Raw genomic sequence first — 72089 nt, 5'->3', positions numbered from 1 at the left:
CTTGGAGAAGTAGTGGGGACACAAACACTATGTGGTCGACGACGGGTGATTGTCTAAGGAAGGGGGAGAGAGAGGTGTTAGGGATATCTTTGGGCCACACCGGTGGCCACAAAGGAGACTGGTGGTGGAATGCAGTTGTCCAAGATAAAGTGGAAGCGAAGAAGGCGGCGTACCTGTAGTTCGTAGGGAGCGCTGGAGAGGAGGAGAAGAGAGCGAACAGTGAGAGATATAAGGTAGCTAGGAAGGAGGCGAAGATGGCAGTAATGGAGGCTAAGACGGCAGCTTTTGCTCGTCTGTATGAGGAACTAGGGAACAAAGGAGGGGAGAAGAAGTTATTCTGACTCGTTAAGGTTAGAGAGAGGACGGCTCGGGATCTGGACCAAGTAAGGTGCATAAAAGATGATGACGACAAAGTTTTGATGGGGGATGACCAGATTAAGAGGAGATAACAGACCTACTTTCATAAACTTTTAAATGAAGAAGGGGATCAGGATATTGTGCTAGGTGAATTGAGAAATGCCAACAGCCCCCATGAATTAAGTTATTGTAGGGACATTGAGGTCGATGAGGTCATGGAGGCAATGCGTAAGATGAGGAGGGGCAGAGCTACCGGGCCAGAAGAAATTCCGGTTGAACTTTGGAGGTGTGTGGGTAGAGCATGCTTGGAATGGCTTACTGGGTTGTTTAATGTTATATTCAAGACTAATAAGATGCCTGAAGAGTGGAGGTGGAGTACAATGGTTCCGTTGTATAAGAACAAAGGCGATGTTCAAAGCTGTAACAACTATAAGGGTATCAAATTAATGAGTCATACCATGAAAGTCTGGGAGAGAGTGGTAGAAATGAGGGTGCGAAGGACGGTATCTATTTCAGATAACCAGTTTGGGTTCATGCCGGGGCGATCTACCACAGAAGCTATCCCACCTTATTAGGAGGATGATGGAACAATACAGGGATAAGAAGAAGGATCTCCACATGGTGTTTATCGTTCTAGAGAAAACGTACGATAGGGTTCCTAGGGAGGTCCTATGTTGATGCTTAGAGGTTAAAGGGGTCCCGGTTGACTACATTAGGGTGATTAAAGACATGTATGGTGGAGCTAAGACTCGGGTTAGGATAGTAGGAGGCGACTCCGACCATTTTTCGGTTATTACGGGGTTGCACCAAGGGTCTACGTTCAGCCCTTTCCTATTTGCCCTGGTGATGGATGCCATAACACATTATATTCAAGGGGAGGTGTCATGGTGCATGTTATTTGCTGATGACATAGTCCTAATTGACGAGACACGACGCGGCTTCAATGAGAGGCTAGAGGTTTGGAGACATGCCCTTGAGTCTAAAGGTTTCAGGCTGAGCAGGACGAAGACGGAATACCTCGAGTGCAAATTTGGGGCCGAGCTGACGAAAGCAGGAGTGGAAGTGAGGCTCGACTCTCAAGTCATCCCTAAGAGGGGTAGTTTCAAGTACCTTAGGTCAGTTATTCAGGGGACCGGGGAGATCGGCGAGGATGTCATACATCGTATAGGGGTGGGTGGATGAAGTGGAGGTTAGCAACGGGAGTCTTGTGTGACAAGAAAGTGACACCGTTACTAAAAGGTAAGTTTTATAGAGCAGTAGTAAGGCCTGCTATGTTGTATGGGACCGAGTGTTGGCCGGTTAAAAATTCACACATCCAGAAGATGAAAGTAGCAGAGATGAGGATGCAGAGGTGGATGTGCGAGCATACAAGGATGGACAAGATTAGGAATGAAGATATTCGATAGAAAGTGGGCGTGGCCCCATGGAGGACAAGATGCGGGAAGCAAGACTCAGATGGTTCGGGCACATTCAGATGAGGAGCATTGATGCACCAGTGAGGAGGTGTGAGCGACTGGCTATGGTGGGCACGAGGAGAGGTAGAGGGAGACCTAAGAAGTATTGGGGGGGAGATGATCAGGCAGGACATGGCACGACTTAGGATTTCTGAGGACATGGCCCTTGACAGGGAATTGTGGAGGTCGAGCATTAAGGTTGTAGGTTAGGGGGAAGTTTGTGAATATTACTACAGCGCACTAGAGGGAGACTAGCCATTTAGGAGTTAGACTGAGGATGCTACTGATGCAGGGCTATATTTGTTGGATATTAGTATACCTTACATCCTTTTCGTATTCCCTATATTTCTTATATTGTTGTTATTTTGTTATTTTATGTTATGTATTTTATGTTATTTACTATGAGTCTATTGATAGTACTAATATATTGTTTGTTGTTGCTCTCTTGAGCCGAGGGTCTCCTGGAAACAGCCTCTCTGCCCCTCGGGGTAGGGGTAAGGTCTGCATACATATTACCCTCCCCAGACCCCACTTGTAGGATTATACTGGGATATTGTTGTTGTTGTTGTTGTTGTTGTTGTTATTTATTTTTTCAAATGGAAATAAATTGCACATCTGAATCTCCTACAAAAGATTGGTTAGAATAAACTTATTCTAACAAATATAAAGAAATATGAACCTATTTTTGTCTCATAATAATAAGGAGGAGTCTTTGACTATCTGTAATTATAAGAAAACAAATTAGCAAATTATATTTGAAAAACTTCAATACAATTCGTTTACAAAACTTTTAGAAATATAATCAATCTAACTAACTTATTTTATACTTTTTTGCAGGATACATATTATAAATTCAATGCACAAATAAATAATATAAAAAATAAAAATGATAAGGTCCTTAGAAATGTTGATTTAATTTGTTGCGATTCACTAAAAAAATCCATCCTCGACAAAAAAAGCCATTTGCTATTTTCTTAGATATTAAATAAGTATAATCTTATACAAAAATATATAGGCTATTTTGGCAAGAATGTGCTGAAAATAGATGTCTAAATAAATATGTCATTTAGAGTTACGTTTCAAAATATCTTTAATTAAGGAGATGCGAAAAAATATCATACAAATAATTAATAATAGGAGTCTTTACAATAAACTCATTGGTGATAATGTTTATTACAATTTTTTTTACAAAATGTTTAGAAATAAAACCATTCTAATTAATTTATTTTATATTTTTTTTTGCAGGATACATATTATAAATTCAATGCACAAAATAAATATGATAAAGTCCTTAGAAATGTTGATTGAACTTTTTCACTAAAAGATTCCATAATCGACAAAAAAGCCATTTGCTATTTTCTTAAATATTAAATTAGTATAATCTTATACAAACAAATAGGCTATTTTGGTGAGAAGTGTGCCGAAAATATAAGTCTAAATAAATATGTCACGATTCAAAAGTAGTTTAATTAAAGAGATATCACATTATCATACAAATAATTAATAATAGGAGTATTTACCACAAAGTCGCCAATGATAAAGTCTATCAGCTACTACTTTACTTCAATTTATTCTTCTTGTATACTAAAATTTTACTTATTGACGGCAAATATGCGTATGCAAAGCACATACACAAGGGTATAAAATTTAACGGCAAGCAATTTAGCAACGGATTAATGACGAAGTTCGTAATTAAGTCCAAATTTTTTTCATATACTGGGTCGTTGTTGTTGTTGTTGTTGTTGTTGTGTCAGTGTATTTCTTTGTATGCATAGTCGAAGTTTTTATTCTTCTTCCTACAACTCTCACATGTGACTCCTATTATTGTTAGAGATAGTTATATTAGAACATCTAGATTCTCATGCTCATTATTTCTGATTTATCATGTAGTTCATTTTTTTTTCCTCTATTTTTTACATTGTATAATTTTTCATGAATCCAATAATAACTTCAACTTTTGATTTCAGAACTCAGCAGGGAATCTTCGCTCAATTTCTAGCCCCTGCTTTTGCTTTTGTTGACAATCTAACAGATCAAATAATTTATGAATCATTAAGCTTTGAGAATTTTTTGCTTATGATATATTTTCTCATTTGTAATACAAACGAAGTATTATAATTTGCTCTCAGTGTGCTTTGTTCAGCCCTTCTACGGAGTAAATGTATCCTTTTTCGTAAATCACAAATTTATTGGGATAGGACTCATAATTGATTACCTTAACTTTTTAAGAGTAATATATTTGAAACTCTTGAAATAACTATAAATCTGTAATTTTTTTCCTATAATTCTGAAAAATTGACAACAACGTGGTGAACTCTTAAAATTTCAGAACAACTATTTTCTTTTATAATGACATATGAACATAGAGTTTATAAAGAGATGCTAGGTGAAATACATAACATAACATATTTGTATCTTCTATAATAAAATATTTATAACTACAAATACTACTACAGAACTAATTATAATAAATTCTTTAGAAACTATTGAATTCAACTATATTGTGTCAATCTAATAGTATTCATTTTCATCATTTAAACACTTGATGCGTTTAGTTTAACCTCCATTTCTGTTTTTCAACAATTTTCATTTTTTTTTATTGATTAATGCGATGCAAACGTGCAACGCACGTACACTAAAACTAGTAAAGACAAGAACACGTGAAGTGCAATGGCCATAGTCTTTTATAGAGGCTGTGTGAGGTAAAAGTATTTTATTAATATTTATACAGTGAAATATTTCTATAAGTACAATTGTGAATTTTGTTTAATTTTATTAGCACTACCAATTACTCCTATAAAATATCCATGTCAAACCTTCAAAAACTTGTCCTCTGGCACATGTCAGAAAATATTTGTAAGTTATTATACTATATAGTATATATGTTTTTTTAACACTATTAAATTACTTTTATCTATTATAAAATATAAGATGCTTTATTTTTAGGAATTTACTTTTAGTTCATGCATCCATGATATTGATTAAATCCTGCAAATTGAATAGTCAAAAAATTACTGTTTCTGGTTTTATAACAGCAACATTAACAAATCCAGTATAATCTCATAAGTGGAGGGAAAAAAAGGCAATTGTTTCTAGATTTGACCAAATTTTAGTTCTCTTTTTTTAAAAAAAAATTCTCAAACTTTGTTATCGTTAAAACTTATTAAGTGAGAGGTGAACTTTTGGGCTAATTATTTTATTAAATCTTATCCCCTCTTGTCATCTTTCCACTATATATCTCGCAAAATATAATCTTTTGGATTGAAGGAAATGGCAAGAAAGGAGAGAAACGTAAGTTTAATCATTTAGTTAATTAATTATTGGGTTCACGAGCACATATTACCATTATATGTATATAAAAATTAGTTATAAGACATGGAGAAGTAGAGTCGCATTCAACCCGTCTTTCACATCGGCCATAAAGTGGTCTACAAAAAACTAGGAAATTAAATAGGTAAATATTTGCCCGCACCGTGTATTTACACCAAACTATATTAACTCACCATGGTTAATTAATTTAATTAATTAAAATGCATATAACTTACCATGTTTAAATGATTGAAGTCCATATGCAAAACACATGTCATATATCTATTGGTTTGGTGTAAACACCCGGTGTGGGTAAGTTTTTACCAATTAAATAACAAAGTGTAGTAAACAAAAGAAAAACTTTTAAACTCTAACATTTAGAAAATTAGCCTTTTACCATCAGGGATATTTAAAGTAAATAAGAACCCAAATCAACTTATATAACCATATGAAAAGGAATAGAAACTACAAACTAAAAGACTAAAGATTCCTCCAATTTGATAAAATCGCCTACTTCTTTCTCTTGTGCATGCATGGCATTGGATTTCGGAAAATACGAACTCTCCAAACATATTGGAATTATGTAACGTCTCGAATCATTGGATATTTGAATCGACTTAACAAATCGACGTCGTTTAGGATCATAGATGAAATTACGATCAAGCCCCCACCTTGCATGACAGAGAATATCACCATTTCTCGTGTAGCCCAAAAGTATAATATTATACAATTCTTTCAATTAATTTTTATTAACAATTTCCATCCATCTTGTTCCATGATCCAAACATCCAATTCTTTGCTATAATAACTACATACTAATTGGCTAATTTTATTAAATCTGAAACACCAAAATACATAACCGTCAATGTTAATCCCCGAACAACACTCACATGACTTTGCATCAAGGTCTCGTGCTTCTCTAGAGAAACTATATGTTTTCTTCCTCCAGTAATTCCTCTTTACGTAATAGATTGCATAAAAAGATTTATAAATCAATATAACCTTGTAGTCATCGTCACTAGTATCATAACACAATCCACAACCATGTGGAGTCATCCCATTCAAATATGGACATGCAATGGTTTGACATTCATTGGTACAAGGATTCCACAAAGCATATTCCTTATAATCTATATGTGTTTTCATTAGTACCAAACTATTTTTTTTTAGGCAAAAGGATAATAATATTAATACTAAGTACAGATAGAGTTATTACAAGCCAAGTTGGCAGAACCAGAGATGCTTAACATTGCATCAATATTACCTAGAGCTGCTAGTTTGCTACAAACATCAAAAGCCATATTACGAACTGTTCCATCGCCACTTTTATCCCCCAGCATCCTGGACATGACAAAGTTGGGAGGATTATGATAACATACTAGGTTATTCCTGATGGTTTGTTTAGCTACTTCTTTTGCTAGTAGATGTGCTGCTCTATTGGCTTCTCTGCAGCTATGGCGGAGAGTTACTTGTCCCAGCTTGTGCATCAACCATCTACAGTTAGAGATAATATTAACGTAGATCAGTGACCCCTTGTCAAAACAATTTAAAACATCAGAGGAATCAATTTCCACTTCTAGTGGAGTTAAGTGCTTTGAAGCTGCATAAATTAGTCCTTGATGGAGAGCTAGAAGTTCTGCATGCATAGGACAGTTTGTATGTACTGACTTCATGAACCCAAGGATCCAAGTTGAATCAGCATTCCTGAACAATCCTCCAATACCTGAAGATGTCTCAGTACTATGAAAGGATCCATCAGTATTGAGTTTATACCAACCTCTAGGGGGTGCATGCCAAGAAATCCTCACCTGAAGGGTTTTTGTGATGTTGGTAGTTTGTTCAGTTAGGAACCTATATTCCACGACTTGATTCTTTATTGTGTAGGGAGTTAGAGAGAGGTTTGTGTTATTAAAATTGTTCCTATTCCTGGTGGTCCAAAGGTTCTAAATTGTGAAGGGAAAAATATTTTCCCATTTCATAAAGTTGGTTTGTAAGCCGGAACAATATATGGTAGGAGGGTTCAAATTTTTAAGGGAAAGGAGCCAGTGCTCATTAGGAGTGTAAGCGATTATAAAGTTATTTAAGTTAAAGAGAGATTGCCAGAAAACTTGAGCATTTCCACAGTGAAGGAAGATGTGGTCAGTGTTCTCTACATCTTTCCGACAGATTGTACAAGTAGGATCAATGTTTATACCAAGGGAATTTAGATAGATTCTGGTAGGAATTCTATTATGGAAGCAAAGCCATAGAAAAAATTTGATTTTATTGGGGCATTTTAAGACCCAAATCCAGTCAAAGCTTTGTCCAGTTATGGCATTAGCAGAGTTCGTAAGAAGATTGTAGCAAGACTTAGTGAAAAATGTACCATTTGAAGAATGAGTCTAGTATAACCTATCAGAGAGGCCACTGTGGGGGAAATGTAATAGATAGGATTTTTGTAGATATGAAAGTAGGGATTTCAAAGGAGTATCAAAGGCCCAAGAATTGTTTTAGAATAGGTCTGTTAGGAAAAGGTCTTTTGTGGTAAAGGACCTATTAGGATGTGGCGAACAGGCTCACAGTTGGGAATCCAGCTACAAGACCAAATATTTAATTTAGAGTTCTGGCCTATCGACCAGGCAATACCTTTGGAGCATATACTCCAACCAATTTTAAGGCTTTTCCAAATAAAGGAGGGACGATTGGTTGTGGTATGGATGTACTTGGAAATGAGTAAATTAGCCCAAGGGGTTGAGGGATTATTTAAGAGACGCCATGCAAGGCTAGTGAGAAGGGCTTTATTTTTGTCCCGAGCTTTCCTTATGCCAAGCCCCCCTAAAGATTTATCCCTAGTGATAGTGTCCCAATTAAGGAGGTGGAGTTTTTTCCTAGTGTCAGTTGTACTCCAAATGAAGTTCCTAAAATGATTTTATCAATGCTGGCAATGATCTTACTGGTAGCATTATGGTTTGCATGACATAATTAGGAATGCTTGCTAGAGTATATTTAGCAAGGGTGGTCCGGCCGGCTATGTTTAGAAAATTGGTTTGCCAGCTACCAGTCTTGTTCTTAAAGAGTCCAGAATGTAATAGTAGTCCTTATTTTTGGGATGGTGATTGTTAATAGGGAACCCTAAATATTTTCCAAAGACGTTAGTGCTCTTGATGCCCAAGTAGGTTGAGGCAAAATTAATGTCATTTTTGGAGCAATTGGTGGAGAAGTAGATCCTAGATTTTGAGTAGTTGATTTTTTGCCTAGAGATATTGCAAAAATTATTGAGACAAGATAAAATAGTGGAAAAATTTTTCTTGGTAACTTTACCCATGAGGGTTAAGTCATCAGCAAAAAATAGATGAGAGAGGTAGGGTCTTTTTGGAGTCACCTTAATGGGTTCCCAAAGGTGAATATTAACAAGGTGATTAATGTGATGTGAGAGCATTTCCATGTAGAGAATGAAGATGTAGGGGGACATAGGATCACCTTGGCGAATATCCCTACTTGGGCTGAAATAATCCGTATGTTGGCCATTTACAAGAATGGAGATTTGGCTAGTGGTTATGCAGGACATAATAAGTTTGGTAATTTTCAGAGGAAATTTAAAGTAATGGAGTGTTCGATGAACAAAGTCTCATTCAATTCTGCCAAACGCTTTTTCTAAATCAATTTTGATGACCATGTTACCAACTTTGCTCTTTTTTTTTTATTAATAGAGTGAATAACTTCTTGGATGATAGTAGCATTATCACTGGCCCGCTAATTTTTCATAAAACTGGCTTGAAGGGGGCTGATAATGGTGGAGAGGAATGTTTTTATTCGATTGGCAATTATTTTGGTAAGGATTTTGTAAATCATATTACAAAGTCCTATTGGTCGAAAATTTTTAAGGTTGTTGGCATTGGGAAATTTGGTATGAGACAAACGTAAGTATTATTTAAGGGGGTAGAGATAGTGGAGGTACTAAAGACCTCGTGACAGCATGCTAAAACAGATGGTCCAACAATCTGCCAAAATTTTTGGAAAAAAAAAAGATGAAGGTCATCCGGACCCGGGGCTTTGAATGGTTTAAAGGAAAAAAATGTATTAGCAATTTCTAGATTAAGTAACGGATTGTCTAAGGAGGATAGATTAAGGCTAGAGAAGCTAGAAGGGTTGTTATCAATAAGATTCCTAGTAGAATAGATTATGGAGGTATTAAATAACGTATGGAAGAATTTGGAAGTGTCGCTTATTATAGTATCTTGAGTATCAAAACAATTACCATGCTCATCTTTGAAAAAGACAATCTGATTTTTCCTTTTGCGATTGGAGGCGGTTAAGTGAAAAAATTTAGTGTTGGCATCACCATCATTTAGCCAAGCAATTCGAGATCTAATTTTCCAATAGTCTTCCTCTATCTTAAGAATATCATTGTATTCCCGTTAAAGCTGATCTTCTAGGTTGTGAAGGAAAGAACTAGTGTGATAATGTGTAGAGGATTGGATGCCATTTAGACTAGCGAGGATATTCTTTTTTTATTAAGAAAATTCCCAAAGGTATTATTCTTCCAAGCAAGGACATTTTTTTGAAAATTGTAGAGGCATTAATGATGTTGTTAGACCAACTATTATGGATAACATTTGTAAAGTCAGGATGATTGCACCAATAGGATTCTAGATGAAAGGGTCTAGGACCACTGTTCTAAATGGTACTAGAAAGAGTAAGAAGAAGAGGGTTATGGTTCAATAGGTCTTAGGGAAATGTGTGACAAAGGTAGTGGGAAAAAAATTTAGCCATAAATCATTAACAAAAATGCGGTCAAGGCGTTCCATGATCAAACCTTTGGATCTTTTCCTATGATTCGACCAGGTGAATTTACGGCCTTTATATCCTAAGTCTAATAGATTACAACGGCTAATATATTTCCAAAGGAGGGAGGTTCTGCGAGTATTAATCGGACGACCCACTAACTTATCACTATCCATAAGTACATCGTTAAAATCACCACCAACCAACCAAGGACCATTATAGTTATTAGAGATGCTAGTAAGATTGTTCCAAAGATCATTCCTATTAGTAACAGAAGTACTAGCATATATTGAACTAAAGAGCCAAGTTTTTTTATGACAATTACCTCGATCATTTCATGAATGGCTTGGTCCCGCCTAGTGAAGCTATGGACATTGACAGAGCTATTGTTCCATAAAATTACCAACCCTCCTGCTTGCCCTTCCGCAGGAACCTCGATCATGTTAGTGAAGTCATAATCGTTTAAGAGTGGTGCATGGGAAACCATACGGGTTTCCAGAAGGGTTACTACACTAGGTTTATGGGTATCCATTAGATACTTAAAGTGCCTGTGAAAGGTATCATTGTTAGCACCTCGAACATTCCACAAGATTATACGAGCAGGTCTATTCATTTGAGGGACAAACAGATTGTGGGCTTGCATCCCCTCCTCCGGAGATGGAGGGGGGTTCCTTCTCAGGCAAGGTACCAATATTATGGTATTCTTCCCCACTGTGGGGTCCTGGGGTGGTCGAATATCCATGGAGCATTTGTACAATACCATCGGACAATTGAAGATGTACTTATTGTCATGCATTTCCCTGAATAATAGCACATTTACATCTCTTAGACTTGCAAATTCTGTTGGTAGCTCGTGGTGGTGGAGGTCTAAGTCCTCCTCTTCTGCTACCAGGTTTGATATTGGAGGAGGATTGTTGGAGGGATATTTTCTTGCATGGGAGCTGGAGGGTCCTTCTGAGGTGGAGTTTGGTTGTGGTGGGGTTGGATTTCCCATTGCATGAAGATGGGGTTCAGTGTGGTCTATTCTTCTGGTGGAAAGAAGGGGAGGTTGGAAAGTTGGAGGGGTAATGTTGGTGGTTGGTTGTGAGGGGGCAGGTTCCAGTGTTGTTGTATCTCCTGAATCAGACTGGGGTTGCGGTTGGGAGCTAGAGGTTGAAGGATGTGGTTGAGCCATGTCTGGTTGACATAGTAATTCATTGCAAGATGCATTCCTTCGGAAACTAGTTGTGCGGGATACTGAGGATTTTGGATTATTATGACAGTCTCCTGGCCATTGATCATCATGTTGAATGAGATGGCATGGCCCATGAGGCCCATCTCCAGCCAAAAAAGAGGTTGATGGTTCTGGGGTGGCAGAGGAGAAGTGTAGTAGTGGGGTGGATTGAGCAGTGGGAGAGGGAGGTTGTTCATGACTGTTTGATGTTGATGATTGAGTATTTGAATTAGCCTTAGCCTCCTTCTAAGAGATAGTGGAATTCGTGGCATGGTTGTCGCCTTGGTTTATAAGGGATTCTGATGGAGAAGAAGAGTGTGGAGTAGTAGGCATATGTAGGTGAATAGTTATAGAATCTATAGGCATGCAAACCGTTTGAGGCATGGATGGATTAGCAAAATATTTGAGGCAGATTTTCAGTGAACTCTGAAGATTTCGATCTGCCATTTGGCTGTTGCATGCAGTGGTTGTTGACAAGTGTGAGGTGGTAATTACAGTAGATGGTGGGATGGAGGCTTCGAGTGCATGCATCCGACTAGGGGTTTGGGTTAGCTTTGATGTGTCTATTGGCATGTGAGGTTTAGTAGTTGGATTAGTAGAGTTAAAATCATTTAGGTGTGGCTCATTAGAGGAAGAAACTGGTAATGATGTAGTTAGACAGGCTGCCACATGGCCATCATCGGGGAAAAGGGGTTCCATGTCAGCCTTCATGCATTGGGCGATCATAGAGTCTGTTCCGCTGGTAGAGGTGGTATTGTCAGTGTCTGTAGGCTGGATTTGTAGCTTTACAAATTGATTTGTGTGTTCCTGGATTTTGAGAGTAGTAGTATTCATGTGGGAGTGTAATTGTTGCTTATTGGGGCCAAGTTTGTCGGAGGCAACTTTATTAACATATTTCAGATTTTGAGTGTTTAAAAACTTACATGTTTCAGCATCAAAAATTCGAACCTTTATACCTCTATCATCAGGAGAAGGGTTTTGTTGTCGAGGTGGAAAGGTCTTCTTTCTGGAGAAGGAGACTATGTGCCATTCCTCTCTGAGCTCGTTGGTGGTTGATGGAGGGAGGACTGGTGGTTGTTGTGGAGTATTGGGGCTTGCATATGGACAGCTGCCTTGAGTGTGGCCAAGTCTACCACAATTCTTGCATAGAAAATGCTCTCCTTCATATTGTATGACTTGATGATGCTTGCCTATGTAGATGTGTGATTTAACTGGGGAATCCATTGGGAGTTCGAGGCAGAGTCTAGCATATCTGCCTCTTAAAGTGCCAGAGGTGCATGCATCGATCTTTACTAGCTTCCCTATTTTATTACCAATTTTTTGTAGGATGAGGGCATCATAGAACTCAGTGGGAAGGTTAGGTAATCGAACCCAAACTGCAGTGATGTGTGGTCTGGCTTCAGAGGCAACGAAATTTGGGGACCATCGTTGTAAAGACAGATAAGAACCATTGATGAACCAAGGTCCTCCATTGAGGGCCTTGAACATGTTTTCTTCAATGGCGAATTTAACTATGTAGTAGTCTGACCCTAAGTCTATTAAAAGAAAGGATTCTGAAGATTTCCACATATCTTGTAGCTTCCTTTTTAGATAGAGATATTGGACTCGTTTGCCTAATAGTTTGATGACGAGAGAGTGCCTCCAAGGATAATAGATGCGCTGCAAATCCTCTGAGGAGAGGTTTACTTGTAATTCTTCTGACTGAATTGGTTGATCTTGTTCCATGGTGGCAGTAGAGTTAGCCATTTCTATTTCTCTTGGACCGTTTGGAAGTTGCATAGATGTGGGGTGGTCAGGGGAATTTGAGAGGAGAATTGCTTTGAAAGAAGGGATAGGAACATGGGGGTGGCGGGTGAGATAGAGTTTGGATCTTGAGTAGATGGAATACGAGATGAATCTGGTGGTTTTGGAGGAATAGAGGAAGGTGGTAATGATGGAGAAGTAGAGCGCGTTTCTTCCATTCCTTCGGCGCGTGCTCCGATTTAGTACCAAACTATTATATGAGCAAGATCAACCAATTCAGCGGGAAGGTTAGGAATAGAGGAAGGTAGTACCAAACTATTATATGAGCACAAGGCTGTAGGATTTCGAAATATCTTTAGAGGAAATTGTTGTTTTCCCCTTACAATTTGGGGACTTTCTAAGTCTCGAAACTCGAACGTACGATCACCAATTTGTACCAATAAGAGCTTTTTAGGACTCGACACTTCAGATATTGATCGGATATCATAGCATTCCATGGCTTAGAAACAGATTGAAAACGTAACAAAGATTTAAGCGGAAGCCTAGTAAAGATGGAAAATAGGATATCATAGGATTCCATGGTTGGAAAAATTGGCTTTGTTGCTAGTTGTGTTGGAGGAAAAAGCTTTGCATTAGGTTTGTTCGTCTTTGTTTTAGTTTGATGTAAATTATATTTAGTTTTACCTCGATGTGGAAAAAAGGAAAGAAAATAAAAAGTGAATGTTTAGAGCTGAAATATGATTCAAGACCTATTAGAGTTTTTTTGTGTTTCGTACTCACAAAGTATACGTGTTTTTTTTTTATTTTATATTCTGTTATTTTCTAATATTTGCCCCAAACGTGTTAGGAATATTATTTACATCCCTAAAATTCATAAATCTCTAGTTCTAAATTTTGTACCACTTACACTTTTGGAATTATAAGTTTAAAATTGAGTTTACTTAAAATAGTAATTTTCTTTCATCTATATCTACAGTCAGACATCTCTATAACAACATTCATGGATAACAATACTTCACTATAAAAGCCAAACTTTTCCGGAACCAATTTTTATGTTATGTTATAATATATGTTCTCTATACCAATACCTCGCTATAACATCCAAAAATATTCGGAGCAAACTAGGTTTTTATAGAGAGGTTTGACGGTATATTTCGTGTCAAAAATATTACGATCAGTTGAATCAATTGAGTATATGCTATATAATCCAATGCTACTACTTTTGGTATCCACATTCTATTTAATCATATAAATTTTACAGTGAATAAAAATTTCAATGTGTGAAAATTTTGAAAGAATAAACCAAACAAAGATAGAAAGAAGTAAAAGTACTTAATTAATACGAAGAAGAAAAAAAGTAATACTAGACATGTCCATCTCCCTTGGACGCTAGTTCTAGAAAGAAAAAAGAAAAACATGATTGACATAAGATTTGAACTCACAATCTCACTTAGAAAAGTGCACCCAATAACCATCGTATCATATATATATGATACTTTGAACTTGCGTTTACGCACGTATATTTAAGTTTTTTTGAAAAAAAAATATGATATTACTATACTTCTATGCTCATTGCATTTCTTGTGTTTTGACTGTTTAATTCTCACATGGAGCAATGAAATTTATCTTTTTAGTTGTATTAGTGACAAAATCCAATGGAATTTGGAAAAAATAATTCACCAGTAGGAATATTTTTGAAGTACATAAGATAAAAATAATGTTACAAAACTAAAAATACTCTAGATTGATATCATAAATAAGTCATACAATTTAATAATAATCGTTGCACATATAAAAGGAATAATAGGATATCATAGGATTCCATTGTAGTAGTATCTTTAGCAGACAGCAATAGCTGTGGCTGATGTATTATATTGAAGGAAACGTGCTTTACTTCAATGTGAAATAGGGAAAAAAAAGGGAAAAAAAAAAGATTCGAGAATTAGATCTGAAATAGGATTCAAGACCTATTGCTAGAGTTCTTTATGTTTGTACTCCTAGCGTATACATTATTTTCTTATGGGATCTTACACAAATATCCCAAAAAAGTCTCAATTTACCAACCTCTAGCCATTAATCATAGACTTACTAAAACTAGTCAAACACATAAAATAAGGTTCTTTCTCTCCAAGAATCACACACAGAGTTCTCTTTCCATATTTTTAAGCATGATTAACAACATTAGATGCAAGATGGAAACGAAATTTAATGGGTGAGGTAGCAAATAAGGTGATAAAATATATATATATATATATATATATATATATATATATATATATATATATATATATATATATATAAGATTCCAAAAATCTAGGCAAAAAAGGACTTTATTCATTGAAAACATACATATGAGTCAATACACAAAATTTGAGGAAGATTGGAAGTGAATTGGTATCAAAATTTGTAGTTAAAATCGAGTTCAAAAAGTTCTTCTGCGACACATGTATCACGTATGTATCTCACACGTAGGTATATATTGATATACATGTGATATACATTTGATACAAATATGATATATATCTGATACACACTGTGATACATATATCATTTTTTCATGTTCATTTTTTACTTCGAATTTTCAATTCAAACCACCTCAACATACCACCAAATCATCTCAAAACTGAGATTCAAGCTCCTTAAGATGTATCCAATCAATTTTAATAACACTCACTCAAAACAAAGCAAAATTTTGACTTTTTTTTGCTACAAATAGCTAATTGGCTAATATTAGTAATATTTTATGAATTGGCTATTTTTTTGTAATAAGCTACTTATAAATGGACATAACTGGTATTTTTCTTATTTGCACCATATTATTTCTTATAATTCGTCCGCTTAACCTTTACATATTTTAAAAACACTATTAATCAAATTGTTTTAAAAAATTAAACCAAATTTACAATTGTTCTTATAAAAACTAAAAGACAAACAGTCAAATATCAATTTGTAAGGATTTGAAATGTAGGAAGAAGCCTGTCATGACCCGAAATTCCCAACATCGGGACCGTGATGGCGCCTAACATTTTGCTTGCTAAACAAGCCAACGTTAGAACAATTTATCCTTTTTTCAACAGTTTAAATTAAATAATGAGAAAGAATTAAAATAACTGTAATAATCCAAAATAAAGTGCGGAAGTTATAATAACTAAAATATCTGATACAACTCTGGATCCGGTGTCACAAGTGCATGAGCTATTAAATTAGTACAAACAAGGGTCTGAAATAAATATAAAGCTATCTGAAGGAAAATACACAGCTAGATAAAAGAAAGGGGACTCTAGGAGCTGTGGAAGCTGAGCAGATGTACCTCAAGTCTCCACAAGCTGACCAATTCGAGCACGCTAATAACCGCCGCTAGGACCGACTCCAAAATCTGCACAAGAAGTGCAGAGTATAGTATGAGTACAACCGACCCCATGTACTTTGTAAGTCGAGTCTTACCTCGAAGAAGTAGTGACGAGGCTAAGGTAGGTCACTTACACTATAACATGTACATAGTATATAATAAAATAGGAGAAAGAAATACAGAACGAAATAAGATAGTTAACTGAAGAAAATAGTTAAATCCTCAAGGGAAACCAGCACCAATCAGAATTACCAATCCTTAGAGTTTCGTATGAAAAATACCGAGAACCAACACAATACAGAGAAATAGAAGCACATAGGTTGTTGCGGCGTGCAACCCGATCCCACCGTACAGCACAATCCTCCCTTATTCTACCGCAATAATATCACAATCATAAACAAATAATATATATGTTGCATCGCGCAACCCGATCCCACCATATAACAAAATCAGTATCATAATCACCCTTATTTTACCGTATCAATTTACCCTTATTTCACCTGTTACGGCGTACAACCCGATCCCACCATGTCAGTACAAATTCACCTTTATTCCACCGTATCAATCCACCCTTATTTCACCTGTTTCGGCGTGCAACTCGATCCCACCATATCAGTACCAAATATTCAATGAGCACAGTCAAGTCAATAATTCAAATCACAAGAACCTCTATGATCGACGAATACAAAGCTGAATTAGAAAGGAAAACCTTGTACAACATGGAAATTCAAATATGTAATACTACACGGGCAGACAAGTTCAACAAATGACAATTAGAAAGTGCAAGTAAATCAATTAAGGCAAATAGCAGCGAGTCATGAAAGAATGAAAAGGATCTAGCATTGTTAATAGGAGAAAAAACGATTAACATGTAGCGAATAAGCATGGAAGACATTTAGAGCATATAACAGTTAAAACCGAGAAGGAGATAATTAAAGAAAGACGGAAAATCAGGGAAATAAGTAATTTGGCGGCGTATAAGCACTCGTCACCTTGCATATATACTGCAACACATGAAATTAACATAGCACATAGTCCAAAGGTTCCTAATTCCCTCAAATCAAGGTTAAACTCAACACTTACCTCACTTAGCAGTCAACTCAAAGCTCTACCGAGTCTTTCCCCTAGAATCCACCTCCAAATCACTTGTATCTAACCACAATTGACTCAATAATATCAAATATTGCTAAAGGAATCAATTACAATGCATAAATTAAGAATTTCCACACTTCTCCCCAAAATGTCAAAAATCAACCCGGGCCCCCTTGGTCCAAACTCGAAATTCGGATCAAAATCCGATTGTCCATTCACTCCCGAGCCCGGTTATATTATTTGTTTCGAAACTCGACCTCATATTGAGGTCTAAATTCCAATTTTACAAAACTCCATAATTCTACTCAAACCCTCAATTTCTACCATGGAAATCCTAGATTTTAGGTTGAAATCTTATGAAATGTAATGGAAGATTGAAAGAAAAAAGGTTAGAATCACTTACCAATGACTTTGGGGAAGAAGGGCTCTTGAGAAAATTGCCTCTAGGGTTCTCTAGGTTTGAAAATTTGAAAGAATGAGAAAATTCCCCTCTAACTCAGCTTTTGACCAGTTCCAGATGTCGCAATTGCGACTTGGGATTCGCAATTGAGAACCCAGCAAATGCGAGGTTTTCTTCGCAAATGCGAAGTCCCAGCATCTCTGCTATCATCGTATTTGCGATGATTTGTTCGCAATTAGCCATCACGCAAATGCGACCTATTGATCGCAATTGCGATCCATTGCTGCCCTGTCCTTCTTCGCAAATGCGAAGTCCCAGCATCTCTGCTATCATCGTATTTGCGATGATTTGTTCGCAATTAGCCATCACGCAAATGTGACCTATTGATCGAAATTGCGATCCATTGTTGCCTCGTCCTTCTTCACAAATGCGAGGAAGTGGTTCGCAAATGCGAACCTGTTAGGAATACTAACTGCTCTCAAATGCGAAGCTTTCTTCGCAATTGCGAGGCTCGCATTTGTGAGCCAGACCTCGCAAATGCAAAATCTGGAGCAAACACTAGAAACCAGCAATTTTTTTAAGTTCTAACCATCTGTAGCCTATCCGAAACTCATCCGAACCCTTGGGGCTCCAAACCAAGCATGCACACAAGTCCAAAAACATTATACGAACTTGCTCACGCGATCAAATCGCCAAAATAACACCTAGAACTATGAATCGGACACCAAATCAAATGAAATTTTTACGAAAATTTTAAAAGTGTTATTTTAACAACAAGACGTCCGAATCACATCAAACTAACCCCGGTTCTCACCAAATTTGATAGACAAGTCATAAATATAGTAATGGACCTACTAAGTTCTGAAACTAAAAATACGGACCTGGTATCAACAAAGTCAAACATTGGTCCAACCTTTAGATTCATTAAGCCTTTAAACATTTAATTTTTGACAAAAAGCGATAACTCGAGCTAGGGACCTCCGAATTCGATTCCGGGCATACCCCAGGTCCCAAATCACGATAGGGACCCACCGGGACCATCAAAATACGGATTCGGATCCGTTTGCTCAAAACTTTGGCCGAAGTCAACTCAAATAGATTTTTAAGGCAAAATTTCATATTTTATCAATTTTTAAACATAAAAGCCCTTCGAAAAAATACCCGAACTAAGCACGCAAATCAAAAAGGGCTTAAAGAAGCTATCGGAGACTTCAAAACACAAATTTAAAATTTAAAAATCTAGATAACCTATCGGGTCATCACAAAGCCATTGGATTGGAATGTAATCAAAGGATCTTCTATGGAATAGTAATATATGTAGAGTGTCCCATCACTCCTTTCTCCAACCAAATACTAAAAAGTACTCTCTCTACTTCTGATTAATAACATATTTGGTCAAGTTGAAAAATCTATTTATTTTGAGAAGTACTTTTAGAGAAAAATAATTTTTATTTCAATAATCAACTTAAAAATCACTTTTGAGTAATAATTTGTGTTTTGTCAAGTTTTTCAAAAAGTACTTTTAAATATCAAATTGCGAATAAGAACATAAAAAGATGTACTTAATAGTTAATATTATACAAATATATAAATAATTATAAATATTTATTATTGAAGACAATACCTAAGTTTTTTATTTTATTTTATTTAAGTAAATATAAAAATAAAATTGAAAAGTGCTTTATTCTTTCAAGATGATTTAAATATATCAAAAAATCATTCAATAAATATGAAAATTCATTCCAAAATTTATTATATATTACTTAATAGTTTAAAGTAAGTAAAATTAATTTGGTATATACAATATTTTGCTAAGGATATTTTTGGTAGGAAGAAAATTCAAAATTACTTGTGCTTTTGGGGAGAAACTATTTTTCTCTACTTCTTAAAAATTGGTTTTATTTATCAAAAGTACTCCCCCCCCCCCCCCAAAAAAAAAAAAAAAAAAAAAAAAAAACTTGATCAAACATATAAGAATACTCTACTGTGGGAAGGGACGGACGATTCATTTAAATTATTAACTTTTCATGCGAAGCCTATATATATATATATATAAAGACGCATTAAAAACTCAATCAAAATTAAATCTGAACATATAATTTTAACAAATATTAAAAGTTAAAATTATTAAATTTAAACTTTGAATCCACCACTAATCATGTGTAGGTGGTTCTCAATTGGGCTCAAAGTTGTTTGCCAATGAAATGAAAAAAAAAACTATTTTATAAACTGGTGAGGGATAGAAGTAGAGATAATTTTCTCTTTTTCTTGAACTGATAAGAATGCTTCCCCAAGCATAAATAAAGTCCAAGAAACAATTTCTAGTACAAAAATGAAGTCACAAATTTTTCCTGTTACATAAAGAATATGCTTTAACAACTTACTAGCAAAAACATGTTTCTTGATGAAAGCAGATTCTAAAAATTATGATATATTATCTGGTATCTTACTCTGACCTAATTAGCCAACAAAATAAGGATGTTTTTAGCTCATTAAACACCCAGCAGACGTTCATTGTTTCCGGCCTGCTCCTGTTTTCTTCGATATGAGGTGAGCTCAGGCAGGAAGTTCGAGTTTGGTGTTATTCTTCCAGCTGCAACCGAATATGACCAATGAGTTATAACATTACAAGGATGTAGCCCGCATATGCTTTTTACAGGAATGATAAATTTTTTTACCTTTGGAAGTAGTAATAGAAGAAATCAGCGTAAAGCGCTGTCTGCACGAGGCCTGCAATCCACGCTGCAATAACAAAGACAAACAAAGCATAGAAAAGTAGTCATTTTCATAACAAAACACATGAAACAGGAACCTTAAAATGATGTCTGTTTGGAGGTAAAATGCTAGTTAGATCTACAAACACAGGCATTCTTGTATCCAAGCAAGGAATAAACGAACAAACAAAGAAATGACAAGAGGTAGGTGGTGATTCATACTTATCCAATGTACAAAGTGCGGTTCTGTGAAGTAGCGATATACCCAGTTCAAGATGTAGAGTGACCGATATGCACTGCAAAACCGGAATCAAGAAAACAGGTCAGGCAAATTTGTCATGGTTTCCACGGTCACATGAATGAACAATGTGAAGAGCATGAACGAAGAATGGTTGCTAAGTCCAAGTCTCCAAATTTTTCCAGAACGCTCTTAATCCAAGAGCCTTGTAATAACACAAATGATTGTTACATATCCTGTTGGCTGACAAGCAATATGTTCATTGCCGAAAGGTGGTTGTTGTCGAACTGCATGAACCATGTCTCAATAAGAAAGGGAGCGCTTTGTTTAATCACTTGTCTGTAACCATCACATGTAGGCAAATGTTTTTTACACGAGCCAAGCCTGTGGCTTCTTTTATGATGTATGGCAGAGACACAAAAGAAGGAAATCTGTCAATCTAGTACCTGATGAATTATGTGACCGTCTTATCTAACAGCTTAATTATTATGTATTTAACCCTTAACAGGTCATGTGCTACAACAAGAAGAATTGTTTCAGGTGTGAAGGAAGACGATGATACAGGGATGGATGGATGGATCCAACTATATGTGCCTATGAACTAAACCATTCTCCTGGAATAAGTTCTTGGGTGCGAAAAAACCAAGGTATGGCCTAAGAACCATTTTATAAGTAAATGAAAGCAAAGTAAAATTCACAATCCATTACAAAGAAAATACATACAACAGGAGGTGGTACAAGGACTCTATCAGGCTTCACCATTCCGATCATTTTAAGATTTAAAAGGTGAGACCGCACTCTTTGCAGCTCCCGTATTCGATCCCCCCCCCCTCCCCCGAGAGACCTAGAGTGCTTTTGGAGCTTTTCGCCCTTGACAACACTGCTACAAGCGAATACCCACCCCTCAAAAAGAATCAGCAAGATAAATAGAAACTGAGATCTTCATTTGAAAAAATAGAAACCGAGATAAAAGCCCTTAGCAAACAAAATAAGAAGAAAAAAAAAGAAGGAAAAGAGATTGAGATGTGAGCATAATCAACTTTCGCAAATGGTAAGAAAGGAAAGATACATCACCCCAAGAGTAAAATGTATTGTCCAGTCAAGTTGTCTATATTTCTCGTTCTCTGCAACAAGACCAGCTGAGGAAGGATGGCAACAGCTTCCAAGAATATGGAAAAGGTCCACATTATCTGGTAAAAAATGCAACCACATGTCCTTGATAATGAATATACCAATTAACGAGAAAGTGGAAGCACATCCAAGTAACATAATAATATCCACATCTGAAATGCTACAACAAAAATTGAATGCCAAAATGAGCGATAGAGATGCATCCATACCTCCTTGAAGGTAAACTTCTCATGTATAACAAGAGCCAATACCAGGCAAGGAAGCACAAGGAAAATGTGACGAAAAGTATCCTGGTCTTTGTCATAAGATCTGCGCACAATTTTGTGATGCCTCATGTACCACACAATGGATAAAGAGCTTCCCAAGAAAACCAACTTCATTGTAGTATTGTATAGTGAAATAAAGTCTGTAAATATATCCAAGTAGCGAGTAACAAAGACGAGAGCATACAGCTCTTGAGTCTTCAGAGAAATACCTGTGGAAAAAAAAACATTAATTAACAGAGTCTAGTCACTAGATATAGCTTTATACTGTGATACCAAATTAACAATTTCATCAAGCAATAACAATTATCTATATACAGACATTTGACCAACTATAAAAACTACGAAAGGACAATTGCACACGATCTGCTTGGTATAGATAAAAAGAATGTTTTTGTAGCTTGGCAGCTTCTTTAAGGGATAAATCTCGACCAGCATAATGCAGAGTGCATCAACAGTTCCAACAGTCCAGGTAACATCACTCAAGGCCAGGGCTCGTATTGAATCATGCTTACAACGCAATCAAAAGTGCCCAATTTCGCTTAATGTGTCTCGATGCGCGGCTTAACTCTTGGTGGCTTTAATGCAAATAAGGTTATTTGTATGACTTAGGCACCTTTAATCGTTCATTCCAGCTATTTCACTTAACGTCCACTCAAACATTGACAAACCTACCCTGCTTTTCCTTATTCTGGTGAATATAGCCACATCAAACAACTGAATAGAACAAGCATCCATTTATTTGGGCTAGTAGGCAATTAAACATAGGCATCAGACACATAAGGCGTATCCATTATAACCTCTATATCATCATTCTGCTACTTCAACCTAATATTTCCACGATACCAGTACACACGAAGCAACTAAATCCTTACTGAGATATCTTTCAAAATCATTACTCCCTCGTAAATCATTACAGTAAAGGCTTTGTATTGAAGTTCCATCTCTTTTTTATGGGTAAAGATTATAGAAACAGGAACCAGACACCAAGATGGTGACTGAGATTTACAAGAGTGGGCATTCCCCTATGCAAAATGACAAACCGCGTTCCATCTCTCCTCCTTGTAATCAACAATTCTAGGACAGATTGCTCTAGTAATAGTCTCTAAAAAGTATCTAGATTAAAGGGCAGCCCGGTGCATCACGCAGGGTCTGAGGAAGGACCGCACCCCAAGGAATGTAATGTAGACAGCCTAACCTAATGCACACATTAGTAGCTGCTTCTACGGCTCGAACCCGTGACCTTTTACCGTTGCTCCAACGCTCCCCTTCCCTAAAAGGTATCTAGATTATCAAATTAAAATTAAAAGTAAATTAAATAAAATATAACTCAAGCAACAGGCATACAAGTATACACACGACAAACTTTTTCTCTTCAGCATTATTCCAATATTATCGGGTGTCCCAAGAGGGGACATCTTTTTCTCTAATGTATAAGAAAACTAAAAAGTCAAAAGAGTTCAATCCCTTCTTGTTCTTAATATCACATATCCATGTTTATGTACACCTCACAAAAGAACCTTCATGCCCAAAGTCACTTTAGCCTTTGAGGATAATGTCGCTCCATGAAAAAGGTTAACCAAAAATGAGTGAAAGATTATCCTTCTCTTAAACAATTTTCTCCGCTGTTTGTGCCTTTGTGGTGATGTATATTCATAACATATATCCACATTTATTTGCCTCGGAAAGCATACTAGTAATTTTAACTTACTACACTATTCTCTAATTATTTCCTCTCAAAAAATTCTAAGAAAAGGAGCTCTCAGGCATTATAGTTTTGGTTCAATTTACACATTTCTCGTTTAATTTCTAACAAATAACATGTCATTATCCAATTAAGCATTAGATTCTGCTTTCTGCAATAATGCAATATACAGGAGCTTCAACAACAGGAAATGCAATCCATTCACCTCATCAGCTCAAAAAAGAACCATTTGAATAAAATGGTCAATATTACAAACAAGATAATGCATCTATAAATCCTAATATTAAAACGAAAAAACCCAACACAAGCATTTTTCCTATTTCAACAAATACCCATGATTGTTCACATCAATATAATATACCAATCACTTAAAAATGAAGAAATGAGATGAAAACCAAAAACTTAAAACGTAACTATATACAACACATAAATTTAACTTTTTTGCTAAAATAATGGAAAATACCAGCACAAGATTTAATAGTGTGGATCTTGAGGAGCAAAACAAGAACACTAGCCAAATGGGTCATGTCCCCAGCAAGCCTGAATATATTCATATTTGCTTCTTATTTTGAACAAACCCCAGAAACAGATCTGCTCAGAAAATCCTTTTTTGGGTTACAGATCTTGGTTGATTTACACACACACACACACTGAGTTTTTTGTTTCTTGAAAAAATTGTACACAAATGTTTCGGGCCAAAATAAGATTTCGTTTTGGTAACGGTAAGAAAACGGGTTTAACGGCGTTAGGCTAAAGAGGGAAGTGGTGTTTTGCAATCACCTATGTACGTGTCTTATCCAATCAAAATTTAGCTTCAAGCGTGTGAAAAGTGTTGATTAATAGTACTCCCAATTTATATGGCACGCTTGAGGAGTAATTAAAATTAAAATTTAAAAAAAATGCATGTTTAGTGAATTGCCCGTTTTTTTATTTGGAAGGTCGTTTACTTTAGCATTTATTTTTATAATAACCATCCAGATTTTAAAGGTCCGACTAATTCAAATTTACATCATGTATAGCTTAACCTGTTGGCTATAAGAATTTTTTTATTTTTTCAAAAATATTTTACTTTTTTTAAAATCAGCGGTTCGATCACCCCACATATCGACGGTTTTTTATTTGTCCATGAAAATTTCAAAATTCACTCGAAGTTGAATTTTGGAATTTTTGAAAAACTTCAAAAGGCTATTTTTTAAAATTTTCACTTCAAATCACTTATAAAAGTTCAAAAAACAGCTCCAAATTGTATTCATGTCCAAACACAATTTTAATTTTCAAATACTATTCTTACTTAAAAATTTACTTTTTTCCATAATTTTACAGTTCTTATGTCCAAACGCCCACTAAATATTCTATATGAGGAGTTTTTCTATTTTCAGAGCTCGAATCAAAACTCTTAATTAAAGAAAGATGGTATTCCATCTGTCCTAACACATCATCAATGTGATTAATTATATATCGTATTCATTTTATTTTTATTATTTGGTTAGAAAGGATAGAATTTTATATATCAAACTACTATTACAACTATTTACAAGTAGCGTCCCCTTTCACATATTTATTCACATATATAAACAAAAATAGTTCCCAATTTGTCTGCATCTAATACATTTGAGGTACACATAGAAAGAACGGCAACAACAACAACGACCACCCAGTATAATCCCACAAATGGGATCTGGGAAGGGTAATATGTACGCAGATCTTACCCCTACCCCGAAGGATAGAGAGGCTGTTTCCAGGATAGAAAGAACGGCAACAAAACATGATATTAGTAATAGTAATCTGCTTGACATGTTTCTTTTGGTTTTGTTATTTGGTGTTCGACAATTATATTGGTGCTTAGCAATTTTAGATTCGCACTAAAGGAGAAAGCTTGACGTACTAAAAAATTTATCATTCTTAGAATTCCAACATGAGAACTAGGAATGTCAATGAAGCGGAGCGGGACAGGTTTGAGCTTAACCTGCAAAATTTTAATCCGCTCCGCCCGACATAGCATTTTTTTCTATTTTCACCCCACCTCGCCCCGCCCTGTCCCGCCCCGCAATTTATTTATTTATCATTTTATTATTTTTGCTGAAAAACACAAATTTAATATTTTATTTTTTAAAGTTTCTTAAATCCCTCAATGGATCCAACTATTATATTTTTATTTTCAGAAATTATAATAGAAAATATTACTGAATTGGAACGCGTAAAAACTGGAAAATAAACGAGTTGAAAAGTGTAAAATCAACATATTATATACCTAAATTTAGGTATTAACTTGTACTTGATAAATTTCCGTATAACAAATATGCACCATAAATTTTATATAACTAGTTTTTAATATGTAATATGTAAGCTTTGATGGTAAGCAATCTCCACTTCCAATCAAGATGTTGTGAGTTTGAGTCTCCCCAAGTGTAAGGTGGGAAGTTTTTGGAGGGAAGGATGTCGGGGGTCTATTTGGAAATAGTCTCTCTACCCCAGGGTAGGGGTAAGGTCTGCGTACACACTACTCTCCCCAGACCTCACTAAGTGGGATTATACTAGGTTGTTGTTGTAAGCAAGCTCATATATGTGTGCTAATACTTAAATGGACAAGGTCCTTGGCGCGTATAGGTGAATGTCTTGTATAGTTAGTAGTAATAATTTTAACACTTATATCCTAACAGATAACTGCTTATTTATTAAATCAGTTTCAGCATTTAAAGTTCTTTTCCGCACCTAATGTTTATCAGCTACTCCAAGTCAGCTAATCCAAACGGGCTCTTAAACATACCATTTCCAGATATTGGAAGTGGTCGGTTAGAATATTTAGATCCCGTTTGGATATAGATTTTTTGTATTTTGCTTAAAACTCTTTTTTTAAATTCAACCAAATCTATATCCACACGCTCGCTTAATTTTGATATGAAAGAAGAATTGAGAAACCAAAGCATATGGAATCTATTGGTACATAATAAATAGTAGGAACTAAACATGTCAACAAGCTCAGACTATAGAAACCAAAGCATCGATTAGCTAGAGTATTAATTGCTTCAGTTTTTTCAAATGCTAAAACCTTCAGATCCAATCTAGAGGCCATAAGCAAAGTGAGGACATTGATTAGTTGACTAATTACTTCAAAAGTAAATTAATTTCTAAATAAATCTGACACTTCCCATCTAGAGACTAGAGAAGTAGAGATATTCCCTGTTGTAATTTTGGAATATTCTTTGTGAAAGGGAAAAGGCAAACAATTAAATGTAACAAAAAGAATTTTATTTTGAGATACTTCTTTTTGGAAATTTTTATGCGGAGATTAACTGTTCCTATTTTATCAACCAAACGAGTCCCTAAATTTATAAGCTGTGTTGCATTTTATATCGAAATTAACTCTTCTTAAAAGACCAACCAAATAATGTATAATGTGAAACTTGTCCTTAATATAAGGTTAAGTGCGCATATAGTCATTCTCAGGGATACTATTTAAAGATTAGTCTTTAAATTAAAAATCCTAATTTCAGGACAGTTCATGATATTTTTGTCCTGAAAATTTAAACGGCAAATATAAAATTCAGGATATACTGGCTAATTCCTAAATAGCAACCCTTTAAAATGCCTATCTGGTGTCATTTTTACACAAAATATACAACATATAAGCCTGTATAATTAGCTGGGCCGGACAATTGACATGTTGTGAGGCCCAACAAGCTATGAGTGAGCAATAGTGGGCTATTCCAACTTTATAAGACCCAAATTCAAAAGCCCATTTCCAAAAAAACAAAGAAACATTTTCAGCTTTCCCAACCAAAAAAAAAAAGATCAACAAAATTAGAGAAAAGATTCTCAGAGCTAAATAATGTGAAAAGAAATAGATCCCCTTTGTTGGAATGATAACAGTAAGGGTGTACAAAGGAAACCGACAAATCGCACCAACTCGATAATTCGAGTCAAATCGAGAAAAAAAATTCGACTATGGTTTGGTTTGATTTGATTTGGTGTTGAAAAATAAAACCCGATCATAATTGGTTTTGTTTCGTTTTAACTAAAGAAAATCAAATTAAAACCAAACCAACCCGACATTAAATATATAAAAATTTAGATATATTTAATATATAAATATACATATTGTGATGTAATTTATAAATATTTCTTAAAAAAATTCATAATTTTATCTTTTAAGGTATTATTTCAAGGTTGGACTTAGAACTTTTAAATGTTCCAATAAGTTTTATAGCCATTAATATTAGGAAACTAAATAATGCTAACAAAAGCCCAAACCAAAATTAAATTAATACTAATGCTAACAAAAGACATTCAATTCAATACTACGAATCGGAATGTATTGAATATCTATTTTTTTTGTTTTGCAATAATTCAGATAAAAATGTATAATCTATTTTTATTTTTTCTTTAGCGTTTGGTCATGTAATTAATACTCCTTTATTAGTCTATTTATTTTAGCATGACTTAGTGCTTTTAGATTATGTATATTTTTATTATGGCTTTTTAATTAGCAATATTTATATTACATCATTTTATTGTTTATTGTTAAATATTTTAGGATAAAGCCATGACAAATCTCATATTTTGTATTATTTTTTAGAAAATACTTTATATAGGTGTATCTTACTAGGATTAAAGAAATATTTTGAGCACAAGTTATATATTTTGTTCGACAAAGATTTTGCTGAAAAAATCCCGAATAACCCATAAACCCGAGAAAAATCGAGATTGAAAAATCCGAGTTTTATTAGTTTGGTCTTTAGATTTTATAATTCATCACAATTGGTTTGGTTTGGTAATTATAAAATCCGAACTAACTCGACCTATGTACACCCCTAGATAATAGCTAGTATATATTTGAATTGCAACATAAAAGAGAAATAATAAAAAATAAAGGAAAAAGAAGAAGATTAAGACAAGACTGTCATTACCGGACAAAAACTTATCTAAATCTAGCACACACCAAATAAGGAGTGAATGATACGTTGTCTTTATATATTTGGGCAAAATATAAAATTAGCTGGTTGGCGGAAGTTAATTACATTTTCTATATATAATATATATATATATATATATATATATTATATAGAAAAAATATATATACTATTGGCTATATTTTTTAAGGCGATTAAAAATATACATTCTTTTATATATTTTTATTATTTAATTATAGCTAAGTGATATATATTCTTACCTTTATTTAATACTTTAGCATGAAGAATTTTTTATTATTTGGTGTCCTAAGTTTTTTCCTATCCCATAAGGAGGAAAATGTACTTATAGTGAGAAACCAAATCATATGGAACCTATGTCCACTAATTAAATAGAAACTTTGCGTCTCAGCAAGTTCAAACTTAAAAAGGAAGCAACATATAAATATAGATGCCATAAAGCAAAGTGAATGCATTGATTAGTTTGACTAATTAGTACGTAACTGCTTCATTTTTTTTAGGGCTATATTCATTAGTCCGAGCCAAAAATTATTTATATTAAAATTTGTATAATATTTTTATATAATATGCAAAATGTATATAGATACAAAAAAAAAAGCCAAAAAATATATATATTTTCGGTCATTATTTTTAGATCGGATATACAGTATCATTTCTCCATTTTTTTTATTCAGCCAGTAAATTGATTTCCAATTAATTATGACATTTCCCATCTAGACAATAGAAATATTCCTTATGGTATTTTGATTATTCTTTGTGAAAAGGAAAAAAAACAGATAACTCAATGTAAACAAAAAAAAAAAGTCAATTTAAACCACTTCCATGTTTCCAATCTGTAACATGAATATTATATAATATGCTGCCATGTGATTTTGAGTTCTGAGATCTGAAGTTTCATTGATAATAATAATAATTATTATATATATTCCATGTGTTGTAGTGTAGTTATTACTAAATGTTATCTACATCCACTTAAATGGTTGAACTAAAATTAACCGAATATAATTTGACTCGTATAGACCATAAATTTGTTAAGTTACCAGGGATACTGTTTAGCTTACAAGAATAATGTCTAAGATTAAAAAAACAAAAGGCAAAAACATTTTATAGAAAATTCTCTATTAATTTTTGTAATAAAACTCCCTTTATATAATTCAATTTACTCATTATTGAAATTGAATAATTAATTCATATACATATTTCAAACCAATAACAAAGTATATTATATAAATCGTTATAGATAATGTATTAATACAACAACAATAATAATAACATACAGTGTAATCCCACAAGTGGGGTCTGGGAAGGCTAGTGTGTGTCACACCTCCTTTTTCCTACCCCCGAAAGGGTGTATAAGAGAGTTTTTTCCAATTTAAGTGACTATCGAAACAGGATTATTTTCTTTAAAATTCAGAGTCACCACTTGGGATAATTTATGGTGTCCCAAGTCACCGGTTTAAAATCCCGAATCGAGGAGATTTGACTCTGTATTAATGTCTGCGAAACACAGAAATCCGGGTGAGGAATTTTGTTAATCCGAAAGAAGGTGTTAGGCATTCTCGGGTTTCGTAGTTTTAGCACGGTCGCTTTGATCATACTTGGCTTAATCAAATTGTCTAACTACTTATTTTAGAACATATGTGCATTCACCCCTTAATCGCTTTTATTTAAGAAATTATCTTGAAACAGGTCACGCGTACGTGTACCCATTTGTTTGGCGCGTCAAAAATCATATCACGCGAACGTGTCCACAATTAATAACGCTTTATTATTGGTAAGAAAGTTTGGCCAAAGTTGCGCGAACGCATACCCCGATTTTATTTTTAGAATCGTAATTATGTCACGCGAACGTGTCCACAATCACGACGACATATTAAACGTGCCTAAAGCAAACTACTAATATCATTTTTAATATCTAAGTCATAGAATTAATACGAGGGCCATAGGGATTCAATTATGGATGGCGCACCTCGGCCTAAAGAACTACATTTAATTAAAGGGGACTATATTAATAATAATTTTATTATTAAGAAAGTTGGTCGAAGTTGTGCGAACGGATACTCCGAATTGATTTTTTTAGAATCGTAATTATGTCACGCGAACATGTACACAATCACAATAGTATATTAAACGCGCCTAAAGGTCTTTCTACGAATATTCATTCTAATATCTAATTATAGTATTTATGAGGGCCATAGGTGATTTAATTAGGATGGCTCACCTCACTTTATTTGTAAAGGACTATATTAAATGACCTAAGGATGTTCTTATTAAAAAAAAATGGTTTGAACTTACTAAAAAGCTATTAGTAAAAAAGAAAGTTTGGGTGCATATGTTGGCCCTTTAATTATTTAAAGCCACTTGGTTTTAACTTACTTCCAAAGAAATTGCTGAAGGGAGAACTGGGCTCGATACGAACCCCAAAGTGTGGCCAGGCAGATGACTGCCCATTTCCAAGTGGGCCACAGGTCCAGGCCCAATCTGACACTCGGAATAAGCTGTTTCTGGGAAGAAATAAAAGCTGAGGGGTATGGGGCTCAAGATCGAGCCCAAACAGAGTAGTAAAAATATCTGAAGCATAACGAAAACTGGTTGAACCTATTAAACTATTATCAACATACAACAGTATGATATACAAGCCCTAAATACCACAACACCCAAATAACCATGTCATACATCTAAAAGAAACGTTGTTTTACTATCCAAGCTAGCAATACATATCTGGGATTTAAATTACCCATTAGTTATGTTGAATTCACATATACAACTATCCTAACAGTATGGAACCCTACACAGTGTGGAAATATTTAGCAATTGTTGAACAAACAACTTCTTGCTCAAATTATGACTCTCAAAGCACACAGATGCTCAAAACCAGATCCTAAAAGGAAATAAACCAATGAAATTATAATATAACCTACCCTGAACTGAAAATCAGCACTGACTTAAACAAACTTAAACAAAACCAAAGAAGATGTTCATCATCCGACTTAGATCCCTATTTGCAGAAAGTTTTAAGCATTCTATATACCCAACAAGAGGATTTTAGCCAACTCACAACCCAACATAATAAACTAAGTTCCTAATCCAAGACTTAAAAATGTGATACAAAATCAGTAACATGAATGAGCAAATAAAATGCATATAAGAAGCTAAATTATTATAGAAAACTAAATGAACTTAAAGAAAATAGGAATAGAATTCAACCATATATCATTAGACTTCCACATTGGATTACATATTTGCATTTCACATGTTATTTATGGTCCAAGAAGTACCTGGAAGTCAGAATAAAGCAAAAAAGAGTGAGGATTTCAGCAATACTAGCATGAGCAACACAACAAAACAAAAGCAGCCACAACTTCCAAAACTAAACCATGCTTCAACCCTTTTTGAGTTCGAGAGTTTCAAAGAGTATCTTCTAGTTTTCTTCTCAAAATCAGAAAAATCTTTAGCTAAACTATGCAGAATTTCTAGTGCCAGAGAATGATGCTTCAGGTCTGTTTTTTAGAATGAAGGAAAAGGCCTGCTTTATAGGCCTCTCAGCAACGTGCTTAAAACAGAAAAATGGAAATTATTCCCAGCCTGCAAAAGACATTTTTCTAATAGAATTGGGACAGTTGTCAACCTCTAATTGGTTTCAGCATTTGTGCTGGCCAAATAGGGCCAGCTGCCCCAAATTCTAGAAGCTTCTAACCTTAACTTTATCTGAAAAATCTTATTTCTAACTCCCAAATTACCCCCTAAGTTTTCACTTGTTCAATTAACCCTAGGAATTTTCTGCTAATTAACAAACTAAGGCAAACAAAGATAAAATCAGAAGTGATCAGAAATCCAAATCAATGTTGCCCAAAACAGAATCCTAATAAGGTAATTTAAACTTATAACTAAACTAAATAGCAAATAAAATACTTGTCTAATCAACCTAAACATAATGGATTTAAAAGAACAATGCGTCGACACAATACTTAAATCAGAAATCATAAATGGAACTTCAAAAATGAACAACAAAAATTATCCTAAACAGAGCAATGAAAACAAGACAAACATATGAGGAAGAAAAATAGAATCATTTCATGCATTCAGACTAAAGAGGAACCCTAATTAAACTAAGTTTGAAATTGAACTTGTGATGAAGTTTTAACATGCTACTAATTAACCTAAATCGCTAAATGTAAATAATAAACAAACAAAGCAATTCTGAAAAAGAAAAAATCCTAAAACATACTGCTAAAATCAGATACAAAAATCATGGAAAGGAATCAAAGAAAAGAAGGAGGAGAAGAAAAGAAAAGATAAAAAAGAAAAATGGCAGTCGACTGTCATTTGACCAATTCCTCAAAGGTGATATGAACTTTAACTAACATTAATCGACTGTTCTTAACAAGAACAGTCGACTAATAAAAGTTTGGGGTTCAAATTTCCCAATAGTGACTGGAAATCATAAAGGTAGAAAAGCTAGTGTTCATGGGATCTTAGGTTCGAAATTCGAAGAAATGGGCGGGGTTTTTTGGGAAAGTGATTGTAGTTTAGGGTTCAGAGGGATGTCAGGAGTGTGGGGTATGATTTTGGGGTGGTTTGGACGACCTAGGGTTTAGGGTATGATTTTAGATCTGAAATTCGAGCCGTTTGGTAATGATTCGAGGGACATGGATTAGGGATTTTGAAAGAGGAAGCGACGGAGGTTCTACGGTGTTAGTTTGGAGTAGATTGGAGCGCCGGAACTGCCGTGAGGCGATTCCCGACGGGTGGTTGACGGCGGAGCGGTGGAGAGTATGAGGGACTAGGGTTTCATGTTCTAAAGTTTGAGAGAGATGGAATGGGGGGGGTTGGCTGGGGTATGGGGGTATTCAGACAGTTAAATACAAAGGGGGCTTAGTTCCGGCCTGTTGGATTATTGAAATCCAACAACTGAGATGACACAGCTCAAAACGGGGTCGTTTGGTATGGGACGGGGCTGGACCGGTTTGGAGGGATTGGGCTGGGTCAGACCGGGTGAGACTTTAGCTGAAAATTTGGGCTTTGGACCAATAAAATTAAACACACACTCCCCTTTTATCCAATTCTTTTATTTTTCTCTCTCTTTTTTTTTTTTTTTCTTTTCTTTTTCTTTATTAAAAAACCTAAATTAATCTAAATTTTGAAACTAACCAATTTCCTAAAATTTATAAAATTCCTTGATCCTAAATTAAAAGAGAAAAACTACTATTATAAAATTAAGCTAAACAAGAATGCGAAAATGAACCATTTTGTGATTTTTATTTTTTAATAAAACATGTAATTAACTAATTAACCTTAGAAATGTAACAAACACAATCTAAATGCAATGTATGGTATTTTTGGCATTTTTCATGATTTAAATAAAAGTAAACATGCACAAAAATGCAAGCAATTAACAAAAAATCCTACAAAATTCTATAAAATGGCAAATAACTGAAAAAAATTATTTTCTTATATTTTATGGGAGTAATTCCTGTAGGGCAAAAATCACGTGCTCACAGTGTGTACGAAAACCTTACCCTACCTGGTGAGATAGAGAGGTTGTTTCCTATAGAGGTCCCAAGAAAATGTAAAAAGAAAAGAAAAGGGATTAAGAACAATAATAATAATAATAATAATAATAATAATAATAATAATAATAATAATAATAATAATAATAATAAGAAGAAGAAGAAGAATAAGAATAAGAAGAAGAAGAAAGAAAAAAGCGGAAGGCATAAGACGATAAGGAAAAAAAGGGAGAAAAAGAGAAGCCGAAAAAAAAGTAGCATCAAATAGTAACAATAGGGAAATAAGATACATGAAGCGAACGAAACAACAGGCAAATAATAGAGATCAAAGAATATGAAAATACAAGAGCGATACTAATACTATTGGTAATGAAAGGGGAACTCTCGACTATCTACTAGCTTTTTACCCTAATTCTCAACCTCCACATCTTCCTATCTTGAGTCATGTCCTCAATGAGTTGAAGCAGTGCCATGTCCTGCCTAATCAACTCTCTTCAATACTTCTTTGGCATACCTCTACCTCTTCTTGGATCCGCCATGGCCAACCTTTCACAGCTCCTAACAAGAGCATATGTACCTCTCCTCTTCACGTGCCCGAACCACCTCAGCCTCAACTCTTGCATCTTTTCCTCCGCAGAGGCCACTCCCACTATTGGTTCGGTTTTTATCAAAATCAAACCAAACCAAATATATCGGTTTGGATTGGTTCGGTTTTGTCGGGCTTTTCGGATTTTCAGGTTTTTTTGTTATATGAATATTATTTCAATTTTACTTTGATAAATTTTTTTATAAGTAAATATTGTTTAGTAAAAATTTTAAAAAATGATAAATATATGATCTATTAAAACATTCTTATGGAAGAATTTTCTTAGTAACATATGATAGTTATTTTTTAGTCGTCTAACAATAATTTTATGTTGATGTACACTTTCAAGGTTAACCGAATTTAGTAATTAAATATAAAACTAAATACGAACCTATATAATAATATGTTCTATTTAATTTTGAATTATCGAAATACCATTTCAAACTCAAAAAAGATATAAGAATTTAAAATATCTTGACATATAAATATGGAAGAACAAAGAGATTGACGCATTTCGCTAACACTTGATCAGAAAGTGACTATACAACCCATTATTTAAAGTTAACAAATATGGAGCACTTCATATTTAACTAAATATTACTTCCCATAAGAGAATCACAAATATTTCTAGATATTTTTTTTAAAGAAAATTCTATAAAAAGTCTTAAAAGTATATATAAAAATTATATATTTATATATCGGTTTGGTTCGGATTTTTTTACTCAATACCAAACCAAATCAAAGCAAATCTAATCGGATTTTTTAATCGGTTTGATTTGACTTTTCGGTTTGGTGCGATTTTCTAGTTCGGTTTGTACACTCCTATCCCCTGGAATACCCATACATCCATCTCAATATCCTCATTTCAGCTACTTTCATCTTCTGAACATGGGAGTTCTTAACTGGCCAGTACTCAGCCCCATACAACATAGTATGTCTAACCATCATTCTGTAGATCTTACCCTTAAGTCTCGGTGACACATTCTTATCACACAAAACACCGGATGTGAGCCTCTATTCACTCCGCACCAATACGATGTGAGACCTCATCATCAATCTCCCCGTCACATTGGATTATAGACCTAAGATACCTGAAACTACTCCTCCTAGGGATGACTTGAGTATCGAGCTTCACATCCACGTCCGTTTCATAAGTCTCGTCACAAACTTGCACTCAAAGTATTTTGTTTTGGTCCTGCTCAACTTGAAACCTTTAGACTCTAATGTCTGTCTCTAAACCCCCATCCTTACGTTAACCCTGCCACGAGTCTCGTCAATCAGCACTATGTTATCGGCAAATAACATGTAACATGACACTTCCCCTTGAATGTATCACGTCAACACATCTATCGCCAAGGCAAATAAGAACGGGCTAAGAGGTGATCCCTGGTGCAACCCTATTACAACTGGGAAGTGTTCCGAGTTACTTCCGATAGTCTTCACTCCCGAGTCTTATCACCATCATACATGTCCTTAATCACCCTAATGTACGCTTTCGGAACGCTGCTAACCTCCAAACATCTCTACAGAAGCTCCCTCAGGACTTTATCGTATGCCTTTTCTAGGTCTATAAATACCATATGTAAGTCCTTCTTCCTCTCTCTATACTACTCTGCCAATCTCCTCACCAGATGAATGACTTCCATAGTCGATCTCCCCGGCATGAATTCAAACTGGTTCTCGACAATAGACACACTCCTCCTCACCCTCACTTCCACTACCCTCTCTCAAACTTTCCTAATATGACTCAACAACTTGATACCCCTATAGTTATTGCAGTTCTGAATATTATCTTTATTCTTGTACAACGGAATCATCGTACTCCACCTCCTTCTTCGAGTCTCTTCTTCGGACAGAAGATAATGCATTAATAAACATGAGAAATATTTTTCTAGAAATAATGGAAGAAACAGAGAAGAAATCAAATATCTGACTCCCTGTTTCATTTCTCATTGAGATACATAAAGAGAAAGAAATTCCAAAAATACTCTTATTATTATTATTATTATTATTATTATTATTATTTTGTTAAGAAAAGTAACAACAACGTTCAAAGTTTTAGGCATGAAGTAATATAAAAGAGGAAAAAATAATATCTAGATATGATTTTTCTCATTATATAATAGGGTCATCAACATAGTTCACAATCTTCTCCTAGATACAAGGTACCTTGATTTTCTTTTTCTTTCTGATTTTATAACTCACAACACATATTAAAGAAATTCATACACTCAGGCCTCATCCATTATCACTCTTGTAAAAGAATTCAGAAAAAAAAAAAAATACTACACTACAATTGAATGCCACATTCCAAGAAAAATAAAGGCAAAATACTTTACCATCCTCCTAAACTTGACATGAATTATTAGTTACAGTCTTAAATTATTCGTGGTCTTAATTACCTTCCTCATCTTGGCCTTTTGAGAGTCAGTACTCCCCTGGACACTGACGTGGCAAAGAGTGCGGGTGCACTCGTCTGCCACGTGGATTTTTCTACATATGTGGTATTTTTTTAGAAAAATAAAATATATTTTTACTTTTTTAAGTATGTTACTTTTTTAGATAATTTTTTTCGAATACAATTTATAATAAAATTTAGATAGAACTACATTATTTATGCTAATTTTTTTTATTTGGCTAAAAATAGTAAAGTTTTAGTTAATCTTTTTTTGAATTTAAACTGAAAATAAAGATTTATCCAATTGAAATAAATAGTTAAGGCATCTAAAAAATTATAAAAATACATACTCTTTTTATTCCTTCTAAAAAGAAATAAAATGAGTGTATCCATAGAGTAAGTTATTTCTTGCAATTGTACACTCTTTTTATTTCTTCTTTTGATGCAATGACTATTTATTTCAACTGTGTATTTTTACCTTTCTCAGGTAAAATCTGTAAAAAATATATTTTTAGAGTAGCATAATTTAGAGTTATATAAAAAATTATAGCCAAAATAACTAATTTCATGTCTTTTTATAACTTTTTAGATGTCTTGACTATTTATTTCAATTGTATAAATCTTTATTATCAAGCCGAATTCAAAAAAAGATTAACTAAAACTTTATTATTTTTAGCCAAATAAAAAATTTTAGCATAAATAATGTAGTTCTATCCAAGTTTTATTATAAATTGTATTCAAAAAAAATTATCTAAAAAAGTAACATACTTATAAAGGTAAAAATATATTTTATTTTTCAAAAAAATACCACATATATAGAAATATCTACGTGGCAGACGAGTACACCCACACTCTTTGCCACATCAGCTTCCAAGAGGTACTGGCTCTCAAAATGCCAAGTTAATGGGATAATTAAGACCACAAATAATTTAAGATTGTAACTAATAAGACGGTGATAAGGTATTTTGCCAAAAAATAAAATCTCAAGGTGGCTTAACGCATTATCAAATATAACGATAAGTCGGATAATTTGAATTAATCGAACTCTAAAATAAATATCGAACGTCAAACAGAAGTCGTGCCCCAAAAATAAATACAAAATACTATCAGTTCCGATTTTATTTTTTTAAAATATTGGGAGGTGGCGTAGCGTGAGAAATTCGCAGGAGGAGGGATAGAAACAGCAAAAGAAGAACCAAAAAGCATCAATTTATGGGTAATATACTACTATTATTATTTCACTAAAACCGAGGTTAAATTCATTGGATGCCACCATTTTTTGTTTCCTGTTTTCTTTTCTGTTCAGGCTAACTGCCATAACTGTGATTCCCTGCCTCAAAAAACCAGAAACCACACCATTCCTCACTATCTCTACACTTTTTCCTAAGAAAAGGAAATAAAAAAGAACAAGGTTTTTCTTTTTCCCAATTTAATAAGAAATGGAAAAAAATAAAAAGAAACAAGAGTTTTCCCTTTTCCAAACTATATATAAGTGTCGAGCTTTAATTTTTTCTAGGAGCATATTTATAGCATATTCTTTAGTTTCAATAACTTGACCAAAGTTTCTTCCTTTCATACATTTAACCTTCTGTTTGCTATAATTATATAACCCCTTTTGATTTTCTTGGAGTTTTGGAGCTAAAGTTTTAATCTTTGCTATACTTTGTGTAAACCCTTTTGATTTCTTGAGTTTCTTTGCCTGCAATTTTGTTATTTGGAGCATATTCTTTAGTTATATGACCCCTTCTGATTTTCTTGGTGTAATTGTGCTAAAGTTTTAATCTTTGATATACTTTTTGTAAACCCTTTTGTTTTTTTGAAGTTCTTTGCCTAGAATTTGGTTATTAGGAGCATATTTAGAGCATATTCTCTAGTTATATGATCCATTTTGATTTTCTTTGGGCTATTTTGCAAAAGTTTTAATCTTTGATATATTATTTGTAAACCCTTTTGGTTTCTTGAAGTTTGGAGTTTGATTATTTGGGGCATGCAAATTTCCTTTTGATTTTCTTGTGGTTTTGGAGCTAAAGTTTTAATCTTTGCTATACTTTTATTTAACCCTTTGGATTTCTTGAGGTTTGGAGTTTGATAATTTTGGGACATGCAAATTTATTTGGTATAATTATATGACCCCTTTTGATTTTCTTGAGGTTTTGGAGCTAAAGTTTTAATCTTTGATATATTTGTTGTGGACCCTTTTGATATCTTGAGTTTTGGAGTTTGATTATTTTGGGGCATGCAAAATTCTTGAATGAGATATGAAGTATTCTGGGGTGGTTGTTGTGTCAATCTTGGTTTGGTTTTTGGTTTTTGTTAGTCTTGTTGAGGTTAATAAGGGTCAAATTCCAACCACAGTTGATGGACCTTTTAAGCCAGTGACTGTACCTTTGGACCAAAGTTTCAGGGGACATGCTGTTGATTTGCCAGACACTGATCCCAGAGTTCAAAGGACTGTTAAAGGATTTGAGCCTGAACAGATATCTGTTTCCCTTTCTTCTACTTATGACTCTGTTTGGATTTCTTGGATTACAGGTAAACTTGCTAAAGTTTTCTTCTTTTTTTAGCCTATTAGTTTGAGTTCAAATTTTGAAGGGGGCCTTTTGCGTAACTGGTAAGGTTGCTCCTATGTGACTAGGAGACCATGGATTCGAGCCGTGGAAACAGACTCTTGCAAAATGCGGGTAAGGCTGCATACAATAGACCCTTGTGGTCCGGCCTGGCCCCGGACCTCGCATAGGGGAGCTTAGTGCACCGGGCTGCCCTTTATTAGATTGAGTTTGAATGTTAGCTTGAAGAATTAGTGCTTTTATCAATTCCAGTTAATCACATAGCTAGCACAGTGCAGGAGTTACTCTTTCTTTCCTGCTAATGCTATATGGTATGCCGAGAAGCTATTTATGATAATATCCAATGTTCATCGTCTAACAGAGTATGTTAAATTCAGTTATGTCACAAATTTGAGTTGATAAAATGGGAAGTTTGATACAAGGTTGTATACTTTTTAGTCATGGCCAACTGTCAATTCATAGCGATAAGAGCATATTATAGGATATACAGATATTCTTCATTGGTCTTTGCAATTTTAAATTGTGTGAGATGAAATATATTTTGGCTAACGGTTAGAGGGCCTTAACATTCTTCATCTGGGATGTAGTTTAAGAATGTGCATTTTACTGTATTTGCAGGGGAATATCAAATTGGTGACAACATTAAACCATTGGATCCAAGTAAAGTTGGCAGTGTTGTTCAATATGGGAAAGATAAATCCTCGTTAAGGCACAAAGCAATTGGCGAGTCCCTTATTTATAATCAACTTTATCCATTTGAAGGACTTCAGAACTACACTTCTGGAATCATACACCATGTTCAACTTACAGGTATGCTAGCAGAAACTGAACAGCAGCTCCTCTGTCCTAGCTGAGATTACATTCTGCTAGTTCGATGTTTAGTACAGTCTCTGAGATCTCAACTAGTAAACTTGCTACTTTTGAATATAACCAAACTATTTATTCATTGCGTCAGCTTTTACTCTTTATGCAAAGAACTGAATGTTTGAACTAGATGTCAGTGTTCGTAACTTGACACCATGGACAAAGTAGTCGTACACTAAGAAGTAGGAATCATGCATCACACAGTTACTATTGAGATCAAATTTAGAATGTTGCCTCTATTAGATTGATAATGTGTAGAAGTATCTTCACTACAGTTTCACTTGCTGCTGTTAGGCCTCTCTACAACTGCAAGCCTGCTTAGTTTGGTTTTCTGCGGAAAACGTATATAGCTCATGCTTTGAGGCAGTTTGAAGACGCACAATTTGACTTTCCTTAGGTCTTTGAATGTTTACAACTGCAACAAGAATCTTTTTCAAAGTCTCATTCTGCAAATTTCATGTCTACTGAATTTCTTTTTGGGGGGTGGGGTTGGACCTTCACAATGGATTAATAATGCAAGTCTCTTATGTAGCTGATTTGTTTCTCATGTTTGATTTAGTCATCTGGTGCAATTTTTCGTTCTGCAGGGTTGAAACCAAATACATTATACTATTATCGATGTGGAGATCCTTCTATACCAGCTATGAGTACTATCTACCATTTCAAGACCATGCCTATTTCTTCTCCAAAGAGCTACCCAAAGAGAATAGCAATTGTAGGGGACCTGGGTCTAACGTACAATACCACTTCCACTGTTAGCCATTTGATGGAGAACAATCCAGATCTTGTTCTATTGGTTGGAGATGTCACATATGCTAATTTGTATCTCTCGAACGGAACTGGTTCAGATTGCTATTCGTGCTCATTTAACGACACTCCGATACACGAGACCTATCAGCCTCGGTGGGACTATTGGGGAAGGTGAGAGCTTGACTCCTTTTGCACATTCAAAATTTTGATTCACACATCACGAATAAATTAATAAAATGTGATCCATTGGACAAAATGGATAGTTCCAACTTCTGTACTGAGAGTTCAGGGTTCAACTGAGATAACACCTGATCATTCATAAAAGACCAGTTTTAGATTTCTGTCAGAGCAGAAACACATGTATACTTCACTAGTTTAATTTGTGCTTCTGTTTTCTGACATTGTCGCTATAGATATATGCAACCGCTGGTGTCCAAAATTCCTATCATGGTGGTGGAGGGGAACCATGAGATAGAAGAACAAGCTGAAAATCAGACATTTGCAGCCTATCGTTCTCGCTTTGCATACCCATCAAAAGAAAGTGGATCATCGTCCCCATTTTACTATTCTTTTAATGCGGGTGGCATACACTTCATCATGCTCGGAGGATATGTCGCCTATAATAAGTCAGGTAAAAAACACTCTCAACCTTCCTTCAATCCTCTTCTCATTTCCCTTGTTATGCTTGCGGTAGACTTTGGAAATTTGTCTCAAATCATCGATCGGCTGGAATGTGTCCTTAGTTTTCATATCTTTGCCGTTCTGCTCCATCTAGTAAACTGATTCACTAAGCTTCTGATTACAGATGATCAATACATGTGGTTGGAGAGGGACTTGGCTAATGTTGATAGGAGAGTTACTCCGTGGCTGGTTGCCACTTGGCATCCACCTTGGTACTCTACTTACACGGCACACTATCGAGAAGCTGAATGTATGAAGGTAGCGATGGAAGATTTGCTGTACGAGTATGGTGTCGATATAGTCTTCAATGGACATGTAAGTACAGGATTAATATACCGTTAGCCTAGAGCACATAAACTAATTTGTATGCTCTTCCATTCAAATTGCACATTTATGTATCAAATACTGATAAGTTGAAGAAATCTATATAGGTTCATGCTTATGAAAGGTCAAACAGAGTCTATAACTACACACTGGATCCTTGTGGTCCAGTCTATATAACTGTCGGTGATGGTGGAAACCGCGAGAAGATGGCAATTGAACATGCTGATGAGCCAGGGAAATGTCCAAAACCAGATAGCACCCCGGACAAATTTATGGGCGGATTCTGTGCCTATAATTTTACATCAGGTCCAGCTGCTGGTAACTTTTGTTGGGATCAACAACCTGATTATAGCGCATACCGAGAAAGTAGCTTCGGCCATGGAATACTAGAGGTAAATATTTATTTCTTTCATTACGATATTTATCAATTCTTACTCCTACTGAATAAGCAACCAGAGAAACAGAATTTTAGGTATACCTCACATACCTTCAACTTATACCTTAGGATTAAGATAATTATTTTCTAGCAGTCTCTAGAGCTTTTGTCTAGTGGTAAGAGCGCAGCTCGTGATGTGTGATAGGCGCATATCACGAGTTCGAACTCTACATAGAAGGGCGGGTCCATTGTCCATTGAGTCTCATACTGTGTGCCAACTGGCCCTCGGAGTTTTCTTGATTATAAAAAAAAACGTTTTGTAGCACAAGATTATTTTGAAAGTCAATCTATTGAACCGAGGGTCTTCCGGAAACAACCTCTCTACCTTCACAAGGAAGGGGTAAGAACTGCGTACATACTACCCTCCCCGGAATCCACTTGTGAGAATATATTGGGTATGTTGTTATTGTTGTTAATCTATAGACCATTCAAAGATCACAAGAACTTGTCAAATTAGCCTATAAACCAAAAACAACAACAACAACAACAACAGACCCAATGTAATCCCACAAGTGGGGTTTGAGAAGAATAGTATGTACGCAGACCTTACCCCTACATTCAAGAAGGTAGAGAGGTTGTTTCCAACCAATAAACCAAAAAGAAAGTTGTAAAGTTTTTCATAAGTAGGAATGAAGGCGTATCGTCATGTTATACGTTCTAGTTCTTGCAACTTTAGTTATCGACTTATTGCCGCTAAATGCCATAACATTCACCTTTTTTGTTCATAGTTACAGAAATTTGATATGTTAATTTTTGTTGAAAATTTGCAGGTGAAAAATGAGACACATGCTCTATGGACATGGCATAGGAATCAGGATATGTACAATAAAGCTGGAGATATAATTTACATAGTCAGGCAACCTGAGAAATGCCCTGTTAAACCTAAGGTAATTAAACCCTGGCCAATTGGAAAATACCAATTTAATTGGATTTAGAAGATACTCTGACCCCAATTTACTTGTAATTTAGCTGAGAGAGGAAAAAAGAATAGGAAAAAAATAAATCTATTCTTTGGAAATAATGATTTATAAATTATGATTGACAACATTAATATTTTTTAATATATTAAAAATTGTACATGTAATCAAGAACCCTCCATTTGATGTATATTTGGAAGACTGTCACATTTGAATTTTAATATTTTCTGTAATTTATATATGATTTGTTGTGAATGTAAAATAAACTCATTTCCCTTCATCTAATTATTATTCTTTTTATCAAGTAAAGTATTCATCTTTTTCTTTTTATTATCTTCTACATTTATAGTTTTTTTCCGTCAGATTGAATATTTCAAATTGTGAATTAAATCAAGAAAAAACCTTTATTTGTTGTGCAATTTACAGGCATCGAGTTGGTTTAGTTTTTATATTTTTTGCAATTTATTTGTGATTGGTTTTGAATGAATGTCAAATAAACTCATCTTTTTCCTTTCCTTTTTTTTTAATCCTCTTCATTTGTAAGGTTTTCTATTAAAATGGAAATTATGTAATTTCCACGAAGATATCAAATGCAGAAGCAGATGATGGGAGACAGAAGCAAATGGGATTAGAGACAATGTACCAGCTTTACAGCTTATTAATCATAAATAATAAAAATATAAGAATTTCAGAAATATACATAGCTATATTTCCATTCAAATAAAATATTATAAGTTGGTTTGGACATAAAGAAAAATAAAGACCTCTAAAACCATTGGTCTTAAAGTAGGAAATAAATAGGATTAATTACTTCATTTTGATTCATAATTCCAAGAATCTAAATTTAAATAACGTCTGGTACGGACAACATGAAGTGGAAATTACGAGATTTTCTTTTTAAACAATGAATAGTTTGTCATATTTTCCTCACACCAAAGAAAAAAAAAGAGCAGCCCGACGCACTAAGCTCCAGTTATGAGCGGAATTTGGAGAAGGGCCGGACCAAAGGGTCTATTGTACGTAGCCTTATCCTGCATTTCTGCAAGAGACTATTTTCATGGCTCGAATCCGTGACCTCATGACAACAACTTTACCAGTTACGTCAAGGCTCCCCTCGTACCAAAGAACAAAAACAAAAATATAATCAAAAGAAAAACAGTCAAAATCATTAAATTTTGACCCAATTATCAATATGAAATGAAATGCAAAGCATAAACTAAATGAAATGGGTATGCAAAGACACAAAATAGTAGAACTTGGGCATGCTAACAGATGAATTGGTTTTAACATAACAATGAACCTAGACTTGTCATTGTTATAACCGAGAAATTCCCGAACATGTTCGAAACTCAGTGAATAATGAACCTGCCCCTTTAACTATTCTCCATTTTAAAGGCTAGGTTTTTGTCTGCCAGAGAATTCAAACTCATGACGTGCGCCTAACTCACACATCACATGTTGCACTCATACCACTAGATCAACGCCTTGTTATCAACATGGCAAGACAACTGATATTAATAAGGACCAATATGTTACTCTAATGGGCTAAAGTTTTCATAATAGCAAAATGAAAACTTCCCTTTTCTAACCAAAATTGTATTGTCCTAGTCTTCAAAACTAGCATAAAGTATGGGTTTACTCTACCAGAAATGCCTACAATAGTTGAAAAATATGAATGAAGAGAAGCATAAAAAATGCAGGAACTAAATTTGAGAACTTGTGAGAAGCTTTAGATTCCTCTGAGTCAGGAATATCAGGACCAACGCGCGGTGTTGTTCCTCCATTGCCATTGAAAGGATTTGCAGCGCCTGGTGGTGGTGGATAAAGAGTTGACGTCGTGACTGGTGTAGTCGTCCCTCCAGTCGTGCCACCACCAAGGGTGCTCGGAGTAGTAGAGCCACCAGCAGTGCTGAAATATTACAGAATCCAAGTTTGCATTGAAGATCAGAATGCCATTTTTTACTACAGAATTGACACGAATAATAGCATGCATGATAATCATAACTTGTCCATATACATGTTTGATTTGAACGAGCAAATGATCTTTAATACAGATACTAGCAGATTGATTGATGCATTAGCATGCATGCTCCTAAAACTAGTGTTTGGCAGATCCAAAATTTAGACGTGGGGTACTAAAATGCATATCTAAGGAGTCGTTTGGTACGAAGGATAAGGGATAATTAATCCCGAGATTAAATTTAAAATGAGTTTATCCTACGGTTGGTTGGGATAAAGTCGTAGTATAACTAATCCCGGGATTAGTTATTCTGGGATTGTAGTGCTTTTTTATCCCATGGGAGAGTGGGATAACTAATATCGGAATAATTAATCATGAGATAATTTATTTCCCAACCAAACAACCCCTAAGTGTATCTATACTTATTTTCTGCACATATGTGCATAAACTACGCATATATGTGGGTTTTTTTTTACTCAAAATAAGTGTAAAAAAAAAAGTTATCAAACTATATATAACGCCACAAATAGTGGCGCTATACAGTAACGTTACTGTATAGCGCCACTATTTGTGGCGTTATACTGACACACCTTACATAGCGCCATTAATAGTGGCGCTATACCCCTTATTACCTGACCCCACCAATAATTTCTGGGTTCAATAATTTAAATGCGTATAAAGCCACTTTTTGTGGCGCTATATACAAAAAAAAAACCCGGCTAGCCATTTCCTATATAAACATCGTAGAATCGCCACAACTTCATTCAAAAAATTTTTTTAACTCTTGTTGGTTTCTATTGTTGTTAAATTCTCCAGCATTTTTTCATTATGTCTGAAGAACGTAGAATAAGAGTATCATTATATTGGGGGGGGGGGTGAGGTTGTGATGGAGAATAACTCTGTGGGCTACAGTTTACCTGCTAAGTGTAATGTTAAATTGCCACTTTCAATGGAGTACGAAACATTGATATCGTTGTTATGCAAAAAAATGAGTGTGAGAAAACGTTCAGTGATACTCAAAGTAACCGGAAGATATCCGTATTCCGTTACGCCGCAAGGGGTTGCTTTTTACTCAGAGTTTAACATCGATGATGATGACACTTTGAGTGATTTCTTGAGGACTCCGGACGAATGCCGGGAATTTCTTGTAATCACAATGTTGGAGATGTACGTGAAAGTCGAAGATGTTCCAAAAAATGAGGTTGTGCGTAGTAGAGATAACCCCCAGTCATCGGGTGGTTATTCTGGATCAGTTTTTGCCGGACATGTTCCGGATGAAAGATTTTTTCTTGATTTAAATTTATCACCGTCGGCAAATGAGTAGCGAGAAAATAATTTATACCCTGCTTTCCATAATTCACAAAAAGAGTGGTAAACTTCAATTTTTATTTGTGTTAATTATGTATATTTTTGCGTATTGAATTAATTTTAACGCTCATTTATTTAATAGGGGGTACCGGCCGGATATGAATTTTACAAGTGGCCCATCCGGTAGTTATCACCTAACTGAAAACGTCCATCATGGAATGTCATCACATTACGACTTGTAAGTGAAAAGCTACAGCCATATATAAAGCATTTATTAATTTAGTAGCTTATATTTTTGTTGAAATGTGCAGTGAAAACGAGCAAGTTGAACTACCCGTACTCACTCAATTGCCCGAAAACGACGTATTACATCAGAATCTGGCAGATGAACAGAGTGAGGAAGAGAACATCGATTACGATAACAATGCCGATGAATCGGGAGACGAGACACCATTTGCTCGTGAGGATGGTGATGAAGAGGACGAGGAGGAAGGACCCGGATTTGAAGAGAGCCCCCCATAGACGAAAAGTGAACGAGTCTGAAGTGCCGTTTCATTCAAGGGAGATTCCTTATATTGATAACTTGCCAGCCGTGCCGGATGTGGAAGCTCTCACAAGGGATTTTGATGAAATCCGGACAGCAATGTGGGATGAGTCTAGACCAACGGTGCTTGCAAAGGGGATGCTTTTTCCTGATAAAGCACGCGTAAGCAGGGCTTGTAAAATGCACAATGTTAAAGAGTGTCGTGAGATGCAGGTATCGGAGTCAAGTCCGACGGTATACAAGGCTATTTGCCGCAGGTGGTTTTGGCCATGTAATTGGATGTTGCGTGCGTCGAAGAAGAAAACAGGTATGTGGAAAGTGGGTAAATACATTCCCACCCACACATGCGAAATGGACACTTTCAACGGGAATCACTTCAACTTGGATATTGACTTGATATCTCTTGTACTTATTCCGCACATCGAAGCGTCCATAAGGTATAAAATCAAAGAGTGCATTACAGCAGTCCACCAGGAATATGGCCACACAATTACTAAAAGAAAGGCATATCTTGGGCGCAAAAGAGCGTTTGAAATAGTCTATGGTAACTGGGATAAGTCATTTGCAGATCTGCCTAGCTACATGGCTGCACTGCAACAATAATCAAGCTCGCAAATGTGGTATCGTATATGCACGCAAATGTGGTATATGCTCGCAAACAGGCTACGGTCGTGGCCTGTTTGCGAGCATATACCACATTTGCGTGCATATACGATATCACTAACATCCATTTGGTTCCGTATACGCGTTCTCTTCTGCACCTGTCTTTTACGCAAATAGGACTTGTTACACACCATTTTAAATGGTTCTGGGGGCCAGTAATGCTCAGAACCCACTGGTTGCAACTGACCACTATATGTGTTTAGGTATTTGGAAACACTATATTGTTGATCAATATAGTTGGTCTCCGCATAACCAACACGTTGAAAACACTTGATGGCATGTGAACAAGGCATGTGGTAGATTGACCATTTCCCACATGAGCATAACCTTGTGGATTCATTTACAGTATGTACATTATTACCCCGATTATTATGGATAGCGGTGCGAACTTCAATTCGCAAAAATATATATAATTAACACAAATGAAAATTGAAGTTTACCACTCTTCTTGTGAATTATGGAAAGCAGAGTATAAATTATTTTCTCGCTGCTCATTTGCCGACGGTGATAAATTTAAATCAAGAAAAAATCTTTCATCCGGAACATGTCCGGCAAAAACTGATCTAGAATAACCACCCGATGACTGGGGGTTATCTCTACTACGCACAACCTCATTTTTTGGAACGTCTTCGACTTTCACGTACATCTCCAACATTGTGATTACAAGAAATTCCCGGCATTCGTCCGGAGTCCTCAAGAAATCACTCAAAGTGTCATCATCGTCGATGTTAAACTCTGAGTAAAAAGCAACCCCTTGCGGCGTAACGGAATACGGATATCTTCCGGTTACTTTGAGTATCACTGAACGTTTTCTCACACTCATTTTTTTGCATAACAACGATATCAATGTTTCGTACTCCATTGAAAGTGGCAATTTAACATTACACTTAGCAGGTAAACTGTAGCCCACAGAGTTATTCTCCATCACAACCTCACCCCCCCAATATAATGATACTCTTATTCTACGTTCTTCAGACATAATGAAAAAATGTTAGAGAATTTAACAACAATAGAAACCAACAAGAGTTAAAAAAATAATTGAATGAAGTTGTGGCGATTCTACGATGTTTATATAGGAAATGGCTAGCCGGGATTCTACGATTTTTGTGGCTTTATACGCATTTAAATTATTGAACCCAGAAATTATTGGTGGGGTCAGGTAATAAGGGGTATAACGCCACTATTAATGGCGCTATGTAAGGTGTGTCAGTATAACGCCACAAATAGTGGCGCTATACAGTAACGGTGCAGTTAACGTTACTGTATAGCGCCACTATTTGTGGCGTTATATATAGTTTGGTAACTTTTTTTTTTACACTTATTTGCGTATTTTGAGTAAAAAAAAACCACATTTTGGTTCCGCACTCCTATAAAGGTACTTAGGGGTCGTTTGGTATGATGGATAAGTAAAAATAATGTTGGGATAAAAATTTAGTAATACCTTATTCATTGTTTGGTTACTAATACTAAGATAAGTTATCCCAGGATTAAAAATACTATTGAGATAACTTATACCTGCCAGAGGGTGGAATAATAATCGCAGGATTAGCTATTCTAGGATAAAACAGTAAAATTGACAATCCCAAGATTAATGAGTACAACATACCAAACAGTCAATAAGAAATAATATCAGAATAACTAATCCCAGCATAACTAATTATAGTATAACTAATCTCACCATAACTAATATCAGCGTAACTTATCTTCAGACGAAACGAACCCTTAAAAAAATAACTAGAGCTAACTATTCATAAAAAGTAGAAGCAAATAACCAAAAAATAAATCAGATCAATAACCTGCTACAACAAGTTAAATTATTTTAATAATATAAAATTTCTTTAAAATACAATGTAAATAGGTTAAATTCATAAGAATTTGACTCCATACACAGTAAGAAATGTATAGTCAAAATCAAAATGCTCTGCTCGAGATGACTATTGTTGCCAGATTGCTTAGCTGGCTTTTGCAGCCTTTAGACTGTCCATGCAAGGACAAATGAATGGTTCAAAACTAAAGAGGTTTAGCAGCAAAAAAAAAAAAAAAAACGCCAAAATAGTCCTATACACCGCTATTCCTAAAATTTGAAAAGATTTTCTCCCATATGATATTTTTGTACCACGTAAATTTAATATTGTCTGCATATAAACTTTATTGTCTAATTAGTACTACTATATATATATATATATATTTGATATCATTATTAATTTTCAGTAAAATATTATTTAACCATAGTCTACACTCCACTCCAAGCTCTAACACTAAAGTCTCCGGTCCACTCCAAGCTTGTCACTCAACTCAGAAAAGAGATAAAAACATAAAAATGGAAATTTATATAGTTTACTCTTCTTTTTAAGAGATTTTCTTTTTGTAGTTTTACTCTCCAAATATAGAGAATATTCGACATTCTTTTGGTCGTCGAAGTAGAAATTAAAATATAATAATCCTAGTATTTACAAGTGTTCTAGAGATTCTTTGCTGTCTACAAGTTTCTTCTCTTACACTTTTTCTTCTTCTTTATAGTATATTATTAGGACCACTTTCAAGAAACTCAACAAAACAAAAGATAAAAATTTACTAGAAAAATGTACAGCATTAAATATCAAGAATTACACGGAACAGGCAAAGCAATGTACAGAGAAAGTTAAAGTTCATACCTTGGAGATGCTGGATAAACACAAGATCCATAACCTACATTACAAAAAAAAACAATCATTTCTCAACCCATAAATAACTAATATATATATAAGGAAGAGTTATTGTAATATCATCAGGAGGTCACGTGTCCGACCCGTAAAAATAGTCTTCTACAGAGATGTAAGTTGTAGATGCAAGGTAAGGCTACAATCAGCAGTGGAGGCATAATTATAATTTGGCCAATGGGGTTCAAAAAAGTTAAAAAATTAAAAGAGATTGTGGCCAATGAAAATAGAACAAAAAATCTCACGGATTTTGAACTTTGTTGACCACTAAACTATGCTTTTGGATTATATAAGGGGATTCAAAATATAATATATAGTGACACAACGAATTTTATCTTATATATATATAGTATAATTTTTCTGGAGGAGGGGTTTCAAGCAAACCACCTACCATCCCTTAAATCCGCCACTACATACAATAAACCCTTGTGGTCTGGCTTTTTCTTGCACCCGCATATAACGAGAACTTAATATACCAGAGTGCACTATATAAAAATATTTATAAAATATTTGAGAAAATCGTGGTAAGAAAAACTTCGGGACTCCTGAAATAATAATAGTGTCATGTAAAATGAAACTGATGGGAGTATTCTATAACAAGAAATTGTAAAAGAAAATGCAAAAAAAAAAAAAAAAAAGATTTACTTGGATCAGTTTTGGCAATGGTTGCAGTGCCAGCAAATTCACAAGAACCAGGAGCTCTATTTCTGCGCTGATAATAACTATTAAAAGCATAAGAAGCATGAGCTTGAATTGTATTAGGAAGAAAACAAAGCCCATTTTCCAAAATAGTAACACAATCTGCACCAGAACTACAAGCATAATCTAATGCATTTTGTAATGCTGTTTCACTTGCATCACTTCTTGTTACACACCATGTTGCTTTTACTTTAACTATTTCGGTGCAAAATAAAAAATATATGAACAAAAACACCACTTGAAATGGTGGTTTTGCCATTGATATGAAGCTAAAAGTTCAAGAAAATTTATGGGTTTTGTTGGGGTTCTTTTTTTCTTTTTTGGTGGGGTTTGAGAGTGGGAATTTGGGGAGTGATAAGTTGGGGTTTTTGTTAAAGAAAGGGTAAAAAAGGAAAGGAGAATGTTATGGTACAGCGTGGACAAAAGGACTGAATCAAATGGAGGAATGGGAACAAATTATAATTAATAAGGTCCATCACATAATGTTGTGAGATAATGGTATTTTTTAGTTTTAATTGGAGGTTTCAAGTTCCATTATTAAAAGCTGAAAAACACATAACAAGGAGTGCTTCTTTTTTAAGGGTTGTTTGGTACGAGGGATAAGGGAGAATTAATTTTGGGATTAAATTTGAGATGAGTTTATCCCATGTTTGATTGGGATAAAATCGTGATATAACTATTCCGGGATTAGTTATGACAGGATTGTAGTATCTTTTTACCCTTATGGGAGGATGAGATAACTAATCCTAGAATAATTAATCATGTGATAACTTATTTCCCAACCAAACGACCCCTTAGTGAGCTATAGGCTGTGCAAATTTTCTTAGATTTTTTACTACATGTTATTTCTTTTGCTTCAATTTTTCTATTATATTGTTATTGCTATTGCTTATCTTTCTATAGATTTATTTCCTTTTTACTACTGTCGAAATTTTATTTTACTTGAGCCTAGGGTCTATCGGAAGTAGACTCTCTACTTTCACAAGGTAAGGGTAAGGTCTACATACACACTACCCTCCCTCATACTTTACTTGTGAGATTATATTGAGATAGTTATTGTTATTGTTGTTGTAATGCATTAAGGTGAATTATGGCAATGCAAATCCAAATTAGTCGAACCAATAAATTCAGAATAGTGAATATAAAAAGGAAGACTGAAGAATTAACAAGAAGATGGTTTCTTTTATCTTTTTATTATTTTATGTGTTCTTTCAGCTGTTTCCTTTTTCTTTTGTTGTGTTCTTTTTGTGAGTTTGCTTTTTCTTTTTGGTGTTTGAGATTTTGAGGACTTTGAAAGTGATGAACTGAATGAATGTTTTCTTGGACAGATGATATTATTTTGTTTCTTTTTGTATGCTATACTATTTAATCTTTGGATGGATGCCTTTGGGGCATTGGCTTATAGATTCTTTTATTTTCCTGAATTTCAGCCTCTCTGTCTTGGGACTTACTAAAGTAACCACAAGGTACAAAATGTAGCCAAACATGGTGGTAACTAAAGAGGATGCTCAAAGTACTATAAAATTTTATTTACACTCAATAGTTACATCAAGTCGTACTAATTTATCGTGATTGAAATATGTATTAAAACTTATAAAGTGATAATAGTATATGTAACTATATGTATTATGTATTTATTACATTGGTGTAAATATAAAATATGTTAAACTTTCTTTCAAGATTTTAGCACACTTTTTAGAAAAGTATGGACAACATTGTAGAAATGACACCACGTAGCCATTTTAAAAGGTTGTTATTTAAAATGAACCAATGTGTCCTGAATTTTAATTTTTTGGGATAAAAATATCGTAAATTGTCCTAAAATTAAGATTTTTAGTTCAAAATTTCAGTACAAAATAAGTATTTCTTCCGTCTCATATTATCTGTCATGATTCTCTTGTACATGCCCCTTAAGAAAAATTAATTAAGATGAAATTTTGACTACTTTACCTTTATTCATGTCTTAATATTTAATCTTTCTTCATTGGTATTTGAATAAAGTTAATTTTCAAGGATAATTATTACTTAGGGTAAAAAAGGAAAAATATAATCAATTTTGTCTTGAACTTTTAAAGTGACAAATAATTTGGAACAACTATTTTTAGTAATCACGACTGATAATACGAGACAAAGGTAGCAGTGACTAACCCCTAAATCGCATCCATTTGTTTGTGCACTTCACCCGACAACATTCACAAAGTTCACGGGCCAATTTTAACTTTTCCCACTAAAGGAAAATGTTGAATGACAATGTACAGTCAAACTCCATCATTTTCCAGCATGTACATCTTGGTAAACAATTAATACAAAATAAGAAAAGAAATTAATAAGCATAAACTTACCACCCCATGCTGGTAAATAAGGATTGCTTTTTTTTTTTTGCATAACAAACAATTGAACTCTTTCTCTACATGCATTTTTCAACATGTACATCTTTAAGTGATGGCATTTTGAAATATGAAAAATAACAAAAAATGGGTGTTTATACTCTATGATTGTAGTAATACAACTCACCTTTCTACCCTCCAACCCCTTTTCGTTGTGTATATCGTATGTGTTTCTCACACGCGAACCTGTAGGGTGATCAATTAAACCCCAACCATTTTGATGTCAAAAATATTGCTAAGAAATTCGTATCAAATTTCTTCATAGAACAAAATATAGGCTTCACTCCGAAGAACTTCCTCTAATGAGACCTCTCGTACGTAGGCATCACTGGCATAATACCACACATAATCTTCCGCGTCCTTGTCTTTCCCAGCGATCTTTGGGCCGCCTCTAACATATGCAATATAGTGACCTCCCCTCATAGTCCCTGAATGTTCCACGACACCCACAAGCCGGTATTTGTAAACCTCCTTCTGCAGGCACCTGCAGTTACATCATTTCATTATCAGACAACCGCAGGCAGATAACATTTTGCAAAAGAGACTTGACCTACTCGGTCCTGGAAATAATATGCACCCGTGCAAAATACTATTACACGTTTTCAATTGAGTCTCGTCGACTTGGTTTCAAAAGTCTTTCTTTTTCTCTTTCTGGTTTCATAGCACAAAAAATACCTATACATCATCAATTTACGGATATCAATATACTCTTTCTTTAATGGACAAATCAATCTTTTAAAATGGGTTATCAGCAATAAACCAAACAAACATTTGACTAAGACTAAAGAGTTCATAGCCAACTACAACAACAACAAACCCAGTGTATTCCCACAAGTGGGGTCTGAGGAGGATAGTATGTACGCAGACCTTACCCCTACCTTTAGAAGGTAGAGAGGCTGTTTTCGATAGACCTTCGGCTAATGAAAGATAAAAGGAAGGAGCAATGACAAACAAACCAATCAGAAAACTAAGCGAAAACACAAAACTACACTAGGTAGTGCAATCAGAAACCGAAGCAAAGACAACAACAAATAATAATAGAAGCCTAGAAATACGAAAATACACTAAAGAATAGATAAAGATCCAACTAAGAATAGATAAAGATCCACCAATAATTTCATATTTTACATCCATTTTTGGTGAGTCCTCTCCAAGCTACACACTCACGGAACACTAACTTCAAACCAGTGACAGATAGTACAAAATAAAAGCCAAAGCACTGGAATATCAATTAAGATGTTCATATCACTTGGATAACAAGTTCCATGCAGAACCATTATTAAAAAAAAAGGTTCCATGCAGAAACATCAATCATATCAAGTGCTTCTATATAAAATTTAAAAAGGTGAAAAATAAGCTGATGGAACATATTAGAGCTGAGATTCAGAGACAATTTTCTAGCTTAACTAATCAAAAGAAAAAAAACTATGGCTTCCCCGGCGTCCCCTCCCCCCCCCCCCCCAAAGAGGGATAAAAAAAAACAGATACAAGCGAAAAACGGACAATAACACTATCTTGCATGGATAAAACCGAAGGCACGTCACGGAGAGGAGCAAGAAATTCAATAATTCAAAGGACTGGAAACGACTGCCAATACGCGATAAAAAGTGTGAGGCCCTCTTAAAATAATATTTGACAGACATATGCTTCCACATTTGACCCCAATATGCTTACGCATAACAGGAAGAAGCAGTTGATGGTGTTTTCAGCAGTTCTTTAGAAGGTAAAAAATGAGAACAAATTTCGGAAATCCTGAGGCACAAATTAATAAGATCCTTGACTATTTAGACAGGCTACTGGCAGGTTTAGCAAACAGTCCATTTGACCATGTTAAGGTACCAAACTTTTCTTAAATTATAATACCAAACATTAGTTGTTACTTTTCATCATGATCAGACACTAGTTGCTACTTTTTTGAGTTTAATCAGGAAGTTAAATAAATGTTTCTGTTCTCTAGTTGACGAGATTTATTATTTGGACAGGATCCTCTAAAAGATACACTATTGTTCTCAGGCCCTAACGTAAACAAGTTCCAAAAGCATTTCCGAAGCCTCTTAATCTCTACACACAACCATGATGCTGATAAAAATTAACTGACGGTGGATTATATATGAGAAATAGCTCTGGGGTCACAATACTCTTTTTCTTTGTACTATTTTCCTATTATTTAAAGCCATCAACGAAACATTAAGTGATACACGAACTCACATAATCCTGAAATCAGCACTCTGGCTAACAAAGTTTTAGAACTCACATAATAAAATCATTTCCTTTTCTTTTGAAATGCTAATTTGCTCGCCTTGGTGACTCGAACTCGCAACCTTAACGTTGGAGGTAGAGGTGCTTTCCACTTGAGCTACCCCCTTTTGGTTTTAATAAAATAATTTCCTATCCAAGACACTATAAAGAGACTAACTTTGACAACATCCCAATCTGGTTGAGCGGAGGTAATCTGATGTTAGAACAAAGGATCTGATCCGTACTACAATGATTAGGATAATGAGCCTATGAAGACACAGGGAGAGGTGAATTTATGGCATTAGGAATAATCCTAAAAATGGAATTCATGACCATATACAAAATAAGAATGTGACAAGAGATGAGAATGACATGATAAATTTGGAATTTTGGGATGCAGAGACATAATTGTTAACACTCTAAGATACTAATAATTGAGATATTTTATTAACTAAAGAGCCAAGCCAATTATGTGCAACCCAAAATCAAATATTTATAACATAAAAAAATGTATGCATCCATACTTATGATAAAGGAACATCATTAATTTAGTCTATACTCTACAAGACCACCAATCTTACCATCACATGCTTTAAGCTATACTTGCTGGAAATCTCCAATGAACTATTTTATTTAATAACTTTGAAATTTCAATAAAATAATCTCAAACAGAGAAGAAAGCGACAACTCTGTTTCTCCATAAATCTCGATATGATAGTTATCTCTTCAGTCTAAGGTGAAACCTTCTCTAATTGGAAGGAGACAGTATTACATTACACAATCATTTCTCATCTCCAAAAGCTTATTATGTTTAAAGAGTCCGCTTAATTGATATGGATTTCATCAGTTTTGAATAATCTATTGCAGGTTCTTATTACAAGATGAACAGAATTACTCGAAACTCAATTTAGTGAAGACAGCCAAAAAATCTGATTTTAACTGATCTTTCAAAGGAAGGAAAATTAACACACCTGGGATCAATAAATGTTGTGATATCAATAGTATCTCTGAAATTCACATGGCCACTAAGCTTACTTAAGCGTCCTCGAGCATCTTGGCTGAACCTTTTTAGATGAACAGTCAAAATTGGAGGGACTTTATCAATGAGTATCCTTTTAGTTGCATCTCTTTCCACTTTGACACCTTTAGAGTCCGTCTCATTTTCACTTTCTTCAGATTCAGGTTCATCCAACTTAACTCTCTTATCGCGATTTACTACACTACAAGCTTCATCTTGACTTGAGTAGCCATTTGTTCTATTTTGGTACACCAACCCGTCATCAAAAGCATCTGACACACCTTTCACAGCACTTCCATTAGTGGTTCTCAGTTCAATATCCCTTGGATTACTGTCCTTTGGCGCATTCTCCAGATCGCCTGATCTAGGTTTCGGCAATTTCTTGTTCAGCCTCGTCCTCTGTTCTCGTAGAAGTTTTGCACAGTTTTCACATTGCCAAGCATGTTCAATTTTAGATAGAAGCTCAGGCTTTGTGAAACAAGCCAAACAACTCTCCACAGACACTGGAGCATCAGTATTATCAACCTCATCTGGATCAGACTCAGTGCTATTTCCAACAGCAGAACTAGCTTCTCCAAATCCATTTGACTTAGAAGCAGGACCATTTAGTAAAGGCTTTTCAGCAGGCCCTGCAACCGGCTCAGGTTCATTGAATAGGCCGCCGAAACCATCAAAGTCCGTAAAATCTTGTTCACCGAAAACAGCATCATAGGACACCTTGCCTTCTGCTTTTGGTATGTCACTGGTAGCTGAGGTCTCTTCCTTATAAGGAAGCAACAGAATTTCTGAATCTTGTACCTGTAATGGGGCTTCATCTTCCCAAATCCCCGTTGATGAATCGTTTCCAAGATTTGAATCCGCCGAGAAGAACTGGCTGTTTGATGCTGAGTTACACGCAACTTCACTAGCATAGCAGTCTTTAACTGGTGCTTCTTCACAAAATTGAGAAGCTATATTGCAGTTTGGTGACTTAGATCGTCCTTGATCGTCCAAGCAAATCGAATCATCTGGAGAACAAGCTTCCTCTCCACAACCCTGATTATTTTGCAAGGAGACATTATGTTGAACAGCATATTCAGTTCCGCAACCCTGATTAGTCAGAATATCATCATTTTGTGATGCGATGTCATCACCCTTGGGCAGAATATCTTGATCAAGATTAGTCGAACATGTAAAGTTCTCCACTGAATTCAACTGTCCAGTAATACCATTCTGAGAGGAAGATAGATCAGGAGAAGTTACTTGAGAAACGATGTCATTACCATTAGGCGGGCTATCTTGATCAAGATAATCCAACCATGTAAAATTGTCCATTGAAGTCGACTCACCGTCTACATTTTTTTCATTATTGAACTTCAGAGAGGAAGATAGATTATGTGAAGTTAAGCCCATATTATCAGCAACATCACTAGCATCAACGCAATCTAGCAATGCACCGTCAGAAGGAACTGTTGTTCCTTCAGTGATTGGCGTACTAGACTGCATCGAAGTGCTTTCTTGAGCACTTTGAGCATTAAGAGAAGCTGCGTCTCTGCTAATCTTGGGGCGGACTCTTCCACTTCTCTTTGGAGGATGTTTTGATTTCTTCGCTCGGGAAACTGGCTGAGTCTTTTTAGGTGGAGGCTTCTTAGTGGGAACCGGCAACGAGAGATCCAAGAATGGCTCATTTACTAATGAAGAGTGTCCACACTCCAGACAAGTAACAGTACTAGAGAGACGACCCCCAAAGATGGCATCAACAAAAGTAGGAGGAGACTTGCCATCATCCTGCGAAGACTTGAGTTTCTTTCTTGCAGTCAATTCCTCGGTACACAAACCGTCAAGCAAACAATGAAGCAACTCGTGACTGTCGTGCTGTTGATATCCCCTAAATTGTGGAGCCTTCGCACACAAGGAACCAAAGAAAGATTTTGGATTTATAGCATTTCTTAAGGTATCCTCAGGACTCGTCTCAGCAAAGAGCTTCGTAAAAGAAGCAGTAAGAGGACCAGCACAATCGTCCATTTCAAGAAAGTAATCCCGTAATCTATTCATTGCAAGTAGGTTTTGAATTATAGAATTAAAAAAACAAGTATTTCCTAAATTAAGCAATCCCCTAACAACATAACCACTTTTCCCGTAGGCACCAATTTCAACACTAGCTTCTGACTTGATCCCACTCGTGATACTCCCCGTCCCAAACCAAACATCCTCAACATCAAGACTAGGCTCTTCAGTCGACCGCCCTTTAATCATCTTCACAATGTCCTGTAATACATACTTTTGTTCAGTGCTCTCCTCTATCTTTTCGGCAGGAATTAGTCTATTGCACGAGAAACACCAGCGCAGCTGAGGATTTTCAAACTGCACTGCCAATGAGTGGCGATACTGTCTTGCATGCCGAACTGCATGACTCTGAGGAGTAGTAGGAAATCCAACACCTCCACACGAGAAATGACCACACTCTAAACAGATCCAAATGGCTTTGGAATCTGACTTTGATTCTCCACCTCCCTTCTTTTTTCCATGTTTACCTTTTCCTTTCCCAGCCCGTCTATTAACCGCTCCTTCCCTGCAATCTTCACACCTAACAGGTCCTGAAGAGCCAAGTTTAGCAGAAACTTTCTCCACATCAATACTCTTATCAATATGGTCACATATTTTTTTATCATTTACAGCTGTAACTCCATCCTCGGGGGTATTAACTTTTTGGGTGTCTTGTTGAGCAACAAGATTTGGAGATGCCACTGGATTCCGCTTCTCCTTCATACCACCTTTGCCATTTTTCTTAACCTTTTTCACCATTATATCCTACAATCGACAACAGAAAACATCATACACCCTAAGTACAATACACTAATACATAGCTCAAATAACTAAGTTAGAATATTTCATAGGCACCACTTCTGGCCCATGCCCAAACAATTAGTATTCCTTAAACTTATCCTCAGAAATCACTCACTTAGATGAAAACATGACAGTAGGTCATGGCACAATAATCGAGTTCACATAAATAGGCCTACATTGAAGGGAAGAACAAGACAAGATTGCAAGTCTAGTAAACATATCAATTTCAACTGAATAAGGAAAAAACATAAAAACTAAATCAACTAAACATATCTCATTCATCTCTCTTAATCTTACTTATGTACATCTATTCACGAAGTGCTAATCTAGAAACGAAGCAACATCAATACCAAAATCTAGCTATTAGATTAAAGAGCAGTACATGCAAACTTGCAAGTCTAATAACCATTTACATAAGCAACAAGTCAATTAAACATCTCATTCATTTCTCTTCAATCGACCTCACCGACAGATGATCGAACGCCTTAACTAGTAAAATATAAAGAATGATCTTTAAGTCAATTAAATAAACTAGTCAATCTCTGGTCACTAAAAAGTGAACTTCCTTCTTTCGACAGTCGGAAAGGATGTATTTATTTACAATATCCCTAATAGATAAACTAAAGAAAACCAAGACCAAGCAAAAACACTAGGTGATTTCTTTCCATCTTTCCAAGCCTTGGTGGACAGAGTTAGCCGATATCTGTGCTGGTGGGAGCCTTGGTGGACAGACCGACAGAGTTGGCCGATATCTGTGCAGGTGGGAGGTAGCATGTACCTGTTCAAAGTCGAGGTGCACGCACACTGACCCGCACACTATGGTTATAAAGAAAGACCAATATCTAGCTACTGGATTGAAGAGAAGTATTAAAATTGCAAGTCTAATAACCATTCACACATTTTTCACTCTTTATAATCAAATTCCAAATACCCAAAAACACACCATTCGGAAAAACTAAACAAGAAACAAATCAACTTAAATTGTCTTCAATTTTTTAATTTTTTATTTTTGGAGAGGGGGGGGGGGGTTGGTTGGGGTTTTACCTTTAATATCCATACCCATGGGATTGGAATTCAAAAGGGTACACAGAAAATCGATTCGTTTATCATATAGTTGCAATAACAAGTCAAAATATATACATCTAAGTAAAAAATAAGCAAGCTCAAGAAAAGGGGTAGCATCAGAGATTCACCTGAAACTATGGAACAAAGAAAGAACGGAATTTTCCCAGTAATTTCAATAGATTATCAGTCACATAAGAAGGGCATGTATAGATTTAGTATATATCATATGAAAAGGAGCATTACAGAGAGAGAGAAAAAAGAAGAAAAAAAAACGTAAAAAAAGAAATGGGGTTTTTTGGGGCACTTCAAAAATGGCAATGGTGGTGAAAAAACAGAGGTAAAAGACAGTGAAGGACCCGGTGGGGGTTTTTTTTTGGGGGGGGGGGGGCGGTGGGGGGGGGGGGAGGGTCCGTTGGTATTTTAGCCTATGGTTCAAAACCTCTAAAGTCTCAAATGTGGTAAAAGTAGGATTTAGGGTTGTAATTATGCAAGTGAGTTGCGGTTAATTATTTACTTCATAATTTAATGGAGTTTTACAGTCTAGTGATATCTCATCTCTCACGTAATAGCGATAGATTTAATTCTCATGGCTACTTATTTGCGGTTAATTATTTACTCCATAATTTAATAGAGATTTACTGTCTAATAGTATCTTGTCTCCATGCATACTTATATAGTAATATCTTATATTTGATCTCGTTTCTCACGTAATAGTGATAGATTCAGTTCTCATAGCAACTTATTTGCGATTAATTATTTACTCCATAATTTAATATAGGTTTACAGTCTAATAGTATCTCGTCTCTCGCGTAATAACGGTAAATTCAATTCTCATGCCTACTTATATAGTAATATCTTATATCTGATCTTGTTTCTCACGTAATAACGGTATATTCAGTTCTCATGGCTACTTATATAGTAATATCTTATATCTCACACAATAGTTGTAGATTGAATTCTCATGGCTACTTTTATAGTAATATCTTATATCTGATCTCATCTCTCACGTAATAGCGGTATATTCAGTTTTCATGGCTACTTATATAGTAATATCGTGTATCTCACATAATAATCGTAGATTCAATTCTCATGTTTACTTATTCAGAGTTAATTAAAACTTAAAAGTCTAAGTATCTCGTATCTCACGTTCAACTCTCGTGGTTATTTAATATTAATCAAAACTTATAGTTTTAGTGATATCTCGTGTCTCATATAATAGCATCACATATTGAATTTTCACTGTCTCTTCTATATTGCTTCTTAAATCTCTTCTTTGAAGAAAAGGCTTAGATTTTATTTTGATTAACTTAATTTTCTTCATTGTGGTTGAGATGAGTATACCGAATAGTAAATGTGAGGGTTGGCATGAGAATAAAACAACGTACTGCTACACCTTAATAGGGGTTATTAATGCAAGTGGTTTATAATAAGTTACTTAAATCTAATTTTAGTTTGTTATATTCTTTCTTTTATTATGATTCGATAAAGGAAACAGTAATAAGTAAACACGATTGTAAGTGAAAAATTGAAGAAGATTGTTGAATAGACAGGGGGAAAAAAGGTCGATAAAAATAAGTTTAACGATTCAATAATAAGGTTGGTTAAGTAAAGTTGACTCGATCTACTCTTTAATATGACAAATTTTAAGTACCATTCCTCTTAAAATATTGTTACATGCATTTATAATGTCTAATTGATTACTATCTATGTATTTATATCTATATCTATTATATTATATTATATTATTATTATTATAAAAATATAAATATTCTATGCCAAATATTGAACGACGAAAATATCCTCAAAAAGATTAACCGACTTTTACAGCCTTTGAAAGTTAGATTATGTCTTTACTCAATCAATTTGGTATAGGATAAAATTGTAATATTGAACCGAATTCGTTTGGAACTTAAGAGTTTTTGGCTAAAATTATCCTTCAAATATGGCTCAAAACTAGGCACATCCTTGTGTAATAATAATGAACAAAAAACATCCTTTAACTATCCAAAAAATGACAACAATCATCCTTCCATTAAGAAACTAACAGTTGCACCCAAAACATGTGCCAAGCACGTGACTTCCCCCCAAATCGTCTTCATCCTTCAATGAAGCTTGGGCTTCAAAAACTTGATTTTTCTTTCAATATAATGAATATTAAAAAATAAACTTTTATATTAAATAAAAAAACAAACTAGAACTTTGTAATAATATCAGTATAAGTTAATGTGAAAGCTACGAGGAAATTCAGTAATATCAACACACAATATATGGGTCTTTTAAGAATGAGAAAGATGTTTAGTTTAAGAAATAGCAAAAATACTACTCCATAGAATGGGAAAAGCCAAAACTTTTTCAATGGCTATTGTTGCTTTTACCTTGTTTGTGAAGCATGAGAAGATAAGTAACAGATAATTGTTAGGGATATAATAGATATGCCCTATATCCAATCTCATATTTGATGATTGAACATATTTTTGTGAATATTATTTGATATAAAAATATATGACATCTGATATTCTTTTATCATAGTTATTATTAATTATTTGATTAACTTGATAAGGTCCTTAATTAAATTTTGAGACTTGACATTGTGATGGAGATCATGATAATGAGAGTGAAGTTTCTTATAATTTAATCTAAATTTTTTCTTGATCATAGGATTATTAATTTGGACATTAATAATCCGGTTAGATCAATATTTATGTGATCGTCTTTATGGGATAAAGATTAGTTGATCTCATTAACTAAATCACATAGATAGATGATGCATATAGAGATATGATCATTGAACCGACTCATTGGATAATTCCTAATGATTAGAATTGCCATAACTGTCAATAGGATATTCTCTTGAAGAATGTGATGTAAAAGTTTCTTTTGACCTGAGATCATCATAGTAATTGACAAGTTATTTATTGTGTTTTGATACCAGACACATATGGCCCTAGGGCAATAGTTGAAAGGATATTGGGTACGATTAAATGCATGTAGAATTAGTGATTGATCAAGATGGAATCTGTCAACTCTTGGTAATGAGTTTAAGCTCCATGTTGTCATGAATTATAAATGACCAAACTAAAACCTTGGCCAGGGCAATTAAATGAAAGAAGAAATGAGTTTCTTAGATCATTCAATGATCGATTATACATCAACACATAGTTGGTCGCCTATTAGGATTTGACAGTTGAACCATATTCTAGGGTGATCCAGAGCTATAAGGACAGAAGGAATTACTACATATTCTTCTACTGGTTCTTAAGAGTAAATTGTATACTTCATGCTATCCGGTCGTTAAGGAGTGTTGCTAGACGCCACCCTAGATTAGTATATTGATGTGGTCAATTTACTACCGGCTTTGTATTGAACCTATGGGGTCGCACACTAACGAGTGTTCTGATATTTGCTAGGGGATTAATTATTTTATTATTTGGTAATTAAATTAAGGAATTTAATTAGTCAAATACATTTAGTTATTAGTCCAAATGAAATATTATTATATTCTTTGCTAGCACAGAGGATATAATAAATATTGTGAACAAATTGAAGTTTTCTATTTGGAATAGAAAATTAAATTATATCTCTTGGTTGAAATATATATATATATATATATATTAATATTTATTCATATAATATTAATATAAAAGGTTTATGAGTTAGAATCCAATTGTGAATTGGATAACTTTACGTGTAAAGTCCTAAAAAGGACGTTCGGCAAATTCAAACCCATTTGGAATGGGATTAATATTTTCCTTATATATGAAAAGTTCATAAATAAGAATCTAACTTTGAGTTGGAGGAATTACGTGAAGGACTCGGCAGTCACGTTTTCATTATTTACGTGATTTTCTAATTTTTCATAAAATTCTATGAAGTTTATTTTTGAAATAAACTTTACCCCAAATAAATCATTACCTCAACCAAATAGGAAAAGGGTTTATAGGTGATGCTATATAAAGGGTGATGGAACAAAATTTGTCATTATTAATTCTTGAGAAGAAAAAATACTTTGTGAAAGTGAGAGTGCAATACCAAGCCAAGAGAGAAAATACAATTACAAGAAAAGTGTTTCTTGTTCTTCTAATTTGAGTTGATATTTTTGAGAAAAATTTCAGCACAAGTTTGCGTTCAATTTGTTCGCGGGTTTCATTGATCAAGAGTTGATAGCAAGGATCGATCTCAGTGTGGATACGCATAGAGTCTTCACACTATCGAAGAAATTTTGAAACGAGACTCTCTTCACCAGGTACGTCTTAGATTCGATCTTTGACATGTAAATAAATTTTAAACACGAAAAGATCTGCCTAAGATTGTTATTGCCTTCCGCTGCGTGTTGCGAACACCTATACGCAATCCTTCAGTGGTATTAGAGCCATGATTTCTCGTGTCTAAAATTTATTTACAAAATATTTTAAGATTATATTTGAAGAGTTCAAACCATTAAAATACATATGCCGTGCAATAGTCAAATTGTTTGAATGCATATGGATTGATATCATTTTATTGTGAATAAAATATATATGCATATAAGTTAAACTATTGAGATAGTTCGTAACTTGAATTTGAAATTTATGTATTAGACACAACGGGAATCTATAATAGGTTACATGATTCTATTGTTATTTTTAATTGTTATTAGTTCATGAGATGCTAATTAATAATGATGTTCTGGTATGAATTACTTTTTGTGATATATGTGATATATAGATTAAACATGTTAGAAGAATGTTGAATTTTATTTTTATGTCACGTGCTCGTTCGTTACATAATTTTGAATTATTTATTACATGTGATGGAAATTAATTTAGAACTAAGCATGTAGACAACCTGAACTAAAATCACATGCTATAAAAGATTTGATCTTCATGTTATTAAAAACCGTTTTAGTAACAATTCCCTTTTATTAAAATTTGAGTTCTTAAATAATAAAATATGAGATATTTTATTATAGAGCTATCCATCAAAGTAAATAATTATACTTATTTCTTGTTTATAAGGAGCGGCCTAACTACCAGGAGACTTATAAATCGAGAATATGTTAAAATTATTTATTGCATTAGATACATGGATTGAAAGAATTATTCAATTTTACACTAGACGCCTAGACTATTCGGGGAGTATAAAATTTAATAAATTATTTGTTATCATGATGATTGAACTCAACTATGCCAATAGGATCAACTTGACTACCAGGGGACTATTTAACATAGAGCTATTTAAGGAAATTGTATGGAGATACAATTGGTAAGAGTACCTACCTTTAAAATATATGTGAGAAACGACTTGACTTCCAAGGGGCTCATACATATTGTTTAAGGATTCCTTTACTCCACTAACAAAAATAAAGATTTCTTAAACTATAATGAGGGTAAATAGTTTAAAATAATTAGTGAAAATATCATTTAGATAAAAGTCCACGTCTTTATGATATATGTAAATATGTTCTTATATTATTGCCTTTTCTTTTCTATATTTTAGATTTCTCAATATGTCTGTTATATCACTGCGTGAAATACTTGAGACCAACAAGTTGGTAGGATCAAACTTTGATGACTGATATAGAAATTTGAGAATTGTTCTCATGCATGAAAAGCTCATTGATGTGATCGATAAGCTTGCAAAGATAATCCCACCAGAGAATAATGTTCAAGGCACCAAGGTTTATCAGAAACACTTGGAAGAATCCCTTGCTATTAAAAGAAATACTTGCTTCTATGAGTTCTGAATTCCAGAGGAAACATCAGAATATGGATCCAACTGTAATTATTGAATATCTTAAGAAGATGGTTGATACACAGTTGGACATTGAATACTCTCCAGTTGGACCCGTTGTCAATCATGTGATTGTTCTTACTGAAGAACATGAGAAGCTGGGATACAAGCTCGGTAAGGATATTTCTGAAGATTTGATCTTGCAGTCAGTATATGATGCTGAATGTTTTCACTGTAAGAAGAAAGGGCATTGGAGGAGAAACTGCAAGGAGTATCTTGCAACTCTGAAGGACAAGAATCAAGGTGAGATATTAATGAAAAATACTTTCAAGGTTTCTTTAGATACTACTAATTCTTCACTGTGTGTATTAGATACTGGCAGTGGTTATAACATCTGCAATATGTTGCAAGGGTTCAAGATAAGTAGGAGACTAAAGAAAGAAGAAGTTAATCTACAAGTTGGAAATGATGCAAAAGTTGCGGTCGTAGCTGTAGGATCAATTTCTTTAATAATGCCTACGGGCAAAGTACTTATGTTGGATAATTGTTATTATGTTCCTAAATTTGTTTCGAACATAATTTTAGCTTCTATGTTAGACAAACGTGGTTTTCGCATTATTATAGGCAATAGTATTTGCTCTATTAATTATGGTGATAATTTATATGTGAATGACTATCTCCAACATGATGTTTATGTCTTACCTAATGTGAATGCTAATTCGATTATGCATGTTTCAAGTCTTAAGAAGAAAAGAGATGATCATGTAAATCATACATATCTTTGGTATTGTAGGCTTGGTCATATTGGAGAGAAAAGAATTAACAAGTTGTACAAGAAAGGGTACCGTGATAAGTATGATTTTGAATCATATCAAATTTGTGAATTTTGTCTCAAAGGAAAAATGACCAAATCTCCATTTACTGGAAGTGGAGAAAGAGCATCTGAATTATTGAGACTAATTCGTACAGATGTTTGTGGGCCCATGAAAATTCAAGCTAGAGGTGAATATTCTTACTTCATCACCTTCATTGATGATATGTCATGATATGGATTTGTGTGTCTTATGAAACATAAATCTGAATCTTTTAAAATGTTCAAAAGGTTCCATAGTGAAGTTAAGAAACAGACTGGTAAAAGGTCTTTCTGAATCTTGCATATACATTCTTCATTAGGCAATCATGTTTATAGGTCTTAATCAATCAGCCACAATTAGATATCATGTTCATAGGTCTTAAATGAAATTCAACACCTAGATATCATGTTTATAGGGTTTCCGCATTTACCAAGTCTGTTAAAAGGGGTTTAAAATCAACAACGCATAGAAAGCATGCCTATAGGAGCTATTAGTCAAGTCTGAATCGTTTCACTCGCTTTTAAGTCTAAAACCAGTAACAGTGACGCATGCTCTTTTGCTAAAACTCACCTTTCTTTAATAACAGACGATTTTTCTTAAACTAGTATGTATTCATGTTTACTTCATTGTTTCTGGAATCAGTAGATATCACGCCTATAGGTCTTCGTCCAGCACTTAGGCAAACCATAGGGTAAACTTATAAATTGAATCAGACTTTTTATTAGCTACAACCAGAAGGCAGACCTGATTCGGGCTTCTTATCTGAACTATGTAATAAATCAGTCTGCCTCAACCCTTTAAGTTTTAATCAGACTTTAAACAGTACATCCAAGTCATGCTATATTATGTGCTTTCTTTGGTTTAAAGGATGTCTGTTTGAGCCCTTTTATTTGTTTATATACTTCCCCAAACTTGCTATATGTGTTTCGTTTGTCGCCTTAGTATTTTACCTTTTTAAACCATAAATAAGCCCAATACCTCCTCCCTTTAGGATTAATAGTCCCAAGTACCTCCGGGGCTGATAGGATTGGGGCGGGTAATAGCATGCAATAAGTAAACGAGACCATTCCGCGCTTTAATACCTTAACGGGGTAGAAAAGGGTAGATATGGATATGATGACCACGCAATAACATCACGTGTAGTCCCTCACTGAGGAGTGATTACCGGATGTTGTGTGGGGTGATCCATATTATTAATAAACCTAGTACCCCCCTTTCCTTTGTTTTCTTTGTTTCTTTAAATCTTTTTAAACCGTTTCTTTCAAGAAAATCAACTCTTTTTAGTTCTTTTTTCCTACTTTTGTTTATTTGTAACCATTACGTAAAAATCCCCTCTTATCAGAAGCCTTTATTTGCCTATGTGCATTTAAGTCACAATAATAGTTTGGCGGGAACCACACTAGTGGATCCTGAGGGGTGCCTAACACCTTCCCCTTGGGATAATTTCAAGCCCTTACTCAATCTCTGGTTACTCAAAACAAACCCCTCCTAGTGTCCTAATGCACTTTAATCATTAGGTGGCGACTCTTCAATTCAAACCCAATTCCCGAAAGGGAACGAGTTGTCCTCCCAAATGTCATAAACGCGATTTCGTGAGAAAAAGGGTGCGCGATAGCGTGGCGACTCTGCTGGGGAAATTCTTTTAGTCTTTTACCATTTCAAGCTATTACTGTGACTTTACATTTCTTATGTGCCTTTATTTGTTTAATACCTTTAAGTATTTAATTCCCTCTTCTACTGCAAAAACTGACTTGTCTCTTGTTTCTTTCCCTTATTTCTTTACTGCTTTCCGTTGCTGCACTCCTTTATTACTGTTTTAAATTATTGTAATTATTACTCTATGAATGTGCAAATACGTGACAACTTGTTTTAATTATCGCAACTGCATGTTTTCAACATCATATTCCACTCGTGCCAAACAAAATACCATAGCAATGCTTATAATGAGTGGTTGCGCTCTTCCGATATTATCACCCCCGAAATTCGAAAAAGGCATATTTGCGGTAAAACCATTCGATCAACGGTGTAGTCGATGGTTCCGTGTCTTTCTCCCTTGAGTTGTCCGCTCAAGGGTACCAGTCTAAAACCCCATAGAAACCTTACTCTATTTAATTGTGCATGTATCATGGTCAAACCTAGTCGAGTCAATTATGTTGTTTGCATAATGACTCTTTAAGATAGCCTTGTCCCAAGTCCACTGGGTTTCCCTAAAACCCAAACGGACATTACCATGTTTTGTGCATTTATTTGGAGAACTAAATGCTTCATGCTAATTGTTGATGTTAAATAGTCGAGTCTGGTGGGGGTAAGGGCCTAACCCTTTTGTCTTGCAGAAACATGAGGCACGAAGTCCCCAAATTCGGCATGGTCACCAACATCCACCCAAAATTGCTAAGCTGGTGGGAGGATCTTCATTCCAGTGATCAGACTCTTGTCCGAAAATACCTAGGAAATCTACCCTCCCTCCTGGAGGTCCAACCTAACAACAAGATCATAGAAGTTGCTACTCTATTTTGGGATTGTGATAGGTCCATATTCCGCTTCGGGGACATCGAGATGACACCTCTGCTGGAGGAAATAGAAGGATTAGCTGGTATACCATGGGAAACTCCGGGTCTGTTAATGCCGGAAAATTGCGAAGGTAGAGGTTTTCTCAAAATGATGGGCCTAAAGAAGAATCCAGACTTGACATATTTGAAGGAGTCCTACATTCCCTTTGATTATTTGTACGATAGGTACGGTGACAACAAATCCTACCGTACTTATCCGGATGAGTTCGCCCTTACATCGTTGGGGCATATTCACCGAAGGGTCTTTGTCTTCATGTTCTGCTTCTTGGGGATGATAGTGTTACTGAAGAAAGCAAGGATCCACACCAGGCTAGCTATGGTAACCAAAACTCTAATGGAGGAAATTGGGGGGCAACCATTCAGCATTGTGCCCATGATTATTGCGGAGATATACCGAGCCTTGGAAAAGTGTCAACGAGGAGCCGAACGCTTTGAAGGCTGAAATTTGCTACTTCAGTTTTGGCTCATGGAGCATCTACAAAGGGGTGAATACCAACAAGAAATTCAGCGCAGAGATTAGGATGATCATATTGCCTTCCATCATCCTAAACGAATGAACTACATGCCCAACATGTTCGCCCAGCCAGAAGACGCCAAGGGATGGTTAGAGCTGTTTGAAAATCTAACTGAGGATCAAGTAAAATGGATGTTCGAGTAGTTCCCTACTGAGGAGTTCATCGTCCGATTTAGAAATGTGCCATTTCTGATACTAATTGGTCTGAGAGGAACCTACCCTTATGTCCCTCTTCGAGTTATGAGACAGGCTGGTAGAAAGCAGGTTATACCAAGGGTGGACAAGATGAGTCACTTCCGGGCTGACTTCCAAGCTGATGATAGTTCTTATAAGTGCCAAGTTCAGCATATGTGGCATTGCAAGATCATCATGGGAAAAGATACTATCGAACCAGACAGATACCATGCTGGTTGTATTCCATACTCTTCAGGCTGGTTGGAATCTAATCACAATGGTCTGGGTCAGCCAGGACTTACTAGGGGACACAGGATCATAGATGAAAGGGCCGAGACATAGGTCAAATACAATCAACTACGCAAGAGGATCCGGGAATGTGAAAGCGAGCACCGTGAAATACAAGAAGCCAACCAAAAACTGATTGAGGAGTGGAAAGACATGGCTTTCAGTGCTAACAAGCGACTGGGACATTTGGAGCGAGGCATAATGGAGCTAGAAAGGAAGTTCATCAAGAGTATCGAGCATTGCCAAAATACTGAGGGAAATAAGGGCGGACATCTAGCCAGAGCCTACTTATTGCTGAGACTTCGCGAGCTGGGAAATTTGTTCGATGATGCCGAGTCTGGGGAAGGCCCTTCTGGGACCAAATAGATAGGAATCTTTTCCTTTTGCTTTAAGAAATGTAATAAGGCCAATGACCACTAGTGACATTTTATTCCTTATTATTTAGTGTCGTTTTGGGATTCGTCTACTTTTATCAATAAAATGAGGCATTTAGCATTCTAAGTTCTCCAAATCAATTTGTCGCTAGGCCTACCTCGGGCAAAATAAGACTCCCAAATTAGGACACGATTCACATTCTTGCACTATGTGTTTAAATATCGCAACATCTTTTCCTTATAATCCTCACTAACTTGTTACCTTTTGTTTTATTTTTCATTTTTATTCCCCTCCCCAAAGGTTAGTTCATGCACTATGGCATCGTCATCATATTCCACGAGATCAAAGGGCCTTCCACCCACTCCTCCTCCTAGTCCTATCAGAAGTAGGAACAAAGGAAATATGGAAGACTTGAACAACACCAGAAAGGAAAACTCAACTGAACGAGTAGAGGTCACTCATGATGCTCAGGCCTCCAAAGAAAGTGCATCCCAATTCGAACAGA

At 35.0% G+C, this 72089-nt stretch overlaps 4 protein-coding genes across 5 annotated transcripts; 1 reads left to right on the top strand and 3 right to left on the bottom strand.

Moving 5' to 3' along the window:
* Positions 1-19927: 19927 nt before the first annotated feature.
* Positions 19928-24484, bottom strand: LOC104233882 (ER lumen protein-retaining receptor). The gene is made up of 6 exons (XM_009787346.2): positions 24196-24484; positions 21974-22239; positions 21708-21823; positions 20618-20691; positions 20360-20423; positions 19928-20274 (listed from the first exon to the last, which is right to left on the bottom strand). The coding sequence occupies exons 1-6, from the start codon at positions 24284-24286 to the stop codon at positions 20238-20240; spliced, it is 648 nt and encodes a 215-aa protein (XP_009785648.1). The 5' UTR covers positions 24287-24484; the 3' UTR covers positions 19928-20237.
* A 14304-nt stretch (positions 24485-38788) lies between these two features.
* On the top strand, positions 38789-44388 carry LOC104233881 (purple acid phosphatase 15). Of its 2 annotated transcripts, XM_009787343.2 has the most exons (8): positions 38789-39686; positions 40340-40531; positions 41173-41506; positions 41749-41966; positions 42141-42331; positions 42448-42732; positions 43547-43663; positions 44238-44388. In XM_009787343.2, exons 1-8 carry the CDS (start codon positions 39413-39415, stop codon positions 44247-44249), a joined length of 1623 nt encoding a protein of 540 aa, XP_009785645.1. In that variant the 5' UTR covers positions 38789-39412; the 3' UTR covers positions 44250-44388. The 2 variants fall into 2 exon arrangements, with proteins under 2 accessions (XP_009785645.1, XP_009785644.1); XM_009787342.2 differs by lacking the exon at positions 44238-44388 and having other exon boundaries at positions 39285-39686; positions 43547-43934.
* Positions 44389-45207: 819 nt separating this feature from the next.
* LOC104233880 (PLASMODESMATA CALLOSE-BINDING PROTEIN 3-like) lies at positions 45208-51914 on the bottom strand. The gene is made up of 3 exons (XM_009787341.2): positions 51513-51914; positions 50823-50856; positions 45208-45602 (listed from the first exon to the last, which is right to left on the bottom strand). Exons 1-3 carry the CDS (start codon positions 51823-51825, stop codon positions 45347-45349), a joined length of 603 nt encoding a protein of 200 aa, XP_009785643.1. The 5' UTR covers positions 51826-51914; the 3' UTR covers positions 45208-45346.
* A 1843-nt stretch (positions 51915-53757) lies between these two features.
* LOC104233879 (ubiquitin carboxyl-terminal hydrolase 2-like) lies at positions 53758-61414 on the bottom strand. Its single transcript, XM_009787340.2, has 3 exons — positions 61229-61414; positions 57163-59999; positions 53758-54437 (listed from the first exon to the last, which is right to left on the bottom strand). Exons 2-3 carry the CDS (start codon positions 59991-59993, stop codon positions 54203-54205), a joined length of 3066 nt encoding a protein of 1021 aa, XP_009785642.1. The 5' UTR covers positions 59994-59999; positions 61229-61414; the 3' UTR covers positions 53758-54202.
* Positions 61415-72089: the final 10675 nt, after the last annotated feature.

Source organism: Nicotiana sylvestris, chromosome 1, assembly GCF_000393655.2.
Source record: "Nicotiana sylvestris chromosome 1, ASM39365v2, whole genome shotgun sequence".
Lineage (NCBI taxonomy): Eukaryota > Viridiplantae > Streptophyta > Magnoliopsida > Solanales > Solanaceae > Nicotiana > Nicotiana sylvestris.
The sequence above is the reverse complement of the archived record's forward strand: the minus strand, read 5'-3'. Positions and strand labels throughout refer to the sequence as shown.

Excerpts from the sequence above, each read along its gene's own strand:
- LOC104233882 (XM_009787346.2), bottom strand. The coding sequence starts at position 24,286 with ATGAATATATTCAGGCTTGCTGGGGACATGACCCATTTGGCTAGTGTT. Across the intron at positions 22,240-24,195 it reads CACTATTAAATCTTGTGCTG|GTATTTCTCTGAAGACTCAA; the intron begins GTATTTTCCATT and ends TTTTTTCCACAG. Across the intron at positions 21,824-21,973 it reads AGAAGTTTACCTTCAAGGAG|ATAATGTGGACCTTTTCCAT; the intron begins GTATGGATGCAT and ends ATTTTTTACCAG.
- LOC104233881 (XM_009787342.2), top strand. The coding sequence starts at position 39,413 with ATGAAGTATTCTGGGGTGGTTGTTGTGTCAATCTTGGTTTGGTTTTTG. Across the intron at positions 39,687-40,339 it reads TTGGATTTCTTGGATTACAG|GGGAATATCAAATTGGTGAC; the intron begins GTAAACTTGCTA and ends CTGTATTTGCAG. Across the intron at positions 42,332-42,447 it reads ATATAGTCTTCAATGGACAT|GTTCATGCTTATGAAAGGTC; the intron begins GTAAGTACAGGA and ends AAATCTATATAG.
- LOC104233880 (XM_009787341.2), bottom strand. The coding sequence starts at position 51,825 with ATGGCAAAACCACCATTTCAAGTGGTGTTTTTGTTCATATATTTTTTA. Across the intron at positions 50,857-51,512 it reads CATTGCCAAAACTGATCCAA|GTTATGGATCTTGTGTTTAT; the intron begins GTAAATCTTTTT and ends TTTGTAATGTAG. Across the intron at positions 45,603-50,822 it reads GTTTATCCAGCATCTCCAAG|CACTGCTGGTGGCTCTACTA; the intron begins GTATGAACTTTA and ends GTAATATTTCAG.
- LOC104233879 (XM_009787340.2), bottom strand. The coding sequence starts at position 59,993 with ATGGTGAAAAAGGTTAAGAAAAATGGCAAAGGTGGTATGAAGGAGAAG. Across the intron at positions 54,438-57,162 it reads ACAACATTTATTGATCCCAG|GTGCCTGCAGAAGGAGGTTT; the intron begins GTGTGTTAATTT and ends ATGTAACTGCAG.